This window comes from Jaculus jaculus, chromosome 1 (assembly GCF_020740685.1).
Source record: "Jaculus jaculus isolate mJacJac1 chromosome 1, mJacJac1.mat.Y.cur, whole genome shotgun sequence".
Taxonomy (NCBI): Eukaryota; Metazoa; Chordata; class Mammalia; order Rodentia; family Dipodidae; genus Jaculus; species Jaculus jaculus.
Window position 1 is genome coordinate 221,716,605 of NC_059102.1, and position 52,716 is coordinate 221,769,320.

At 49.9% G+C, this 52,716-nt stretch overlaps 4 protein-coding genes across 6 annotated transcripts; 2 read left to right on the forward strand and 2 right to left on the reverse strand.

The window, feature by feature from the left end:
- Positions 1 to 16,957: 16,957 nt before the first annotated feature.
- Abhd8 (abhydrolase domain containing 8) lies at positions 16,958 to 24,789 on the reverse strand. Of its 2 annotated transcripts, none has more exons than XM_004665982.3 (5): positions 24,606 to 24,789; positions 22,179 to 22,914; positions 18,123 to 18,293; positions 17,762 to 17,978; positions 16,958 to 17,470 (listed from the first exon to the last, which is right to left on the reverse strand). In XM_004665982.3, exons 2-5 carry the CDS (start codon positions 22,904 to 22,906, stop codon positions 17,282 to 17,284), a joined length of 1,305 nt encoding a protein of 434 aa, XP_004666039.1. In that variant the 5' UTR covers positions 22,907 to 22,914; positions 24,606 to 24,789; the 3' UTR covers positions 16,958 to 17,281. The 2 variants fall into 2 exon arrangements, with proteins under 2 accessions (XP_004666039.1, XP_044991016.1); XM_045135081.1 differs by having other exon boundaries at positions 24,602 to 24,789.
- A 1,702-nt stretch (positions 24,790 to 26,491) lies between these two features.
- Mrpl34 (mitochondrial ribosomal protein L34) lies at positions 26,492 to 27,586 on the forward strand. Its single transcript, XM_004665983.2, has 2 exons — positions 26,492 to 26,689; positions 26,858 to 27,586. Exons 1-2 carry the CDS (start codon positions 26,625 to 26,627, stop codon positions 27,069 to 27,071), a joined length of 279 nt encoding a protein of 92 aa, XP_004666040.1. The 5' UTR covers positions 26,492 to 26,624; the 3' UTR covers positions 27,072 to 27,586.
- A 1,536-nt stretch (positions 27,587 to 29,122) lies between these two features.
- Positions 29,123 to 37,667, forward strand: Dda1 (DET1 and DDB1 associated 1). 2 transcript variants are annotated; one of them, XM_004665984.2, is made up of 5 exons: positions 29,123 to 29,198; positions 33,059 to 33,139; positions 33,216 to 33,267; positions 35,238 to 35,299; positions 37,050 to 37,667. In XM_004665984.2, the coding sequence occupies exons 1-5, from the start codon at positions 29,196 to 29,198 to the stop codon at positions 37,158 to 37,160; spliced, it is 309 nt and encodes a 102-aa protein (XP_004666041.1). In that variant the 5' UTR covers positions 29,123 to 29,195; the 3' UTR covers positions 37,161 to 37,667. The 2 variants fall into 2 exon arrangements, with proteins under 2 accessions (XP_004666041.1, XP_044998286.1); XM_045142351.1 differs by lacking the exon at positions 35,238 to 35,299.
- Positions 37,668 to 39,377: 1,710 nt separating this feature from the next.
- On the reverse strand, positions 39,378 to 51,112 carry Ano8 (anoctamin 8). The gene is made up of 18 exons (XM_004665908.2): positions 50,918 to 51,112; positions 50,177 to 50,287; positions 49,948 to 50,080; positions 49,659 to 49,797; positions 49,486 to 49,582; positions 48,512 to 48,628; positions 48,306 to 48,433; positions 48,044 to 48,205; positions 46,805 to 46,957; positions 46,581 to 46,707; positions 46,427 to 46,482; positions 46,224 to 46,298; positions 44,725 to 45,516; positions 43,945 to 44,136; positions 43,614 to 43,745; positions 43,417 to 43,527; positions 40,540 to 41,203; positions 39,378 to 39,954 (listed from the first exon to the last, which is right to left on the reverse strand). The coding sequence occupies exons 1-18, from the start codon at positions 51,021 to 51,023 to the stop codon at positions 39,632 to 39,634; spliced, it is 3,618 nt and encodes a 1,205-aa protein (XP_004665965.1). The 5' UTR covers positions 51,024 to 51,112; the 3' UTR covers positions 39,378 to 39,631.
- Between the last annotated feature and the right edge of the window lie 1,604 nt (positions 51,113 to 52,716).

Here is a 52,716-nt window from a genome sequence, read left to right on the forward strand (position 1 = left end):
TGGTCTTGGCAAAGACTTTCTGAATACAACCCCAATTGCTCAGGCAATAAAACCACAGATTAATCACTGGGACCTCATGAAATTACAAAGATTTTGCACTGCAAAGGACACAGTGAAAAAAGCAGAGAAGCAACCTACAGAATGGGAAAAAATCTTTGCCAGCTATATATCTGATAGAGGATTAATATCTAGGATATACAAAGAACTCAAAAAGTTAAATAATAAGGAATCAAACAAGCCAATCAAAAAATGGGCTATGGAGCTAAATAGAGAGTTCTCAAAGGAAGAAATACGAATGGCATATAAGCATTTAAAAACATGTTCTATATCACAAGTCATCAGGGAAATGCAGATTAAAACTACATTGAGATTCCATCTCACTCCTGTCAGATTGGCCACCATCATGAAAACAAATGATCATAAATGTTGGCGGGGATATGGAAAAAAAGGAACCCTTCTACACTGCTGGTGGGAAAGCAATCTGGTCCAGCCATTGTGGAAAACAGTGTGGAGGTTCCTAAAACAGATAGAGATTGATCTACCATATATCCCAGCTATAGCACTCCTAGGCATATATCCAAAGGACTCATCTCATTTCCTTAGAAGTACATGCTCAACCATGTTTATTGTTGCTCAATTTATAATAGCTGGGAAATGGAACCAGCCTAGATGTCCCTCAACTGATGAGTGGATAATGAAGATTTGGCACATTCATACAATGGAGTTCTACTCAGCGGGAAAGAAAAATGAAGTTATGAAATTTGCAGAAAAATGGATGGACCTGAAAAGTATTATACTAAGTGAGGTAACCCAGGCCCAGAAAGCCAAGTGCCACATGTTCTCTCTCATATGTGGATCCTAGCTACAGATGATTGGGCTTCTGCGTGAGAATGAAAATACTTAGTAGCAGAGGCCAGTAAGGTAAAAAGGAGACATAAAGAGTAGAGAAAGGAAGGGAGGAGGATACTTAATAGGTTGATATTGTATATATGTAATTACAATGTTGTAATGGGGAGGTAATATGATGGAGAATGGAATTTCAAATGGGAAAGTGTGGGGGTGGGGAGGGAGGGAATTACCATGGGATATATTTTATAATCATGGAAAATGTTAATAAAAATTAAAAAAATAATAATAAAATAAAATATGAGATATGTCTACCTTCTATACCTCATATATAAGGCTTATACTACCATAGTAGAACTAAAATTTTAAAGATAGGATAATCAGACTCTCAAGTCTCAATTACAAAAACAAAAGGGGGAATCCTTACCCCCATATGACCAACTAAAAAAGGCATTATTTACCCTAAATATTTTAAATTTTTCTAAAGAAGATAAACAATTATCCCCTTTCCAAAAACAGTGATCCTCATCTGTTACCTACAGTTCTCAGTGGGTAAGATCGAGGGACCCATTGAGTGGGGCCTGAAGAGGACCAGATCCACTCCTCACAGCAGGGAGAGGGTTTGGATGTGTCTTCCCTCAAGATGATAAAAGACCCATTTGGGTACCAGAAAGAGACCTAAAATATTTGTCCAAACAAGGGGGCACTGACAATCACTTCTCCACGGAGTGTCCCACCCCTGAGGACTGATCCTAAAATGGTCTTCACCCTGCTCTAGCTTTGCCTTCAATCTGGGCCTCCCTGGCTGCTTGCAGTACAGTTGCCCATATGACCTTAAAAAATTTCTCAGCCACCTTCCCCATCCCCGTCCAGCTTTTCCCAATGTTTCCTCTGGAACTTGCATTTGGGCCCCGCCTTCCCCTAATAATTCCAGTACAGATGTGGGGTACATTCATCCTTCCTTCTGTACTTTTAACACAACTGAGCCCAGTGCTCAATGCTGCCCGCCTTCTGGAATCGTTTATGTTTGTGGAGGCGGGATGGCCTATGACTTTCTGCCCACCAATTGGATGGTCCTTTGTGCATCAGCCACCTTAATCCCAGATGTAGATATCATTCCTGGAAATGAGGCCCTCCCTATGCCCTCTTTTGATTATATCAGAAGGAGACCTATCTCCCACAACAGCTAGATTCCCTGGCTGAGGTAGTCCTACAAAACAGGAGGGGACTAGACCTACTAACGGCCGAAAAGGGAGGCATATGCTTGTTTTTATAAAAAAATGCTGTTTCTATGCCAATAGATCAGGAATCATTCAGGACAAGATCAAGAAACTTCAAGAGGACCTGGAGAAGAGACTGCTGGACCTCCAGGACAGCCCACTGTGGACGGGCTTACATGGCTTCTTACCCTACCTCCTCCCTCTACTTAGGCCCCTCCTTCCCCTCCTCCTTATCCTCACTGTCAGGCCTTGTGTAATTAACAAAATTACACAATTCATTCACCAGTGGCTAGAGGCAATAAAACTCCATGGTTGAGTTGCATTACCACAAGCTGGCAACTCAGGAATTAAGTTCCTCAGATGACCCACTGCCACCTCCTCTGCCCTCCATGTGACCAATGACAGGTAAGATCTCAGACTGACTGAGACAACCTAAGACAGGCCATGGAATGGATTCTCAGAGAGCTAAACACATGGTACTCAATGATGGGTAAGATCCCCAGAGAGGGACAACCTAAGACAGGGGCCATGGTGATTAATACTCTTACAAAAACAAAAGGGGGTGATGTTGGGCCTTGAGAGATCCAGGCATGAGGCCTAGTGGAACTTCCTGAGCCTGGCTAAAGTTTGGTGATCTGCCTCTGGCCAGCTATGACTCAGCAAGACGCCTAATGGTTTCTGGCCTGCTACTTCCACATAGGAGTTGGAATTCCCACGTGCATGTGCTTGGGACAAATCATCTCAAAGGTTGCAGTTTACTATTGGCCCTTACCTCTCCCCTACCCCCGTCCTAAAATCTCCACCCTCATTTTCAACATTATATAAGCAACTGCTTGTAACAATAAAGAGAGTTCCTGCTTCGACAAGACTCCCGACTCAGTGTGGTTTTTCTCCAGTGACTAGGAGAGGTTCTGAGTTGTCCGACATTCACCCTCTTCCTCAATCTCTTGGGAGGAACCAGTGGGCCTGGTCCTTCCTCAGCACTACCTGTAGACAAGCTGAGACTGAAAGCTGGAAACATCTATCCTGCCTGTAGCCCTATGGGAGAGAAAATTCACCACCAGTGGAGATAAACACCAGTGGACACTGCAAACCTTAAGTTTGGCTAGTCAGGCCAAATGAGCAAATGGGTACAATAGTGGCACATCTGTTATGGGGAAACCAATTGCTTACTAATTGGACAGGAATCCTGCACCACAGGAGAGAAGTCATGCCTGGTACTGAAAACCTATGATGGGGGAGGTCATGAGCACTAGGAGTGTAATGCCTGCTGGTGTCTAGCTAAGTGCCTATACTATGCTCACCAAACTGCCCAGTAAGCACTTCTCTTAATGTTCATACACATATATTAATGCTACTCTCTCTTTTGGATTAGATAAGCTTCTCTCTTCAGATGGCAGTGACCTTTTGGCTCACTCAAAAGTCACCATAGTGCTGAGAAGTGACAGCATATTCACCACTGAGACATCTCTATCACAGCCTCCAAGGCTCAGGGTCCACTGTGGAAGAGGTGGAAGAAATAATGTAAGAGCCAAATGAAGGGTAGGGCTCCTTATAATGCATTGCTCCAGACAAAAAAGGCCTGGGTATCCATAACCTTGTAATGTCTGGGACTGTCTACACAAGACCTTCATAATAGGAGGAAATGCTGATGACATCAAAATAAAAGAGACTAATTGAGAGGGGAGGGGATATGATGTAGAGTGGATTTGTGAAGGTGAAAGTGAGGGAGATGAGGGAATTATCATAGTTTATTGTCTATAATTATGGAAGTTGTAAATAAAAAATTAAAATAATAGTTTTAATCAAGGTTATACCTAAATGAAATTCTAACTTTGCAAGTTCATTGCTGATATACAAAGATCTCAAAAATTTAAATAATAAGAAATCAAATAACCCAATTTTAAAAAATGGGTTACAGAGGGCTGGAGGGATGGCTTAGCAGTTAAGGCGTTTGCCTGAAAAGCCAAAGAACTCAGGTTTGATTTCCCATGACTCATGTTAGCCAAATGCATAAGGGAGTGCCTGTGTCTGGAATTCATTTGCAGTGGCTGGAGGCCCTGCCATGCTCATTCTTCCCTCTCCCCCTCTCCCTCTTTCTTTGTCAAATTAATTAATTAATTAAAATATTTTTTATTTTTAAAATTTTTATTTATTTGAGAGTGACAGAGAGAAAGAGGCAGATAGAGAGAGAGGGAGAATGGGTGCACCAGGGCCTCCAGCCACTGCAAACGAACTCCAGATGCATGCACCCCTTTGTGCATCTGGCTAACGTGGGTCCTGGGGAATAGAGCCTCGAACTGGGGTCCTTAGGCTTCACAGGCAAGCGCTTAACTGCTAAGCCATCTCTTCAGCCCTTAAAATATTTTTTAAATGGGCTATGGAACTAAAGAGAGTTCTCAAAAGAAGAAATGCAGCCAGGTGTGGTGGTGCACACCTTTAATCCGAGCACTCGGATGGCAGATGTAGGAGGATCAAGGCCACCCCAAGACTACATACAGAATTCCAGGTCAGCCTGAGCTAAAGTGAGACCGTACCTTGAAAAGAAAAAGAAGAAGGAGGAAGAAGAGGAGGAGGAAGAAGAAGGAATAATACAAATGGCATATAAACATCTAAAAAATGTTCTACATCCCTAGTCATCAAGGAAATGTAGATTTAAACTATGTTGAGATTCCATCTCTCTCCTATCAGATTGACTACCATCATGAAAACAAATGACCATAAATGTTGGTAAGGAGGTAGAAAAAAAAGAACACTTCTACATTGTTGGTAAAAATGCAATCTTGCCCAGCCATTGTGGAAATCAGCATGGACTTCCAGAGACAGCTAAAAATAGATCTACCATATGACCCAGCTATATATAGGCATATATCCTAAGGACTCGTCTCACTACCTTAGAGATACTTGATCAACCGTGTTTATTGCTACTCTATTCACAATAGCTGGGAAATGGAACCTGCCTAGATATCCCTCAACTGATGAGTGGATAATGAACATGTGGCACATTTACACAATGGAGTTCTACTCAGCGGTAAAGAAAAATGAAGTTATGAAATTTTCACGAAAATGGATGGATCTGGAAAGGATTATACTAAGTGAGATAACCCAGGCCCAGAAAGTCAAACATCACATGTTCTCTCTCAAATGTGGATCCTAGCTACAAATGATTGGACTTCTGTGTGAGTAGGAATAAAACTCAGTAGCAAAGGCCAATAAGCTAGAAAGAAGATACAAATAGAATAGAGTGGGAGGGAGGGAGGGAGGAACTTAATAGGATGGTATTGTACATATGTAAGTAGAAGAATAGATTAACAGGGGTGAAAAGGCCCAAGTGAGGTCAGGGGAAGAGATTGAGTAAAGGAAAGGTGGAGGGAGGGCTAAGCAAAATCTAAGAGGATATAAGTAAGTCACATGGAAACCTACTTTTTTTGGACAATGAAACACACAGGAGCCATAGATTGTTACTAGAAAGTTTTTAGTGCCAAGGATGGGATACCTTCCAGTGAGTTGTTGGCCAGGGAGTCCCTGATGTCCTCAAAATCCTGCAACAGTGGTATATTGTCTATTTAAATGTAGGTTATCATTAAGAAAAAATTTAAAGCCAGGCACATATCTTTAATCCCAGCACTTGGGAGGCAGAGGTAGGAGAATCGCTATGAGTTTGAGGCCACCCTGAGATTGCATAGTGAATTCCAGGTCAGCCTGGACCAGAGTGAGACCCTGCATCGAAAAACAAAAGAAAAACATTTTCTTTTTAATGGCTGAGGAAGTAACATCTGTGTCTGCTGAAATAAATTGTTCAAGCACACAGGCAAATAGGTGGCTGAATTTTCTTCCTCAAAGACATGTTTGCACCTATGACATTAAAAAGCAGGAAAAAATTTGTAAATGTGAGAAAGCCCTGGATTACAAGAAAATGAGTTATACCTCAGAGAAAATAAACAATGTCATGAATAGCTCTAGCTTAATGGGAAGGAAGGGTACCCATTTGTCATACATTGCATTGTACTTCGTGCACATAGCAGGCTGTTGTCCACATGGCTTGGAGGCTTTGTCCTTGAGTGTGTTATAGGTTTTTGCTGAATAGGTAGGAAGGCAGCTCCTTGGGAGAGAAATACTTAGCAGAGCCAGTAAGAAGAAAAAAAAGAAAAGAAAAGAAAAAAGAAATTCACCAGTTGTGGTGGCTCATGCCAGTAGGAAATTGCCAAAGAGGTGGAGGCAGGAGGATCAGAAGTTCAAGTCCAGCCTTGGATAAATATTTGGCTGGGGAGACGCCTTAGTAGTTAAAAGTGCTTGCTTGCAAAGCCTGCCAACCCCAGATTTGGTTCCCTAGTATCCACATGAAGCGAGATGCACAATGATCCATGCATCTGGAGTTTGTTTACAGTGGCAGAAGACCCTGGCATGCTCATTCTCTCTCTCTCTCTTCACAAATAAATGAATAAAATTATTTTAGAAGAAAGAAAGAGAGAGTGGGATGGAGGGAGTGAGGGAGGAAGAAAGAGAGAGAGAGAAGAAAAAGGGAAAGAAGGAAAGAAAGAAATGAAGGCCAGGCATAGTGGCATATGCCTTTAATCCAGCACTTGGGAGGCAGAGGTAGGATCTCCATGAGTTCAAGACCACCTTTAGACTACATAGTAAATTCCAGGTCAGCCTGGACTAGAGTGAAACCCTACTTCGAAAAAAAAAAAAATTTAAATGAGGGCTGGAGAGATGGCTAAGCAGTTAAGGTGCTTGTCTGCGAAGCCTAAGGACCCAGGTTCAACTCCACAGAACCCACCTAAACCAGACGCACAAGGTGGCACATGCACACAAGGTCACACATGTGCATAATGTGGCACATATGTCTGGAGTTTAATTGCAGTGTCTAGAGGCCCTGGCATGCCAAATCTCTATTTTTCCCTGGCTTCCTCTGTCTCTGTGAAAATTTTTAAAAAAAGAAATTAAAGTCTTGGATTATGTTAAATCTATTAGCCATTATGATGCAGCCTTTTAATATAAATATATATAATTTTGTATGTGATATGACATTTACACATGTTGAAAATAGTAACTAGGAGCCGGGCGTGGTGGCGCACGCCTTTAATCCCAGCACTTGGGAGGCAGAGGTAGGAGGATTGCTGTGAGTTTGAGGCCACCCTGAGACTCCATAGTGAATTCCAGGTCAGCCTGGGCTAGAGTGAGACCCTACCTCGAAAAACAAAAAAAAGAAAGAAAGAAAGAAAGAAAGAAAGAAAGAAAGAAAGAAAGAAAGAAAGAAAGAAAGAAAGAAAGAAAAAAAGAAAGAAAGAAAGAAGTAACTAGCACAGGCAGTAGTTGGATTATTGGGGAGTCTGTAGAAGGGAAGGAAACAATTTTTTTTTTTTTGAGGTAGGGTCTCACTCTGGTCCAGGCTGACCTGGAATTAACTCTGTAGTCTCAGGGTGGCCTCAAACTCATGGCAGTCCTCCTACCTCTGCCTCCCAAGTGCTGGGATTAAAGGCATGCACCACCATGCCCAGCAGAAACAATTTTTAATATGGATAATAGTCTATTAAAATTTCTGGAAAGACGATCTGATTTAGGTAATGTTGGTAAGTATAAAAGTTTTCTACTTACTTGGATCCTAGCTATAGATGATTGGACTTCTGTGTGAGTAGGAAGAAAACTCAGTAGCAGAGGCTAGTAAGCTAGAAAGGAGATATAAAGGGAATAGAAAGGAAGGGAGAGGGGATTTAATAGGATGGTATTGTGTATATGTAAGTAGAAGAATAGATTAATCGGGGTGAAAAGGCCTAAGTGAGGTCAGGGGAGGAGACTAGTAAAGGAAAGATGGAGGGAGGCAAGAGGATATAAATAAATCATATGAAAACCTACTTTTTTGTACAATGGAATACACAGGAGCCATAGATTGTTACTAGAAAATTTTCAGTGCCAGGGATAGGGTACCTTCCAGGAATTTGTTGGCCAGAGAGGTCCCTGGTGCTCCCAAAACATTACAGACCATTGCCAAGGCCCTTGGTTTCTTACCAGGAAGAGGTGGTAAGATCCTATTGCTGAAGACTCCACATACTTGGGCTGCAAGGTCACTGAGAAGTCCTGCTGGAACTGAGCTGAAAACCTCCTTCATGTAGACCAGCTGACAGAAAGCTGGAAAAAGCCACACTGCATGCAGCTCAATAGGAGACAGAGAAATCAACAGTGAAGATACTCCACAGTGCACACTGCAAGCCTTATATTGGGCCAAACAGTCCAAATGAGCCAATGGGGTGCAATGGTGGCACGTATGTTTGGGGGAAACCAACTGCCCTCTAATTTGGCTGGAGGCTCACCCCTTGGGAAGGAATACATTCCTGATACTGAAAACCTACAACAGGGGTAGTCATGAGCCCTAGGGGTGTAACATCTGGTGCTGTCTGGCTAAATGTATATACTATGCTCATTAAACTGCCCAGTAAGCACTTCTCTTAATGTTCATACCCATATATTAATGCTATTCTCATGTTTTCATTAGAGAACTTTGTCTTTTCAAATGGCAGTGACCTTGGGATGACTCAGAAGGCATTACGGTGCTGAGAAGTGACAGAGGAGTGCTCAGCACTGCAACATCTCTATCACACCTTCCAAGGCTCAAGGTCCATTGCAGAAGAGGTGGCAGAAAGAATGTAAGAGGCAAAGGAAGGGTAGGACTCCTTACAACGTGCTCCTCCAGACACAAAATGGCCTGGATATCCATGACCTCACAGCACCTGACACTACCTACAGAAAACCATCATAATAGAGTAGAGCAATATATCTAAGCATAGAGATTCAGGTGATATATTGAACTGCCCTAAGTAATTCCATTTTGATTTAGCTGACTCCATTTTTGTGCTGATCTCCCCGTCGGAAGACCACATCCTGGTTTACACAACATTTTTATCCAGTTACACTTGCTGTAGCAGGAAGTTTATTGTTTTCTGCAGCTGTAGTGAAATAGCTAAGATAACACTATCCTGTCCTAATTAGGCCCTGACCTCATTTTGCGGCTGCTTGGAGCCTTTCAGTTACAAACTCCTGGAGGGCCTCGTCTGCATTGACAGAACTTTCAGGGCTTCCCATGACCCCAACCATGGCCCAGATGTATAAATAAGATAACTCTAGAATATAATAGTAAAAGAACTGCAGCCTCAAGAATTACCCTGACCTACATCTGGCACTGATGTCATTATGATTTTTATGTTCTTTTGCTTTTCAAAACACTGTATCCCTGAGGCTTAATAAAAGAACTCTTAATTAGCTTAAGAAGCATGATTATCTGTAATTCTCTCATGTGAACTATAACATTTGGAGGACCAAGCGAGATCACCCCATGCCCACTGGACTTGGCCTTACACTGGATCTCACCAGTCAGTGGGGAAGTTGCAGAGCAGACACCCCTTGAAGATGCAACAGGGTTCCATGCCTCCCTCTGAATCCAGAGAGCTGTAAAATTACTGCCGTTTTCCCAAACAGAAAAATGGGATGGAGAGATGGCTTAGCGATTAAGGCACTTGCCTGCAAAGCCTAAGGACCCATGTTTGACCCTCCAGGTCCCACATAAGCCAGATGCACAATGTGACACAATCGCACAAGGTCGCACATATGCACAAGGGAGCGCTCGTGTCTGAGTTTGATTGCAATGGCTGGAGGTCCTGGAGTGCCAATGCTCTTTCTCTAGTTCTCTCTCACACATTAAAAATAAATTGGCCAGTCTGTTGGGCTTGCCTCAAAAAAAAGGAGGGGGGGGGAACAAGTCCTTCTAATTCTCCTAGGAGGTAAGCCTGAATACTGCCATTAGTTTTGGTTCAGGTTAAGAGGGGTAAACCTCACAAGGAGGCTTCTTAAAAGCCACAATAGTACACTCCATGACTATACAGAATGGAAACTAGAAACTGCAGCCACTCCATGAATATTCAGAGCAAAACTTGCAGCCTGTGAGGGGAAAGAGCTATCAGGAGCCATCAAGGAAAGGCTCAGTAGTACAATCAAGGAAAGGCTCAGTAGTACACTCCATGAGTATTCAGAGTGGAAACTGCCACCTGTCAAGGGGGGAAAGGATAGGCCTTGTGAGGAATCTTATTAAGGGTTTGGAGGGAAACACCTGATAAGGAGCCTACCCTTGTCCTCTAGCATTACCTTTGGGAGGCCAGTAGAGAAGGACCTTGTAATGCACTCCATGAGTACATAGAGTGGAAGCTGCAGCCTGTCAGGGGCACAAGAGACCTAAATTCAGTTCGGTTTGAGTTCATGGCTAGCCAAATTACTGTATGAGCAATTAGATGCATCTTTCAGATCTAAGACTGTGTACCTGTTCCTGAAGAATGATTGTGTGTGTACACCCCCTTAGATGAAAACACCCTAGACACTGTTATTCACAAGTCAAAGATTTGACTTAGTGTCATATCAAAGGGGGAAATGGAAAATGTAATGTGAAAGGAATGCAGATGTTTACTGTTGCCTAAGGAATGGCATGATTCCTCTATGCAGTGTACCATGACCTTCCTGTATCTCTTTGTTTCTAAGTATCTTTGTGATTACATAGCATAGAATGTTTCTTGTCTAAGTTCCACCTATGTAACCTTGTGATTTCTTGTAATAGCCCCCCCCCCTATGTTTAACAGTATGCAACTTTGTGGTTTAACTCCTGACCCTGTTTTTTGGTTTTTTTTAAATTTTTTATTTATTTATTTGAGAGTGACAGACAGAGAGAGAAGGACAGATAGAGGGAGAGAGAGAGAGAATGGGCACGCCAGGGCTTCCAGCCACTGCAAACGAACTCCAGACGCGAGCGCCCCCTTGTGCATCTGGCTAATGTGGGACCTGGGGAACCAAGCCTTGAACCGGGGTCCTTAGGCTTCACAGGCAAGCGCTTAACCACTAAGCCATCTCTCCAGCCCCTGACCCTGTTTTGACTATAAACATCATGTGGTTATTTCCAATAAAAATCTGCCACTCCCAAAAGATTAAGGCTTCATCTTGAGATCCTAAACTATGAGATGCACCAGCTTTCTTCTTTTCCTTTCTTTCTACCCAGCAAAGCTTTGCCTCACAAAGAAAAAAAGAATGATTGTATCCTTGTGAGCTTGAGAGTGTGCAGAGGCATCTCTATCACCACCTACACAAGATTATCATAATAGGAAGAAAAGATGATGACATCAAAATAAAAGAGAGACTGATTGAGAGGAGGAGGGGATATGATGGAGAGTGGAATTTCAAAGGGAAAAGTGGGGGGAGGGAGAGAATTACCATGCAATATTTATTATAATCATGGAAGTTGTTAATTATAAAGAAATAAAAATAATAAAAATCTTAAAAAATGGGTTATAGAACAAAAGAGAGTTCTCATCAGAAGAAATACAGATGGCATATAAACATCAAAAAAAGTGTTCTACATCCTTAGCCATCAGGGAAATGCAAATTAAAACTAATTTAACATTCCATCTCACTCCTGTCAGAATGGTTACAATCAAGAAAACAAATGACAGTAAATGTTGGCAAGGATGCAGAAAAAGGGGAACCCTTCTACACTGTTGGTGAGAATGTAATTTGGTTCAGCCATTGTGGAAATCAGTATGGAGGTTCTTGAGACAGCTAAAAATAAATTTACCATATGAGGTAGCTATAGCACTCCTAAGCATATATCCTAATGACTCTTCTCACTACCTTAGAGATACTTGCTCAACCATGTTTATTGTCACTCTATTCACAATACTAGGAATCATGTCCCTCAACAGATGAATAGATAATAAAGATAATAAAGATGTGTTACATTTACGCAATGGAGTTTTATTCAGCACTAACGAAAAATGAAATTTGCAGGGAAATGGATGGATCTGGAAAGCCAAATGTCACATGTTCTGTCTCATATGTGGTTCCTAGCTGCAAATGTTTAGACCTGTGTGTGATCTGGAACCAAAAATAAGTAGCAGAGGCCAGTAAGCTAGAAAAGGCTATAAAGGAGGGAGGAAAAGGAAGAACTTAAGGGGACAGTATTGTATACATGTAAGTAGAACAGATTACAGGAAAAGGAAAGGCCTAAGTGAGGCCAGGGGAAGAGATTATGTGAAAGAAGGGTGGGAGGGGGAGGCTCAATCAAAATTCAAGATATTCTGAATAAGACATATGAAAACCTACTTTTTTGAATAATGGCACATCCATAAGCCATAGATTGTTACTAGAAAATTTTCAGTGCCAGGGATGAGATATCTTCCATTGAGTTGTTGGCCAGGGAGGTCCCTGTTGCCTCCAAAACATTATAGGCAATTGCCAAGGCCCTTGGTTTCCCTTGAGAAACAGATGGTAAGACCCTATTACTGAAGAATTTACATGCCTGGGTGGCAAAGTCACTGAGAAATCCAGCTGGTGCTGAGCAGAAAACCTCCATGTAGACCAGCCAACTGAAAGCTAAAAGAAAGCTGCACTGTATGCAGTCCTATGGAAGACAGAAGTCATCAATCGTGGAAACAGTGGACACTGGAAGCCTGAAGTTTGGCCAGACAGGCCAAATGACTGAATGAGTGCAATAGTGGCATATCTGCTCTGGGGGAAACCAACTGCTCTCTAACTGGACTGAAGGCCTGCTCTATGGGTGGGAATACATGCCTGGTACTGAAAACCTAATCAAAAGCTTATGGCAGTGTAGGTCATGAGCCTTAGGGGTATTAGGCCTGCTCTTGTCTGGATAAATGCATATACTCTCACCAAATTGCCCTGAAAGCACTACACTTGATGTTCATATTCATATATTAATGCTACTCTCACTTCTGTTAGAGAAGCTTCTCTTTTCAGATAGCAATGACCACTGAGATGGCCCAAAAGGCAACATAGCGCTGAGAAGCAGGGACAGAGGAATGTCCAGCAATGAAACATCTCACATCCTCTAAGGTTCAGGGTCCATTGTGGAAGAGGTGGAGGAAACAATATAAGAGCCAAAGGAAGAGTACCACTCCTTACAGTGAAATTGTCCAGCCAGAAATTGGCCTTGATATCCATGACCTCACAGTGCCTAACAATACCTACACAAGACCCTCATAATAGGAGAAAAAGATGATGACATCAAATTAAAAGAGAGCCTAATGGAGAGAGGGAGGGCATATGACAGAGAGCAGAGTGATGAAGGGGAAAGTGGGGGAGGGAAAATCATGGTTTATTGTCTGTAAGTATAGAAGTTGTCATATATATATATATATAGCCAGACATGGTTGCTCACACGCCTTTAATCCCAGCACTCAGGAGGAAGGAGAGAGGGAGGGAAGGAAGGAAGGAAGGAAACTGACAATAGGGGCGAGGTGGTGTCTGTTCTTCTCTGCCTTTGGGTTGCCTTGCTTGGGGTCTTTGCAGCTTCTGAGGGGTCAGAGAAAAATTTTAGAAGTTATGGTTACAGGAAGGTTAATGGTATAGACCTGATTGGGATTGAATGTAAAAGCCAGTTTGCAAATAGTAGCTGAGGGCAGACAAAGCAAGTTGGCATCTGCTGGGAGAAAGCAGCCTGGGCAAATGCACTTTATTGGCAGATTCACCTGTCAGTCTTGGTGTGGCCTAGCACTGGCAGCAGAGAGGTCCTGGACCTCAGAGAATTGGCTTTCAGAATGTGAGTAGACACAGGAAAAGAGATAGATCACCATAGTGCCACTGTGTTGTGTGGGGATTGTCCCAGGGCCCTAACCTTTTCCTGTTGCAGAAAGGTGTCTTAAGGGAACAAGCTCTGGCAATTCCATCAGACAGGGAGAGGTGAGGCCAGCCAGCATTGTAACTAGCTCCCCAATATTTCCCAAGAGATTTTTCAGAACAGAACTGAAACAAGGCACAGAGCTGAGAGTGAAGGACACAGGAGAAAGACAGCTTCTTTCAGGCAGTCAGACAAGGACAGAAGCCTAATGAGGGAACCAGCAGATGTCATCCTCTCTGGCCTTGACAGAACCATCTCACCCACAATGACTGCAGCGCCCCCTACTGCTTCCCCACTCTTTCACTCTACCTAGGTGTGCTAACCCCTGGGTCTGCCCTGTTTTCCCCTATATACTTGAGTCTGAGGACAGAAATCCATCCAAATGAACTATGAAGGCTTGTTGTGCTAACCTCTTCCACACTTCCACTTTAGCAACCTGATGGATCTGCACTTCCTTAATCTGAATAGTGTCCACCCCTCTCCCAGCCTGATGAGGGACAGGGCTCTCTCATTACCAGTCTGGGTGCTTCTCTTGGTTCCTCACATGTATTCTGTTTCCAGACATTTTTTTTCATTTTGATATGATTTTCCTCTAAGCTCTAGATCTACGACTGTGCAATTTCTCTAAACTCTGTGACTTTCTTTACTACTCATTTTCCAGGCATCTTAATTTCTCAGTCTCTATTTTGGTCTGTTATCCGTCCTTAAGCCCTGAGTCCATCACTACTTAATCTCTTAATTTTCTTTATGTAGAAATACAGAGCTGGTGCTTTTATGCTTTGCTCCCACATGAGTGTGTCAGTTTCTTCTAAATCTTTTGGCACAGAGGTTTGGGAGCCTGTCTTCCACATGTATAACTGTTCCAGCCTTCTCCTAGATACAAATTTTCCCTAATAAACTTTATAATTCATAATTTCTTCCTAAATAAGCTCAATAATTCACAATTTATTCTTCTAGGTATGTTTTTTTTCCAATTCTTTGTTAAAAATAGGTAAGAAGGGCTGGAGAGATGGCTTAGTGGTTAAGGCACTTGCCTGCAAAGCCTAAAGACCCAGATTCAATTCCCCAGTACCCACATAAGCCAGATGCACAAGGTGGTGGGTGTGTCTTGAGTTCCTTTGCAGTGGCTGGATGCCCTGGTACACCCATGTCCTCTTTCTCTCTCTCCTCCCTCCCTCCCTCTCTCTCCCTCTCTCTCTCTCTCAAATAAAAAATACATTTAAAAATAGACAAGAACTCAAAAGTTGTGGTTCACAGACCCGAAGGAACCTCTCTTTAACCCCCAAACCCTGTATCAGTTGCAGCAGATGTTTGACATTTCTAATCCGCTTACTGTGGCAGGTGGATGGAGCAGTGGCAACAGAGGTGGGAAACCAGAAATCAAAGGACATAGCCCGAGAATGCAGTCACTCCCAGGAATACTTTTACAACTGGGCAGAAACACCATTTCTATTAAGAGTTTGGACAAAGGACCTGGTATGCAATTTATTGGCACAGAGAAATCATTTATTAGCTGGTCAGAGCAGCACAGGTTAAGGGGGGGAGCAGGTCGGGGAGAGCAGGAGAGACCACCGCTGCCCCCACTTTGCTGCAGCATGGATCGCTGGTGCAGCCAGGCAGGTATAGCAAACCCTGGAGCAGATTAGGGAAGACATGTGGAGAGGAGCTGTGCCTAGGCTAGGAAGGAGGGAAGAGAGAGGGAAAATAAAGAGAAGGAAAGCAGAGAAAGAGGTGCATACACAGGAAGAAAGATGGACAGATGAGAAGGTGAGACAGGGACAGAGAGAAAGACACAGGACAGCCAGAGAAAGAGAAACATGCACCTTGAAGAAAAAGGGCAAGAAAGTGAAAGAGAAAATGACATATGGAGAGATTTTTATGTCTGTGCCCTCTAGCCAGGGCACTGCCCAGTGGGGGAGGCCTTACAGAGGTGTAGGCCTATGCTCAGGGAAGGAGCCAGCTGGCTAGATCTCCTGTTAAGTTTTGGAATTCCACACCAATTCCTATTCTCTTACCAATTCCTAAGTGCTTTACCAATACCCATGACTCATACAAATTTCTCTCTCAAATTAAAACCAATTATCTTTTCATTGCCTCTGGAGACACCCAAAACTTGGCAATAACATCTAATGCACTTGCAAATTGTCCTTGCAACCTGGAACACTCCTGTGAACACAATACTGGTTACGATGAGAAAGAAGGATGAGTACTTCCAGGCCTTGGTGTAGATGATGAGCACAAGCCACTTCATGTGCTTATGTTCTTCATACAAGGACGGTATAGATATGGTTGGAGCCCAGCTCACTGGGAGAGTTCTGGCTTTGACTTCCCTCACGTAATACTGACAGAATGGCTGGACAGTAAAGCACCTGCCTAGAATCTGCAGTGAGCGGCTAGGTGCATGGTTCAGTGGCAGACTATCTGTCAAAAGTCCCCAGTGAGGGGCTAGGTACATGGTAGAACATCTGTCTAGACTTCCCATTGAGGGGCTGGTGCATGACTCTGGGGTACAGCACCTGCCCAGAAATTCGAGTGAGAACCTGGGGCCAGGTGGGCTTACCTGTAGAGCACCTGCCTAGAATCCACAGTAAAGGACTGGGGTCATGACTTAGAAGTAGAGCTACTCAGCCCCCTTTTAAAGAGAGAGGGGGAGACTGAGTAGATGGCTCAGCACTTTAAAGCACTTGCCTGCAAAGGCTGTTGGCCTGGGTTCAAAAGCCCAGAGTCCGGGCTGGAGAGATGGTTTAGCGGTTAAGTGCTTGCCTGTGAAGCCTAAGGACCCCGGTTCAAGGCTCGGTTCCCCAGGTCCCACGTTAGCCAGATGCACAAGGGGGCGCACGCGTCTGGAGTTCGTTTGCAGAGGCTGGAAGCCCTGGCGTGCCCATTCCCTCTCTCTCCCTCTATCTGTCTTTCTCTCTGTGTCTGTCGCTCTCAAATAAATTAATTTAAAAAAAAATTTAAAAAAAAAGCCCAGAATCCATGGAAAGCCAGACACAAAGTAGTGCTTACATCTGGTGTAAATTTGAAGCAACAAGACAGCCTAATGCATACATACACATATACATGTGCAAATGAGTTGTGTGTGCATGTATGTGGAGAGAGAAAGAGGCGGGTGGGGGAGAGAGAGATGAAGCCAGTGAAGGTACTACCTGTATGTCATTCCATTCCTAAGGATCCTTCTGCAAGAAGATCATGATTTAGAATCCGAGCAACTCAATGAGACTTAGATTGTCACTTCTGTTTATTCAGTTACAAATTGCAGTGTGTGGGTTCCATGGCTCTGGCCCCTCTGCCACCCCCCCCCCCCAGGTAGCCACAGCTCTTGGAGTGCAGAATGGAGGCTGGTAGAGTGTCAGACCCCAGGATGAGCCCTCTGGCCCAGGGTTCCCATGGAGTTCCTGGTTCTGGATGGAACAGGGCTGATGGCCCACTTGGGCTGTGGTATTTGGGAAGTCAAGCGGAGATTGCAGGGTAGGGGGCTCTATACAAAGTCACCCTGCTAGAGGAGGGGGCATGCTCCAATCACTGGATCTTGGCCAGCCGGTGATTACTGGTCTGCAGGAGCAGGCTGTGGCTCAAGTGGCACTTCAGCCTTGGTCTCTGGCTCTAACCTGGGCTCTGGTTCAGGCTCCCACAGTAGAAACTCATGCAGCAGGGTGTTGACGACCTCAGGGCACTCCAGCATGACCATGTGGCTTCCTTCTTCAATGAGCTTCAGGAAGGCAAGGAGTAGGATCTGCAAGATTGAGGGATTTAGGATGGGTGGGGACTCTCTCCTACCTGAATTGAGTGGCCCAGGACATTAAAAAGTCCTTCCTGCAGTCTATCCTTCAGTTCCACCTACGATGAAGTCAGGGAATGGCTTGTCACTCGGCTACAGCTAGACTGATTTAAGTTTGGGTCACTCCCACCCATATACCAAACCCACACACAGGCCACACTCACACGACAGGCGTGCCTGGCAGAGGCCAGGACCCCTGGCCATGCACAGAGGGTGATCTACTGTGGTGTGTGCTATAGCTCCTACCTCAGCCATTCGCTGGTCTTCCTCCACAGGCACAAACTTGTCATGCATACCATGGACAAGCAGGACTGGTACAGTGAGCTCTGCATGGTAGACTTCATCACCCTCAGGCCAGTACTGGCCACTCATCATGGCCCGCAGTACGAAGGATGACACATTGAATGCATTACCCTCTTTCAGCAGCTGCTTCTCTTTGGCCCCTTGGCGGGCAAAGCCAGCTCTAGGGATACAGATACATTAGCCAGCCAGCTCATCATGACCCTCAGTGCCAGCCCCAGACAACCTCCCTTCCTGTCGTAATAACACCTGAAAATGCCAGAGTCCCACAAGACTGAGCTTACAGACCATGGGGTGGGGCACTCACTTGAGGAAGCTCCAGGCCAGGCAGGGTGATAGGCAGTGCAGTACACAGGTGGGCATATTGAAGACCGAGCAGAGGCTGGGCTCCAGTGCCGTGGGGCCCCCGCCATTGATCATGATCACCTTGTGCACAAGATCTGGGTACTCATGTGCCAGGAAGGTACAGAAGGAGACACTTGGGTGAGAGGATTGAAAGATCATAGTCAGTAGGACATCTGCCGTGATGGGGATTCACACACCTTTCATGCACCCCAGCTATGATCTCAAAGACCAAGAATCAACCCCTCCCTCCAGGTTATGGGCACCCGATATGCTGAGGAACAGGTTTAGGGGCTTGGGTGTCCCATCATACTCAGTTTATGCAGTACTAGAATTTCATGTTTGCTAAGCAAGAATACTATCAACTGAGTTACATTCCCCAACCCTTTTTGTTTGTTTTGAGACATGGTCTCATATAGCCAAGCTAAATTCAATATTAATGTATAGCTGAGATGGGTCTTGAACTCCTGATCCTCCTGTGTCCATCTCCCTTGTGTAGTGATTATAAACATGTACCACAATACCTTTCTAGTTTTATAACTTATTTTTCCTGTCTAATTGCATAGGCTATTATTACTAACAATAATTCTTAACTCTGCTGCCTGACCAAACTGACTTTTCTCCAAGTGGCTACTAGGCAGTGGTCAGGATCCTTAGGCCCCTATCCTTCCATGGAGTAGAGTTTGGATAAATGCCAAGGGCCATCATCTCTTGAAAAGCTGCTGAGAAGTGGCAAGCCTTGCCTTTGTACACAGAATTTATGGGATTTCGATTATCCCTCCGTACTGCAGTAAAATTTTGAAATTCCCTTGGACGGTTCTCAGCCAGAGGTGGTTCTGCCCACCTGGAACCACCTAAGTACATCTCAAGACATGTTGGGCAAATCAGACCATTACTAGACAATTTTGATACAGGCACATCTAATGGACAGAAGTCAGGGTACTACCTGGTCCCCAAATGGTTCTGGAATGATAAAATCTTTTTTCCACGTCTCTCACTTCTCACCTTTCTCTCTCCTCTTCCTCCATCACTCCCTTTCTTTTTGAAACAGGGCTTCTACCCATGCCCCTAGCCCTTCACTGTGGGATTCTAGACAGATGTTCTACCATTGAGCCACTCCTCCAGCCAGCACTGTGCATTTTAAGGAGGTACTCTACCACTGAGTCAAGTCTCCAACACTCAAGCAAGTGCTCTACCTCTGAGCCATGCCCCAGCTCCTTACTAGGCAGGCATTCCACTGAATCATGCACCAGCACCTCACTGGCAGAATCTTAGCAGGCACTCTATTGCTGAGCCACTCCCACAGCCCCTACTGCGGTTTCTAGGCAGATGCTGTACAGCTGAGCTACACCCCCAGCCTCTCGTGGTAGATGTAGGCAGGCACTCTACCACTGAACTACCCAGCCCCTCACTAGTGGATTTTAGGGAGACACTAGCACTGAGTCACATACCCTCCCCCTCACAAATTGATTCTAGGCAAGTGTTCTACTGCTCACCACTAGGGGATTCTAGGCAGGTTCTCTGTAGCTAAGCCACGCCCCCAGTCTCTCCTAGGCAGATTCTGGTCTGGTATTCTACTGCTAAACCACACCTCAGCACCACTATAGATTCTAGGTAGGCACTGTATACTGTGCTTGCCCCTCCCAGCCTCTCACTGGGGACTACTTGGTAGGCATCTACCATTGAACATGACCTCAGCTCCTCACTGGGGAGTCTAGCTAAGCACTCTAATGCTGAGCCATGTACCTCCTTACTGGCAGAATCTAAGCAGACATTTTTCCACTGAGCCACACACATACCCCCTTACTGGGGATTCTAGGCAGGCACTCCATCACTGAGCTATGCTCCTAGTCCCTATCCATCTCTGGAGGATTCTAGGAAGGAACTCTATGTCTAAGCCATGCCTCCACCCCTCAGTGGTAGATTCTAGGCAAACACTGTACCACTGAACTTCTTATTCATTCCCTCCCCTGGGAGTCTAAGCATGTATTCTACCACTAAGACACACACCCAGCCTATAAGTAGTAGAATCTAGGCAGATGTTTTCTGCTGTGTTACACACCCAGCCTTCACTGGGATTTCTAGACAGGCGCTCTACCAAGGAGCCACACATCCAACCTTCACCACAGGATTCTAGGCAAGCATTCAACCCCTCAGCCATGCCCCCATCTACTCAATGGTGCATTTTAGGTAGGTGCTCTACCTACTACCAATACTTCAGCTGCAGATTCTAGTCCGGTACTTTTACATCTGGGTCCCAACTCAAGCACCTCACTTAGGATTCTAGGCTGATATTTTTCCACTGATTCCTGTCCCAAGACCCTTACTGGATACAGCCCTATTTCTGAGCCATTACCCCATCCTCTCTCTGGAAGTCTAGGCAGGTACTCTTCCACTGAGACACACCACAGACCCCTCACTGGGGATTCTAGGCAGGTGCTCTACCCCTGAGCCACATATCCGCCCCCCCCCCCATTATCTACCCACCCCCCACTCTCTCTCACACACACACACACCTAGACACATGGGTAGATTCAGAGGTTATGCTGCTGAGCCGCACACTCAGCCACTTATCAGAGGATTCTAAGCAAGCGCTCTACCGCTGAGCCATGCTTCCAAGTATTTCAGTTGTGCATTCTTGTCAGGCACTCGACTTCTGAGCCATTCCCTCAGTCCCGTAACTAGAGCATTCTAGCTGAGCACCCTACCTCAAAGAAAGTCCCAGTCTCTCACAAGCAATTCCAGGCAGGCGCTCTACCACTGAGCCACACATTCCCAGAACCCATTGTGAATTCTAAACAGGAGCTCTACCACTGATCCAAGGCACCAGTCCCTCACTAGGCCTTAACTATAGTATTCTGAGCAAGTAGTCTACCACTGCACCACCCACTCATTGGGAGATTCTAGGCAGGTACTCTACCACTGACCCATGTTCTCAGCCCCTCTCTGGCACATTCTAGGCAAGAGCTCTAATGCTGAGCTACTTCCCTAAATCCCACTGTGGATTGTAGACCTGTGCACCACTGTGAGCCACACCCCCCAGCTACTCAGTGGAGCATACAAGGCAAGCACCCTATTGCTAACATTCATCCCCAGCCCCTTACTGGGGATTCTAGGCAGGCCATCTACCACCCTCAGTTCCTCATAGATTTTAGGCATACACTCTACTGCTGAGCCATACCCCAGACCCTCACTGGTAGATTCCTAGCAAGTGTTCTACCACTGAGCCACACATCTAGTCTCTCATGGGGGGATGCTAGGCACTTGCTCTATTGCTGAGCCACACATCCAGCCCATCACTGAGGGATTGATTCTATGGCGTTGCTACACCACTGAGCCATGACTTCAGCTTGACCTCCCATCACTGCCCTGGTGGGTTCAAGACAGGTGTTCTACTGCTGAGCCACACCCCAAGTCCCTTCCTAGAGGATTCTAAAGTGAACCATGACCCTAGCCAGTGACATTTTCAAAGGAGCAAATTGTGAGCATGGTGATTCACACCTGAACCAAAAGGATCATGCAAGTTCAAAGTCATCCTCAACTACCTTGTTTGAAGGCCAACCTTGGCTCCTTAAGTAAGACCCTATCTAAAAACAAAAGTGGCCAGGTGTTTTGAAGCACACCTTTTGTCCCAGCACTCAGGAGGTTGAGGTCGGAATATCACTGTGAGAGCGAAGCCAGCCTGGGACTACAAAGTAAGTTCCAGGTAAGCCTGGGCTACAGTAAGACGCTACTTTGAAAAACATAAAAATCAAGAAATAAAAGAAAGAAAACAGCCGGCCTTTAATCTCAGGACTCGGGAGGCAGAGGTAGGAGGATCACTGTGAGTTCAAGGCAACCCTGAGACTACATATTGAATTCCAGGTCAATCTGGGCTAAAATAAGACCCTATCTCGAAAAATAAAAAAAAAAAAAAAATTTAAAAAAAAGAGAAGAAAAGAAAAAGGGAAAGTAGAAAATGCCCTCCAGCAGGGAAAATGGTATTGTGTGACAGGGCACTCACTATCCTAGGGGGCCTTACCCATATGAATGCCCAATGAGCACATTTCGCTTCTTTGCATAGCGCTTGAAGATGGCTCGCATGTCCTCCGCCAACGCATAGAAAGTATAGGCAGCAGCCACCTGAGGCGCCGAGCTAGCCCCATGGCCTGCCAGGTCAGGTGCCACTACCTCATAGCCCAGGCGCACAAAGAAGTCCAGCTGCTCCTTCCAGATAGCCAGTGAGCCACCTACACCATGGATGAAGAAAAGGACCACGTCGGCCTGTGCCCCCTTGCAACTGGTGATGCGCTTCTCACAGTCAATGTGGATGGTCCTCTTGGGTCGTCGAGGTCGCCGACGCCGCCCGCTGCCAGGGGTGGAACGCCCGTCACCTCCTGCAGGCTCAGCCAGCTCCACCTCCAGGGCGGCGGGTGGCTCCCCTGAGCCGTTCTGTCCTTGCAGAAGGTCAGCGCGGGGTGCCCGGCCCAGGTTCTCCACCACCAGCCTGCCATTGCGGTACAAGGTGATCCGGCGCTGGCAGCGCACCAGGCCCGCCCTATCCCCTTGCTCTGAGTCCAGAGGAGGTGGGGGGGGGAGGGGCATGGGGACTGTCGCAGGTCCTGCGTGCTTCACTCGCAGCACCCGGCCAGGCTTCACCTCCACAAAGGTGTAGCCATCACTGGACTCCACACTCTCCAGCGGCCGCACAGCATTGTGGGGTGTCCCCAGCAGGCAGCAGAGGAAGCCATCCGTCACCCCAGTCAGCATGTTGTGTCCTGTGGGTGGGGAATATTGGTCAGCTCAGGGGCCCTGGGCACTTATTCCCTGAACTTGGATTGGATAAGCAGGACTAGGAGGCCTCAGCCAGCAAACTGCCACCAGCGATGTGGTACATCCTTATGGGGTGTCTAGGGAAGGTGGTTCAGTGGGCATGGAGGCTCCCTGGAGGAGATAGTGCAGCATGTGAACTATTCATGGGGTCACCATTACTGCTTCTAGCTGGAATTTGTCAGGGTCTTCTACATCCAACTGTTTGTGCATCCATTCATTTGTACAAATCCTCATTCATTCCCGCAGTCTTCCCCTCTCTTCCCCCAGGCTGGCACCAAACTATAGCCAAGGATAACCATGAACTCCTGATCCTCCTGCCTTCACCTCCTGAGTGCTAGGATGACAGAACATGCACCACCACACCTGGTTTATGTAGTGCTAGGGATAAAACTCTGAGCTTCGTACATGCTAGGCAAGCTCTCTAATAACTGGGCTACATGCCCAATTCGTGCATTCACTCATTCATGCATGCACTCTGTTTTTGTTTATTGAGACAGTGATCATGTAGCCCAGGCTAACCTTAAACTCCCTAGGTAGCCCAGCCTGGCCTTAAACTCCTGATCCCCCTGCCTCATCCTCCCATGTGCTCGGATACCAGCCATGTACCAGTACCACCACTCCCAACTTACACGCACCATAATGTCATAAATTTAAATATCCCAAGGGTCACTTAGGGTAGCTTATTTACTTATTTACTGTTTTGGATTTGTGTCTGGGCTGGCTTTTGTTGTTTTTGTTTGTTTCTGGTTTGCAAGGATTTGTTTGTTTTGTTGAGGCTAGGTATCACTATGTAGCCCAGGCTGACCTCCACCTAGAGGCTCAGACTCCTGAGTGCTAGGATGAGAGGCTTGGGCCATCAAGCCCTGGCACTTAGGGTATTTTAAAGGGCGGAGCTCTCAATAAGCCCCCAGGTTGTGGCCTTAGGCTATAAATCTAAGCCGGAAATGATGCCCCTGGAAAGAGGGCTAGGGATTGGCCTGAGAAGTTCAGGTCACCAAGCCCAGGGGTGACCTGGGGCTGTTTCACAGAGGCAAGGTGATACCAGGCCCGCCCCAGGGATGGAGTGCCCTTGGCACTCTAGCGGGTACCCTGGGCTCTGGAGGTCGGGGGGACCACACACCCTCAACTGTTGATCACAAGGATGAAGGCAGGACCTGGCCAGCGCCTCTGGTCCTTCATCAGGTTCTCCGGGGCCTTCACCCCCCCCATCCCGGTGTCCATGACAACCATAGGCAGTTACATAACTCCAGGGGGATACCGCGCAGCGCACAACTATTGTCTCAGACCTGGAGACGGGACCAACCTAGTTCTCCCTGACCTGGGCGATACTGGGTTGGTGCACGTTGAAGACCTAGCCCCAGGTTACCCTGGATGTACTGGGGGCGGAAGTAGGCCATGACCCTCACCTCCAGGGCCCCCTAAGCCGGATTGCGGACACCCCTCCAATGCACCACGACAGCCGTTCTTCCTATTCTCGTACCCCGGATGCCCGCCGTTACTACGGTGAGTTCTAGGCCATTGGGTTCAGTAGCTTTCTGAGAGTCTGCACTCCGGATTGGGGAAACCCCCTTTCCGAAGTGAAGGCCTGGGGACCGCGAGGCTCCTCTCTCAGGGGGAACCGATCCAACTCACCTACCTCATTGAGGGGCCCCTGGGGTAGGGCGCAGGGATCCCGGGCGAGAAGCCAGCGTCCTCCTGCCCGCGCTGCTTACATGTTGGCGCTGGGTCCGGCGCATTAGCACGGGCAAGCGCGGGCCCGGGCTGTCAGCGCAGGGGCATCTCGCCGACCCGCCGGCCCTTTAAGTCCCTCCCAGATGGGGGCCAGACCTCGAGCCGACGGGCGGGCCTCTCACCCTATTGCCACTGAGAACCTATGTAGCTGTCCAATCAGAAGCTGCGTTTTCAGGATTGGCGCGGTACCTGGAAGCAACAGTTCCGCCCACTTTAAGGTTTTAGGGAGACGGGAGGAGGGATTGGGCCTGGCTCAGCGCCAACAAGGGGCTGTTTGGGGCCTGTGCTCCTGGAAGAAGGCAACCGGGGCCCTCCCTCTTAAGAGTGGGTGACCCCAGCCAACTTCTGCCTTAAAAATGCCCTGTACCCTCAAAATGCAGCCCTTCTGCACCTCTCTGTGTGTTGACTTTTCCATTCTAGAAATAGATTCCTGGGTCTTTGCAATTTCAGGTGGGGAAACAGGCTTACAAAGGGAACACGTCAGGGCTTGCATTTGAAGTAACAGAGACCCACATCCTGGGTTTGTTACTGAGCACAGTGCTGGCGAGTCGGAATTTCACCATTAGCCAATGTAACCAGTGACTGCAGAGACACTCCTGCTCTGAGGAGAGGTGGAAATCAGTGAAACCAGGGTTTGTAAATTCAACCTGACCATGGGCAAGCCACTTCTGTGAGCTGCCTCTGACTTCGTGTGCTATTCCCTTCATGAGTTTGCTGTGCAGCAAGAACATTCACTGTGTAAGTCCTCAATACAAGACTGGTATTGTTGGGCCGAAGGGATGGCTCAGGGGTTAAAGGTTCTTCCTTGCAAAACCTGATGGCCTGGGTTCGATCCCCAGTACCCATGGTGGCGTGTGCGTCTAGAATTCGTTTGCAGTGGCAAGAGGTCCTGGTGTGCTCATTCATTCTCCCTCTCCCTCTCCCCCGCCCCCACCCTTTACAAATAAATGAGTAAAAACATATTTTAAAATAGACTGGTATTGGGCTGGAGAGATGGCTTAGCGGTTAAGGCACTTGCCTACAAAGTCAAAGGACCCAGGTTTGTTTCCCCAGGACCCACGTAAACCAGATGCACAAGGTGGTACACGCATCTAGAGCTCGTTTGCAGAGGCTGCAGGCCCTAATAAAAATTATAATTTTTAAAAAATTTTATAAAAAGACTGGTATTGTTGCAGAAGCCCAGGTGTTAAATTGTCCATAGAGTCAGAGGTAGGTGTGGCTGAAGTTTAGGAAGCAAGGCTTTGCATGCCTACTATTAGAGCGACGGGGTGTGTGCTCAGGGGAGGTGTTCAGATCTGAGTATTGGGGGAAATTTTCCTGTAGGGCCAGACCGTCGGATTTAAACTAGCCGAGACCAAGCTTGCAAGTTTTACACGTTGACAAACCGAAGACTGGGAAAGAACTGGGATTATCCTCAAGGACATCCAGCCAGATTGTACTCAGGCTTTTGGGCTACCAGCCAAGGAGAGGAGACTTTGCAGCCACAGATAAGCTGCCAACCAGCTGTGTGTCATCTGCCCTTCTCTTTCTGGGTGTTGGGGGCGTGAAAGGCCCGACAGAGGCTTCCTGTGGATTGCCACCAGCTGAGCAGCCGCCACCCTGTGGCATCCTCGGTTGGTGGACAGTAAAAGGAACTACAAATACCAACAGAAACCCGGATTTAATGTCTTCCACTAGCGCAGGTTTGAGGAGGCGTCGTTCGCCTGCCACCTGCTGGTTATGTGTAAGAATTACACTCTCTACAGGCACAGACGCTCCCCATTCTGGTGCGCAAGCGTAGAACTGCAACTCCCAGAGTGCCTTGCGATAAAGAGGGCCCTGCAGTAGGAGAAACTACATTTCCCAGAAGACGGTCCTACTGAGCGGCTGAACCTATGGTGTGGTGAATTGTTGCGGGCCTGAACGGCGTGAAGGACCTCTGGGCATGGCTTTCTTAGTCGGATCTTTGTTTCATCCTGCCGGCAGGTCAGCGGCGCTGTGTGGTGGCAGGTGAGTCCTCAGAGGATCCTTCTCGAAATCTGGGAATAAGGAAGGCCTACTGACCGCCTTGCGCACTTACACAGCGCTTTTTGTGTCCAGGCTACGGATCACGAATCTGGGGCCCGCAGAGGTCACACTGGGCTCCCTTCTATCTTTCCCGTCTCTCCGCTCCCACAGGTGGCTCCAACTCCATGTCTGGAAGGGACTTCCAGACGCTTGGGGTCTTCCTTTCCTGCAGCCGGCTCGTGGCAGGACGCGTGGGAACGAGTATCAGCCGAGCAACATCAAACGCAAGCACAAGCACGGCTGGATCCGGCGCCTTAGCACACCTAGGGGTGTCCAGGTCATCCTTCGCCGCATGTACAAGGGCCGCCAGTCCCTGAGCCATTGAGGAACGTGACGGTGCTGATGTGACCCCTGTAAAAGCATATCTTCGCCTCGGACTACACCGAGTTTCATCTGTGCAAGAAAATACGACCCAGGCGCGGTACTATGACTTTTTACAGCTTTGGGTTATGAAGAATTTTGAAAGTACACAAAAGGCCACGGCCCCCATTATCCTGCCCCTCCCTCACCATAACTGTTCTGGGAATATTTCACTTCCTTCCAAGACAAGTGTTTTTAAGATGTATTCACTAAGTTTAGGGTACCATCACACACCATTATCAATAATGTCTAAGTATCATTAAATGTCTAGTAAATGTTCAACTTATACCACTTGCATTGTGTCATAACCTAGAAATCTGGAAGATTAGTAGGAAGGTGAGGAGTTTCAGGTCCTCTAGGGAGGACCTAGGTAACCTTAGACAAAGTCTTATCCCTGAGGTTCGCTCACTCGCAACAAAGTGCTCATTTCTCCTTTGCTCCATTGTTATTGCTGGAATAATAAATAATGCCTGCAAGAAAGATGGCTCAGTGCGTAATGTGCTTTCTGCACAAGCATAAGGACACGCGTTCAAATCCCCAGCACCAATGTAAAAATGCCAGGTGTGATGGAACATTCTACTCTTGGGGAGGTAGAGACAAGGAATCCTTGGAGCTCATTGGCCAGCCAGTCTAGCCAAATCAGTGAACTTCAGGTTCAATGAGAGTCCTTGCCTCAAAGAATAAGGCAAAGAGAAGACATTTGGCATCTCTGGCCTCCACATGCATGTGTACACATGTGCATACACGCCCTACACACTTGTGTCCACACACAAAAACACACATCCACATAGAAAGCAACTATAATAATACTTAATAGAAGTGTTAGCAATTTATTAAGCACTTGCTATGGATGAGACGCTTCTTGTCCTGAAGGTGGCACCTGTGATGGGTAAAGTAGCCAATCAATGAGGACACAGTGGGATCAGAGCTGAGGTGCAGACAGTGGCAGCTTCAGGACTCCTAAAAGAGGAGTCCCACCTGGCTTGGCTTTAACTACAGTGCCATCAAGGAAGGCTTCCTGGGAGGAGGAGCTTACCAAACAGGTTGGTGAGGGAAGTTAAGTCAGAGAGGCTAAAAAAGGTTGGACTAAATCCTTGGGCACTGGGGAGACAGCAGGCACTGAAGTAAAAGTCTGATAGCTGGGTGTGGTATTATATATCTGCCATTTCCAGGACTTGGGTGACTTAGGCAGGAATCAGGAGTTCAAGGTCAACTTGGCCTACATGAGATCTGGTCTCTCAGAAAGAAACGAAAAACCAAAAGAACTTGAGTTGACAGTTCAAAAATAATTCTAGCAGCCCGTTCAGGAACCATTTATGCTAAACTCGAGGCTGAGGTGGGAATGGAGGCATATATCTATTATTCCAGCACTCTGGGAGTTAAGGCAGAAAGATTGCTGTGAATTCCAGGGCAGCATGGGTTACAGAATGAAGCCCTTTTTCTAAACCTAAAACAGAACTAAAAACACTAGCAATTGAGGCTAAGATGACTGGTGTGAGTTTCAAGGCAGCCTGGGCTACAGTGAGACCCTGCATCAAAAACATAAGATAAAAACCAAGGTTGGGTCAGGTGTGGCAGCTTGTATATATATCCCAGCAGCTAAGAATGTTGATAACTTTCAGAGGAAGCTGGGAGTGTTTTGATTCCCCTCTCAACTACTGTAAGAACTTCATAAGAGACACCTGAAAAAGCTCAATAAACTCAGACACCAGCAGCCTCTCGGGGAATTGTGAACTACAACTCCCAGGAGAGCGGACGGGCGCGGCCTCCGCCCACTTCCTGTTCCCCTCCCATGGTTTCCAAGTCCCGGGAGGCGTTTTGTTCCTTCAACCTAACATGATGATAAAGGAGGATGCGTATTGACCAATAGGAGCGTGGATGCGTAGGATCTGGCCAATGGGAAGGCGCAGAGGGCCTCGACCGTAGGGGCGGGGCCACAGTGCGGACCAATGACGCGCGTCGGTATCGAGATCCAGTGTGAGCTGTGCCGTGGCTGGAAGTTACTGTGCGGCGGCGGCGGCGGCTAGCAAGGAGGCTGTGGCGGCGGTGGCGGCGGCGGCGGCCGGGGCGGCGACGGAGGAGTCGGAAGATGGTGAGTGCGGCCACAGGACCCGTTCTTCCCTTCTGCTGGATACAGTGCTGCCGCGGGAACCCCTCTAATGTTCCCCGCCCTCCCCACCCGGCCCCGCCCTTCTTGCTGACCTGTGACCCTGAGACACCCCCCATCCCCGTCTTAGGCTTCCCGTCTACTCCACCCCAGCCCTCTCTTCTACCCCTGACCCTAAGTAGGCTTCCAGGCCTGACAACTCATTTATTTCCGGGTCGCGGCTGTCTCTCTCCCGGAAATTTCCCAGGGTCGGGTGGGAGTCCACTGAGACCCTGGGCTTTGGCCTAGTCCTCGGCTCTTTTCCTCCAGTTTCAGGGGGATTTAGGGGCCGATTTGGGCAACAGGACCGGGGAGGGGTCTTGACACTGCCGACACGGGGCTTTGTCACCAGAGGAAGTGCGACATCACCGATAGCCACTATTTCCCAGGATCCCGACCCCTCCCCACCGTCTCGAGTCTCCGTTTATCCCAATTGAAGGGGTTAGTTTTATCTCTCTCCCTTATCAGATGAGGGTGTAGTGAGTCTCCACCTCAAACAATTGTGACAACTTATGGGATGAGATGGATGGCTTTTGGGAAGAGGGCATTCTCCACTCTGTCCCCCTGATCTTGAGGTGGGGGTAATCTCAGGTGCCCTCTGGGAGGTCAGGCCCCTATATGGGGTTTAGGTTCTGACCTATAACATGGCATGATGGTAACGCCTCAGGGTTGAGCTAAACTTCTTCCCCAGTTACTATCCTCGCAGCAGATACAGGTGACAGGAGGTTTGGCCAAAATCCAGTCTCTATAAGCCCCCTCCCCCCAACATCCCAGCCCACAGCCCTGGGGATTGATTAGGGGATAGTCCAGGAAGTGTTCCTGGAAGGAGGAACACATGGCTGTGTGGGCCCCCAAACCTGAGTGCTGTCCTTGGTTGATCTCTGTAACCTCATCTTCAGTGCCCAAAAGCCAGCCATGGTGGTACCCTGTCTTTCCTCTGGTCCCGTCACCTTCTGGACAGGATCTGCCCCAGCCTCCTTCCTAGTCTTTTTTTTTTTTTTTGGTTTTTCGAGGTAGGGTCTCACTCTGGTCCAGGCTGACCTGGAATTAACTCTGTCATCTCAGGGTGGCCTTGAACTCATGGCAATCCTCCTACCTCTGCCTCCCTGAGTGCTGGGATTAAAGGCGTGCACCACCACGCCCGGCTCTTCCTAGTCTTTAATTCACCTGGAACCAGGAGCTTTCAAAGATGCCAGTCAGATTATACCATTTTCTGATTTATTAACTTCTCCCCCAGGGGGCTTCCTGTGGTAAGCCAGCTCCTGCCCTGTACCACCAGAGCCCCTCCCAGCAGCTGTGAATTCATCCCTGTACTGGCCTACTTTGCACTTCCTCTCTTCCAAGTTCCTGCTACCCTTTGCACCAGTTTTGCTTTCTGCTTACAAGGCTGCATCCCAGAGCATCCCTTCCTCAGACCCAGGGCAGGCTTGGGAGGAAGGCTCTATCCTTCTGTGTCTTGAGGCTTTGCTGGCCAGTTTAGGTTACAGGACAGCATACAAGTTGATACTAACAGCCACTCTCCAGAGAGGCCTGTGCCCAAGTCTTGTCCTGCCTTCCTGAGAACTGAACCCCACTCAGGTAGCCTCTTTGGGGTGATCTTTTCACTGGAGCTCACTTGCCCAGGTCACTCAGCCAGCCCAGCCCTGCCCTGTGCCCTCGGGAACATAGAGGGATAAGAACTTGCTGGCCCTGTGGGTTATGAACTAGAGATGCCCTGTGGTGTGGGTTCAGTGGTTTGAGATGATGAGAAAGTTGACATTGCGTCCCAGATAGAGAAAGGGGTGGCAGGCGAGTGACAGAAAGCCAGAGGGAATCAGAGATACCAGAGTGGAGGAGGAGGGACTTTTGTTGGGAGGGAGGTGAGACAAGGTGTCATGTATCCCAGGCTGTCCTCTGAACTTACTATGTAGCTGAGGCTGATTCTCCTGATTCTTCTGCCGTCTCCAGGGCTGGGATGATAGGTGTGGGGGAAGAGGGGGTACAAGCTAAGCCAGGATATCACTTCTTGAATTGCTGCCTCTGGGAGGCTCACCTGGGTCTCCCTGACACTGGCTGAGCACAATGACCTCAAGGTACTGTGGCCTACTCCACTTATACTTTGTGTTTCCTCAGCTGGTACTCCCCTAGGCTTTGTGGTCCCAGGGTCAGCAACAGCATAGATGAAGTGCTGGGACTAGCATCTAGGGTGGGCAGGAAGTACCCTGAGGGACTTTGAGCTGGCCTGGAGCAGCAGGTCACAAGGAGGGGAACAGAGGCTACCTAGCTACATTCCAGGCCAACAGAGGAGGGGGTGGTGTCCAGAACTGGTCACTGATGTTCCCTTGCACTGCCTCCAAGCTGGATTAAACATAGCTCTGCCAGGACAGCCAGCGCCAACCCTATGGCAAGGTGGCATGTACCATTAGTGGATGCAGGCCCTGTGCCTCAAAAATGTCATCACAGCATAGCAGCAGTATGTGATTGTATGTGTGACTGTGACCACACTGCCCTTCCTTGGTCTTCTGAGACATACCTGCATGTTGTGACATCATCTGCAGAGAGCCCCTGGCCCAGACTGGGGTATGTGGGAGTACTACAGTATGCACACCCCATGTCTGCTGCCCCTATCCAGATCTGAGGAACTTTTGAAGAAACAGTAGATTGTATGGTCACCTCCCTAAAGTTTCATGGCCTGTAACTGAGAGGACCAGCCCCTAGCCACCCATAGGGCAGCAGTGTCAGCCTGCTCTCACCACTGACAAGGCAGGATATACCTTTCCAAGCCAGGCTCAGACCCTAGGACCACCCTCAGTATCCGTGCCTGTTACTTCCATTCATGTTGATTGTGTGTCTTTCTGTCTGAGACAGAGTCTCATGTAGTCTAGGCGTCTGTCAAACTCACTGTGTAGAAGAGTATGATCTTGAATTCCTGATCCCCCTGCCTCACCTCCCACATGCTATTACTGCAGATACAAGCCACCATGCCCAGGTGTTGGCAGTTACCTTCTCTTTGCTGGGACAAACACCCAACCAGAAGCAGCTTATGGGAGCAAAAGGTTTATTTCAGGCTTACAGAGTCCAGAGGAAATTTCATCATGGTGGAAGAAGCTGGCTCACTTCATCCATAGCAGAAAGGGAGATGAAGCTGCCTCAGAATACACCTTAAGGCTGGAATTCTGATCCACTGCTCCCCCACCCCCCCAGTAACGCACCTCCTCCAACAGGGCTTCACCTGCTAAATGGTCCACTTAATTACAGCACCTGAGGCTGTGGGGACATTACATCCAAACTATCATACCAGTGAAATATTCTCATTTTGTTCACAGGAGAAGTGGGGTGGGTATTGCTTTTTTGTTGTTCTTTTGAGACAAAATCTCACTCTTTAATTCACCTAAAACCAGGAGCTTGTAAAAATGCATCAGGTTATACTATTATCTGATTTAATGACTTCTACCCTGAATGGGGTTACTGTGGTAATCTTAGCTTCTGCCCTTACCACCTCACACTTTGAGCAGTCCTCCTTCATCAGCCTCTCAAGTACTGGGATGACTGGCACAAGCCTCTGTGCTAGGCTGTGTTGTGGCTTTAAACAAATAGCCTCAGTCTCCTCCCTCTTGACTGGCTTGGGTGTGGTGAGGACTCCCAGAAGAGCCTATGTCTGCTTCTGTATGGGTCAGTGCACCCAGATCTGGGTATTCTGGAAAACTCCAGCAGCAAAGGAGGGTAGCTAGAAGGACCTCAAAGTGGCCCGAAGTGTGCCTCCCTCAGGAGTTGATGGGAAGGCAGGCACCCCCCATTTTCATACATTGGCCTTTCCTGTCTTCTAGGCAGACTTTCTGAAAGGATTGCCCGTCTACAACAAAAGCAATTTCAGCCGGTTTCACGCGGACTCTGTGTGCAAAGCTTCGGTGAGTGTGTCGAGGCGTGGGGGAGGTGTGACTCTCCTTGAGGGTCCCCAACTGACCCCTCCTTCAACTCCTGCAGAACCGACGCCCCTCAGTGTACCTGCCAACCCGGGAGTACCCGTCAGAACAGAGTGAGTGCCACAGGCCTGACCTTGGCCAGGACAGGCAGGGAAGTGCTGATGGAGGGGCAGGAGGTGACTGGGGACTCATGCTGGGGGCATTAATGGGACGCCCACCTACTCTGTCTGGGTGCAGCAGAAACTGGATTTCTCATGGAGACACTCCTACATCTGGTCCTGAAAGGGCTAGAGGTGCCCTTATCTACCCCTCACTGTCCTGCCCCCTCCCAAAGGCCAGATTGGTGTCCCTTACCAGCTAGGAAAGTAGCCAAGAGTGGTGACCCAACCCATCCTGGGGCAGGTACTGGGGATCTAGGCAGAGGGGCCCATAGTATAGGAGTAAGAGGCCATGAAAGTTCCATCAAAAATGAATCTTGGCACTTGGGAGGATCACTGTGAGTTCAAGACCAGCCTGGGAGTACAGAAGTGAGTTCCAGGTCAGTCTAGGCTACAGTGAGACCTTGAAAAAAAGGGGGAGGCTGGAGAGATGGCTTAGCGATTAAGACACCTGCCTGCAAAGCCTAAGGACCCAGGTTTGATTTCCCAGTACCCACATAAGTCAGATGCACATCGTGGCATGTGTGTCTGGAGTTTGCAGTGGCTAGAGGCCCTGACATTCTCATTCATATCTTCCTTCCCTCTCCCTTCCCCCCCCCCAAATAAACAAATAAAATTATTTTTAAAATATTTTTAAAAACATGGGACTGGAGAGATGGCTTAGCAGTTAAGGCATTTGCCTGCAAAACCTAAGGACTCATTTTCGACTCTCCAGTTCGCACATAGCAGACACGCAGTGATGCAAGTGTGCAGTGTTGCACCTGTGCCACAAGGGGGTGTGCATGTCTGAAGTTTTTTCACAGTGGCTGGAGGCCCTGGTGTACCCATTTTCTTTCTTTCTCTCTCTCCCTCCCTCTCTCTCTCTTAAAAAGGAAAAGAAAAAAAATAAGTCTTAGGGCTGGGTAGATGGCTTAGTGGATAAAGCATTTGCCACACAAGCATGAGGACCAAAGTTCAGATCCACAGCACCTAAATAATGCCAAGTGGAGTTGGGGAAGTGACTAAGCAATTAAAGGCATTTTTTTTTACAAAGCCTGCTTACCCGAGTTCAATTCCCCAGTACCACACATAAAGCTAGATACACAAAGTGGCATGTGTCAGGAGTTTGTTTACAGTGGCAAGCCCTAACTTGCCATATAACTATGTCTGTCTCTATCTCTACCTTTGTTTCTCTCTTTCTGCTCTCAAGTAAATAGAATTATTTTTTAAAATGCCAGGTGGATATAGTGGTTCACTTGTAATTCCAATGCTTAGGAGGTGAAGATAGGATCCCCAGGGATGGCTAGCTAAAGTAGCCAAATCATCAAGCTCTGGGTTCAAGTGAAAGACCCTGCCTTGGTAAATAAAGTGGACAGCCATCAAGGAAAACAACCATGGTCAACCTCTTGCCTACACACATGCACACAATCGTGCACACTAGAAAAGAATCTATCTTGGACAAGTGATGATGTGACTCAGCAGTGAACACTGGGCTAGCATGCATAAGACCTTGGGTTCCACCCCAGCACGAAAACAAAATTGTAGCAGTTATATTTACCGTTCTTTGTTTAGTGACACTCAACACTGAGTGAACATAAAATAATGCCTCAAGGACAAGGTGCCTTGCCCTAGGGAAAATCTAAAGAATTTGAGGGCTGAGGGTGTGGCTCAGCAGCAGAGTGCTTACCTGGGCTGTGCATGTGAGAAGTCTCCAGTTCTATACCCAGCACCACAGAAAACATAACAGAGCATGACCCCTGCTCCATCCTATAACCTCTGTGGCCACAGTGCAGCTATGTAGATCTTTGCCAAGTTGGGAGGGCTGAGTTTGAGTCTCAGAAAGCCCACCTAGGCCTGAAGCAGGATAAGAGGCTAAGGAAGGGTGAAAACCCTATCCAGGAACCACCTCCACCTCTTGCACCACTTTCTCTGTCTTTCTTCCCTAGTCATTGTAACAGAAAAGACAAACATACTCCTGCGTTACCTCCATCAGCAATGGGACAAAAAGGTAAGACACATATGTTTTGGATGCTGAAGAAATGGCTTACAGCTGAGTGCTTAGTGGGGCAAGAAGTAGGGCCAGGATATTTGAGTGGGGACTTGAGAGCTGAGGAGGAGTTTTCTAGGAGGCCAGGAGAGGAGCAGAACACTCCAGTGGCAAAAACAGCTGTCTAGATTCTAGTGCTTGGGAGCTGGGGACAGATTCCAGGGCTAAACAAACACTCCATCAATGAACTACAACCCCAAAATCTTATTTTAATGGTAGAATGTACACATGATTAAAAATTCACTCAGGACACTACCTACACAAGACCATCATAAGAGGAGGAAAAGATCATGACATCAAAATAAAAGAGACTGATTGAGAAGGGGAGGGGATGTGATGGAGAATGGAGTTTCAAAGGAGAGAGTGGGGGGAAGGAGGGTATTACCATGGGATATTTTTTATAATCATGGAAGTTAATCAAAATTTGAAAAAAAAATCCACTCAGGAGAGGCAGGATTGTGAGTTCAAAGTCAACCTGGGCTATAGGGTGAGACCCTGTTTATATTTTTGATTTTTTTTAAATACTTTTTTTGTTCATTTTTTATTTATTTGAGAGCGACAGACATAGAGAGAAAGACAGATAGAGGGGGAGAGAGAGAATGGGCGCGCCAGGGCCTCCAGCCTCTGCAAACGAACTCCAGACGCGTGCGCCCCCTTGTGCATCTGGCTAACGTGGGACCTGGGGAACCGAGCCTCGAACCGGGGTCCTTAGGCTTCACAGGCAAGCACTTAACCGCTAAGCCATCTCTCCAGCCCTATTTTTGATTTTTAATTTGAGAGAGAAAGAGAAAATGGGCATCCCAGAACCTCCTGCCACTGCAAATGAACTCCAGACACATGCACCAATTTGTGCATCTGGCTTTACATGAGTACTGGGGGATCAAACTAGGGCACTCAGGTTTTATAAGCAAGAGCCTTTAACCACCGAGCCATCTCTCTAGCTCTGGTGTGGAGGGGTGTGTGGTTTTTTTTTTTTTTTTTGACTTATTTGAGGGGTACGGGGGGAGAGAAAGAGACAGAGGAAGAGAGAGGATGGGCATGTCAGGGCATCCAGCTACTGCAAATGAACTCCAGATACGTGTGTCACCTTGTGCATCTGGTTTACATGGGTCCTGGGAAATCAAACCTACGTCCTATGGCTTTGCAGGTAAATGCCTTAACTGGTAAGTCATCTCTCCAGCCCGGGTTTCTTTTTTTTTTTTTTGAGGCAATGGTGGCTTGGAACTCACTATGTAGCCCAGGCTGTCCTTAAACTTGGCAGTGAGCCTCCTCCCTTAGCCTCCCTAGGGCTAGAACTATAGACGTGTGCCATCATGCCCAGCTGAATCCTGGGTTTTTGTTTTTTAGGCAGTCTCACTTTAGCCCAGGTTGAAGTGGAACTTTGTAACCCAGGCTAGCCCTAAGCTCACATTGATCCTCCCAAGTGCTTTGGAATAAAGGCATTAGCTATCACTCTGGCTGAGTCCATCCTACCCTTGCCTGCCTTCCCTTCTGTGGATGGCCAGAGCATGCCCAGGTAGCTCCAAGGTTCTTTTATGTGCTTGGCCACTAGCCCCCTCTGGGTGTATGAGAAAGTACCAGTCTGAGACCTGCTTCCCCACTGGGTACCAGGGGTTTAGACTCCTGTAAGGTGGCAAAACATGGGACTGGAGCTGGCTGGCCCTGCTAAAGAATACTCATAGCACCTGTCCTCTTTCTCCTGGTCCTCCAGAATGCTGCCAAGAAGAGAGACCAGGAGCAGGTGGAGGTGGAGGGCGAGAGCTCGGCACCACCACGCAAGGTGGCAAGGACCGACAGCCCCGACATGCCCGAGGACACCTAGGAGCCCTGCCCGCCCCAGTGCACTCCCCCTGTGTGTAAGCGCCGCCCCACCCCTGCCCACCACCAACCTCATAGGAGCCATCTATTTATTTTCCTTGAGTTTTTATTTATGCTGTAACCCAGATCAGGCATTGGTTAAAGGGACATCATACCCAGTCGTAACATGTTGGTGGATGCCTTTTAAAAACCCAGTGGTCCCTGACCTGGCCCAGCTTATCCCGCAGGGCACAGGCGGCGAGGGTCCAGAGTTGGAGTGTCCAGCCGTGTGACCTTGCCTCCTGCACACCAAGCGGCCTTCTGCCTTTCCACCACCCAGCCCACCTCACAGGCCCAGTCCCACTGGGTCTGGGGTCCCCACAATCCCTGGTCTCTTGGTGCCCAGGCCTTGCTCTGAGTGTGCGCATGGGCAAAGCAGAGCCGGGCCTTCTGAATCTTTCTCTTAAGTCATTTTATCATGGACTAGCGTGTGCTCCGTGTCCACCCCAATAAAAGCATCTTTCCTACTCTACCCAGTGTCTTTGCTCCACACACTTTGGCCTAGAGAACAGAGCCCTGAGCAAATGACAGGCCACCAGACCCAGAGGCAAAAAAAGGGCCTGGGACTTAAGTCTGAATCGAGCAGTGTGAAGTTGCCTGGCCACTGGGGACCTGGGGTAGTATGACCTTGTTTAGCTATGGTTTGCCTGCTAGTGTCAGTCCTTTAGCTTGCCCTAGGTCACTTAAGATACCTTCTCCAGCTGGGCTTGGTACGGCCCTGAGCTGGGAACATCTGGACACACTGGCTTTGTGCAGAAGGTCCCAGCCTTTGGCTGGGGTGCAGTGCTTCCCTGCCAGCTGAGTTTGAGACCTGGGGACACTCAGGAGGTATGGTGACTGACATTGTCACCATGGGCCCTGACTTGGCTGGTGAGTGGCTGCCCCCTATCATAGATCTTAGGCTAAAGAGATCTCTCAAGGTGGGTACCTTTGTGAGTCAAGTCCCTGGACCTTGGCCAGGATTTTGTGGTAAGAGCCTGGGGTGGAGGTGGGGTCCTGAGGATGATTCTGGTGTCCTTTGCTTGGTGAAAGATGCAGGCACTCCTAAAGGCTGAGGGACAATGGGGTGGTTGCAGCCTACTTCCCCTGTGCTAGGCCTACCAGGACCACCCTTTGAGGAACCAGTTCCTGTGCTGCTCAGACCCAGGCTGGTGGTGCTCCCTCCAATGGCCCATATCAGGTGGGACACTGGGCTTCCCCCTACCTTGTTCCTCCCTCTCCCATATATTTCTCCTGCTGCCCCTCCCATACCTGCACCTTCACTCTGAAGCCTCAAACCCTGCCTTCACTGCCCCCAAGATAGCCTCCACAGACTAACTCCTGACCCTGGGACATAAGCAGACATACTTGTCCTCTTCCAGGCTGCCTTCCTGTCACCAAGTTGCACAAGGGACAACCTGGCTGGTGTCTAATTCCAACTCATATGTCCTAACACTCCCAGTGCACCATCTTTTCAAAACCACGTCTTGGGGACAACAGGGCTCAGGGAAGCCTTCTCATGTTCATGTCTGTGGTGATTTGATTCAGGTGTCCACCATAAACTTAGGTGCTCTGAATGCCAGGTCCCCAGCTGATGGCAATTTGGGAATTGGATACTCCCGGAGGTAGTGTATTGTTGGGGGCAGGCTTATGGATATTTATAGCCAGCTTCCTCTTGCCAGTGTTTGGCACACTCTTTCTGTTGTCCACCTGATGTTGGCCAGGAGGTGATGTCCATCCATCATTTTTCCCTGCCATCATGGAGCTTCCCCTCAAGTCTGTAAGCCAAAATGAACCTCCCCCCCCACACACACACAAGCTGCTCTTGGTCTGTGTTTTCTGCCAGCAATATGAACCTGACTGCAATAATGTCCTATGTCATCCTTAATGTCCCTGGCTTCCCAGACAGCAACCCTAGAGGCTGACATACCAGAAAGTTCCATCTCTTCTAACCTCCTCCCCAGCAGGCCCTCCAAGCTGAGGACTGTGTCATGGAGGATGTGATGCTGAGACCCTTCATGCTTTGTCTCGGTAGCTGCAGCCAGGCCCTGGAGTTTGCCATTCCTACATTCCTGTGAGATCTAGTTTTGGGGAAAAGGTACCCAAAGGTCAAACCACTTGTGGCAGACCTGGGTGGGGGAATATCTAGTCTAGGCCCCCAGTTACCCATGTCCCCTGAAAGCCTCTTTGCTCTGACGTCGAGCACTGTTGAAATATACTTTTTATTGCATTTCTGCCGTTTTACAAAAATATGACAAAATAAATTAAAAACAAATAAATAATTGCCTATTCTGGTTTTTATGTATTGGTATTGGGGGGGAGGTCTTGCATTTGTCTCCCCCATCCTGGTCAAAAGGAAAACGGCAGATAGGCCTGTGCGGGGAGGCCAATACTGGGGATGCCCCCACGGGCCGCGATATTGCATATGAAGGAAGGAAGGAAGGCTTGGCGAGCGGGCTAATGCCAGGCGCCGGGCCAGCACGCAGCCTGCGGGCTGGGGCTGGGACCGGGCGGGGACTCTGGAGACGCCGGGGACGCTGGGGACTCGAGCGCGGGTGGCGCGAGGCTGTAGAAGCTGCCGTCCCCAGGCAGGGCCTGCGGTTCCGGCCCAGCCGGGGCGCAGGGCGGACGCTGGGCGCCGTCGCCCCCGCAGCCCCAGGGCGTGTCCCACTGCCAGCAGCTGGCGGGCGGCGTTGGGGGCCGGGACAGTGGCCTCGATGGTGGTAGCGACGCGGGGCTCCGGCTGCGGCGCGTGCGCAGGACGAGAGCCGGCGCAGTCCCTGCGGAGGCGAGAGGGGCCGTTCGGGGGAGCCTGTCGCCCCCCGCTGGTCCCCGCGCGGGCGGCTCTGTGTACCCCCCCCCCCGGCCGGTAGGCATGAGGAGACCTTATTGCTTCGGAACGGGATATGGGGGGGACGACTCCCCGGGGCGCTTCGAGGAGGGAAGTCCCTCTGGCTTCTGGGACGCCCTGGGAGCAGGGCTGCTGCACCCGGGGGTAGGGGGGGGGAATGCCAGGTTCGGCATGGAGGGTTCGACTGGAGGGCGCAGCCCGGGTCTCCACGTCCCAGCCCTTAGCAGCAGGGGCTTTGCATAGAGGCAAGGGGGGCCCGGAACCCCCAGAGTGAGCTGGGTATTGGGGACGGGGACATCCCGATCCGTCCTGGCACCGGGGCGCGGACACCCTGCGAGGGAACCTGGACAGGAGCTTAGGCGACCCTCCCCTGAGTCGAGGAGAGTTAGGCACAGAGCAGGCATGACTGAGCAGCTCCTTGTCCCCAACGGGGATCTCCTAGGTCCCCTCCAGCCCCAACCCCTATACCCCAAGACAGGCCCAGCGTCCCCGCCCCCGAGTTAAAGCTTGTGACCTGAGCCCTCCTCCTCGGGCCGGGCGGCTTCCAGCTCCTCAGCCGAGACCTCGTCCCCCGACCCGCTCCGATGCACCCGGCTGCCGCCGCCACTGCCGCCGCCCGGGGCGGCGTCTTGCCGTGCCTGGACGCCCGGAGCCCCGTTGGATGTGGCCTCGGCCCGGGTCCCCCCGAAGGGGAAAAGCTTGCCGGCGTGGAAGGTTTTGGGCGGCGAGTGGCTGCGTTCGTGGTCCCGCCGCGCCTCGGGCGACTTGAGGAACTTGAAGCTGAGGAAGGCGGGTAGGCGCGTGTCCCCGGCCGTGGGCGACTGCGCGGCGGGCGCGCGCGCTGCGGAGCCGGGCCCCGCGGCCGCGGGCGACAAGAACTTGGCCTGCAGGGGGATGATCTGCTTCAGCTTCATCACGTTGTTAGGGGCCAGCAATGACCCCGGCCGCCTGGGCCGCTCCGCGCCATGGCCACCCGCGGCGCTGCTGCCCTTGGCCTTGGCCGAGGACTTCTCTGGGGCGGCGGGGTCTTGCCCCGAGCCCTCGGCGCGCGCCTCCTCCCGGCCGCCCGGGTCGCGCTCCCGCCGCGCGTGATGCTCCGCGTGGCGCTGGCGCTCTTCCTCCTCGCGTCGTCGCCGCTGCTGCTGCTGGAAGTGATGCTGCGCCTGTCGCTCGTGCCTCTGCGGGAGAGGTTACCGCGGAATGCCGGGCCGTGCGCGCTTTGGACGCCGCCGGCATCCCTACATGGATATGGGGCTATTTGAGGAGCAGGGAGACCTAACCACTTATTAGGCACCACCTGCATCTTTACATGGATCCCAGCGTTCTGGGTGGAATCCGGAGACCTAAATACTAATTGAGCGCCAAAGAAATACCCAGACCCATACTGTCTATCCCTGGAAATGTGTAAGAGATCCAAACTTATTAAGCTCCACCTGAATCCCTGGATTTATGGCCCTGCTTTCTACGAACTGTGAGAAAACAAATGCTCTCCAGCCACCAAGTCGGTATGTCCACAGCCGTAGGGAGCCAGTCTCTTAGGAGCTGAGAGGATAGAGCCTGACTCGTCCCCCCAGCAGCCTCACCACGAGCCCCTCGCATTTCTATGTTGTCTTTGGAGACTAGTTCTCACTATGTAACCCAGCGTGACCTGGACTCTTCAATCAACCAGCTTCAGCATTTTTAGTGCTGGGATAACAGGATGTGTAAATTTAAATTAAAATTCAACAGAAGTCGGGGGTGGTGGCGCAGGCCTTTAATTCCAGCACTCGGGAGGCACAAGTAGGAAGATTGCTGTGAGTTTGAGACCACCCTGAGACTATCCAGGTCAGCCTGGGCTATAGTGAGCCCCTACCTCGAAAAACCAAAAATAACTAAATAAAACTTAATAGAAAGCTGGGGTGGAAACAGCCCTGAAACCCCTTGCCTAGTATTCCCAATTAGGGGCTGGGGGCATAGCTCGGCTGTAGAGCCCCGCCTAGAATGCCAATGGAGGTGGATCCTCGCCTAAAATCTTTAGTGAGGGAGGGGGCGTGGCTGGGAGGTACAGCCCCATCTACCATCCTAATGAGGGGGAGTAGCTAGGAGGTAGGTCTGGCCTAGAATCCCAGTGAGGAGGGGCGTGGCTGGAGGGTCCCTGCCTATAATCACCCTTCAGGGACTGGGGGCGTGGCTATGCTGTACTGCACCCACACTCAAAGCTGAATGGCTCCTTGATCCTTCCTTCGGTTTTCAGAGGAAACTGGAAGAGGCAGGGCCCTGTATAAGAAGCCTGGGGCCGGCCGTGGTGGCGCACGTATTTAATCCCAGCACTCCGGAGGCAGAAGTAGGAGAATCACCACGAGTTCGAGGCCACCTTGAGGCTACATAGTGAGACCCTACCTCAAAACAAACAATAAACAAACAAAAAAAAGCACGGGGTATCCCCGGCTGTGAACAGGATTTGGCCAGGAGGGCTGGTGAATGGTTGAACATTCTGGAGAAGGAGCATGGTGTCAATACCAGGAAATTTCTAATAAGCATTGGGCTCCTGTGAGCATTAATTACAGTCATCCCTCAGTACCACACAGGATTGGCTCAAGGACTCAATTAGGATGTCATTTCAATGGCACAGTTGTGAGCAGAACCTGAGCCACTTTACATTGTGTCTAGATGACTTAGGATGCCTAACCCAGACACGATGGGAGTGCTGTGCAAATTTATGACAGTTTAAGGGATAAGGCCAACAGAAAAAGCATTAAGGAGACACTGTGGTGTACTCCTGTGGTCCCAGCTACTTGAGAGACTAAGGCAGGAGGAGTACTTGACCCCGTAATTCTAAGCCTGAGAAACATGAGACCAATCTCAAAAAAAAAAAAAAAAAAAAAAAAAAGAAGCAGAAGAAGAAAAAAGAGAGAAAAGAAACAAAAAAAGAAAAGAAATTAAGCATGGTGGTTCGTGCCTTTCATACCAGTACTCAGGAGGCAGAGGTAAAAGGATAGTGAATTCCAGGCCAGACTGGACTAGAGACCCTACCTTGAAAAATTAAAACAAAGAAGAAAATGCTGTACATATTCAAAACCAATGCACTTTTTTTCTTTCTTGGTACTGTACAGGGTCCCCTGTAGTCCAAACTGGCCTCAGACTTCTTATGTAGCCAAGGATGACCTTGAACTCTTGATCCTCCTGCCTCCACCTATGCAGTGCTTGGATAACAGGTGTGTGCCATGCCAAGCAAAGGCAATTTATTTTCAATTTACTTTGAACCCACGGATGTGGAAGCTCAGATAAACAGGTTGACCATAATAACCGTCCTCTAAGCTGTTCACCCGTTTTCCTTCACACCAGGGCATGCACTTCTGGGATCTCAGACTTCCCACAATGTATCCTCCAGAACCCGCCCCGGCCCATGTACCTTGAAGGCCTCCCTTCGCTGGTATTCAAGTTTGGCCATCTCCTCAGCTACCCAACTGGGGATATCGGGGATGGCCGCGTGGATGAGGTACTTGACAAGCAGAGCAAAATGCTGCAAGGAACAGAGAGGTGGCTGCAGGCTGGGGATGTGCCCTCCCTCCCCTCCTCCCAGCCTCCCCACTTCGCAGCCAGTCCCACCTCCAGCACCACCACCGATACAATGGCAGCCTCCGGGCTCAGCCAGGGGAAGAGGCGCTGCAGCTGCCCACACTGGCCTATGAGGTAGCAGTTTACCACGATGGCCAGCACGCCCATGGCCTCCATGACCTTCTGCAGGGGGCAAAGGGAAGCTCAGGGAGGGGTCTAGACTAGTTCCCTCCCCCATCGCTGCCCTGCACGGCCCTGCCTCATTCTGCCCAGCTAAGCCCAGATTGGCCCCGCCCCATTGCCTGTTCTGCCCCACCCTACTCTACCCTGCACTCTCTCATTGGCTCAACCCCGTCCCTCCCTGCCCCTTCATCTGGTCCACCTGCCACTGGCCAATGCTCTGGACGCGCTGGCCAAAGGGCCGCTGCAGGCCCGTGCACAGCTTAAAGGCATCGCTGCGGATCTCGATCAAGTTGTTCACCAGGGCACACAGTGCGGCCAGCGGGAAGGCAGAAGAGAAGAGCACCACGTAGCCGAATTGCACAAACATCTCCTGGTAGTCTTGGAACGTGTCCTGGGGGCAGTTGGTCATCAGTCTATTGGCCTCTCACCCAGCTGCCCCCCTTGATTTTGGCGGCAGGCTCAAGGTTTCTCCCCATCTTCCACTTCATTCTGGACAAGTCCACAGGCCTCCTATCTCCCCACAAGAGGCATCCATTTTCACTCTGACTGCCTTCATCTGCAAACTGTGCCCAACTCCACCCTCAGACATTCTTACCTTGTATTTTTTTTTTTTGAAGAGGGGATGGGATTTGTTTCTTTTATTTTAATTTTGTTTCATATGACCCAGGCTGGTCTCAAACTCACTATGTAGCTGAGAATGACCTTGAACTCCTGATCTTCCTGGTTCTACTTCCTGAATGCTGGGATGACAGCTGTGCATACCATGCTGGGTTTATACAGTGCTCAGGAGGGGACCCAAGGCCTTGTGCATACTAGACAAGTGTTCTACCACCTGAACCACATCTCCACTGCGTTTTTGTTGTTGTTCATGAGACAGGGTCTCATGTTGCCCAGGCTAGCCTCAAAATCACAATCTTCCTGTGCCTCCACCTCCCTGGCAATGATATGACATGCACTCACTACCACAATTTGTTCTTACCTCATACTTCTTCATACAGCTCTCTAGCTCTGCTTGCGTGAGCTGGGGTGAATCTTCTTCCTCAGGTGGATCAATCCAAGATGACCGGTTCTGCCTCTTCTGTCTTCCTACCGTGTCACCAGAGCCTGTCTCTGGGTCCCGGCCTCCATCTGGCCCATGGTCACGGCCCTCACCACCAGCTCGCCGCAATAGGATGGTCTGTGGCACCAGCTCAGGGCTGCTAGGAGGTCCCTCAGGATCCTCATCTTCCTCAGCCAGAGTGAACACCCCTGGCTCCAGCCCCTTCTCCACCATGGTGGGACTTCCCTCCTCCAGGAGGGCCTCTGGGCTTGGGCCAGGCCTGCGTCTCCCGGCACCTCGCTCTGCAAAGCTGACCTTCTTGAATCTCAGCCCACAGTCCAGGAGGCCTCCTTCCTCACCCTCATCTTCTTCCTCATCCTCCTCCTCTTCTTCCTCCTCCTCATCCTCCTCTTTGCCACCCTGAGGCCCATCCCCAACTTCCCCACCTTCTCCAGATGGCCTCAGCTCCACTGTGGCCTCTTCCTCCTCCTCAGGCACCCCACAGCCTCCACCCAGACACCTGCGGCTCCCCACACTGCCCTCATCAGCCTGGGGCTCCAGGCGGCGGGACAAGGGGAGCCGGAGGCTCAGCAGGCCCAGCAGGGCCCGGACCAACTCCCAGATAGCCTTGAGGCCCAGCTCCCCACTGCCCAACCGGCGGTACAGGTGTGGCTGCAGGACTTCACGCACGTTTTGCAAAAACTGCCGGGTGATGAGCAAGGTGGCCAGCATCTGGGAACAGAAAGGGACTGCATGGGGGGCTGGGCATGGCTTGAGTACCTAAAGTTGCACCCCAAGCACAGATGCACGTGCACAGGGTACATCACAGTGGCCACCTGCAGCTTTGATGTCCCTGTACAATAAGTTCCCAGCCCAGCTCTGTTCACCAGACACACACACACAGAATCACAGCCACAGCACCACAATGCACAGAGCCAACAACCCCCAGGTCTGGCACAGAGCATCTCCACCCCACCAAGGACCTTGTTGTGTACCCCTTGGCCTGAACTGGGCCCCATCTTTGCATGTGCCTTCAGTTTGGCACATCCACCCTCCAGCACAGCCACCTGGCCCACCCAGCATTGCCCCTTGGGCTTGCCATCTGCCCATACTTTTGCCCAGGCTGTGAACAGGAGACCCTGGAGGGAGAGGAAGAGCAGGCGAAACCGCAGGACCACGAGCGGGACCAGCACTGCCCGAAGCTGCCGCTCGAAGCTCTGAGACAAGGACAGGATGAACAGGAGCTATGGAGGGACCGACGGGCAGATGGGAGGTGACAGGCAGAGAGAGAGGATGCACAGACAGATGGACAGACAGAGAGGAGAGAAGGAGGGAGAGGGGGGCTGGAGAGTCTGTGGTCCCCTTGAGTCAGGTCTGAACCCTCTGGCCACTACAGGGGCCCAGGACACTGGTGCTCAAGTGGCTGGGGGCATCCTCACCTCTTTTAGACGCTCCATATCCTTGAGGTAGAAGCCAATGTAGAACAGACTCAAGTATGAGTTCACAAACTGAAACTTCAGGAAGCAGACAGATGGTGGGGTGGTCACCTGCAGTCCTGGCTCCTCCCCCACACCCAGGGTCCGTGCTTTCCCCTTGCCCTCTTAGTAATGCCAATAGCAATGGTGCAATGGCTGCCACTCACCAAGACAACTTTGATGATGAGATGTTTTTCATAGGCACTCTCTAGCCGGTAATTCTCTAGGGGGCCAAAGAGGCAAGTGAGGGAGACATGCATGCTCTCCCAAAGGCTACAGAGATCCCCAGGATAGGCAACAGAATTTCCCGTCAGTACATACCCATGTCATTGAGCCATATTGCAAGCTTCTTGTAGCCCTCGGCACTCACACTGACCAGCAGAGCCAGCATGACCTTAGGCAGGAAGCGGGTGAGGCGGGGCAGTCCCTTCACACTCAGCACCATTTCCTAGAACAGGCAAAAGGCTGGTGGCTCAGCCAGGTGAAGCTGGAACAGGTAGCTGCCAGGTAGGGTCTACAGGAGGGCTGGGGGATTCCAGAATCACCTGCAACTGGAAGCAGCCAAGCATGAGTAAGAAGACACAGACAAGACAGGCCAAGCACAGCGGTAAGCTCACGAGCAACTGGAATAGCAGCCGTTTCCAGGGCGGGTAGTAGAACTCTTCGGCTCGAGTTACAGGGCTGATGCGTCTCACTCCCTGGCAGAGCAAGAGATGAGGACACATGTAAGACCAGTGGTCACACACACTTCCTAAAATTCCCAGCTTGATTTCCCTCTGCTACACACAACGCCCCCCCCCCCGGCCTTCAAATACAATTTGCCACCCCTCCTCTTTAGCACACATGAGCCCCCTATGACCGGCACACCATCTTTGATGTTTCCAGAGTATTTCACAGCTACTAGGTTAAGAACATAGTTCATTGTTAAAGGCATTTGCTTGCAAAGCCTGCCAGCCTAGGTTTGATTCCCCAACACCCATGTAAAGTCAGAAACACAAAGTGACACATGGGCTGGAAAGATGACTTGGGTGTTAAGGCACTTGCCTGCAAAGCCAAAGGACCCAGGTTCAATTCCTCAGGACCCACATAAGCCAGATGCACAAGGTGGCACATGCATCTGGAGTTCATGTGCAGTGGCTGAAAGCCCTGGCACACCCAATCTCTTCCTCTCCCCCACCTCTCTCTAATGAATAAATAAATTTTTCTAAAATAGTTTTTGTTTTTATTTTTATTTATTTATTTGAGAGCGACAGAGAGAGAGAGAGAATGGGTGTGCCAGGGCTTCCAGCCACTGCAAACGAACTCCAGATGCATGTGCCCCCTTGTGCATCTGGCTCACATGAGTCCTGGGGAATCGAGCCTCGAACCAGGGTCCTTAGGCTTCACAGGCAAGGCTTAACCACTAAGCCATCTCTCCAGCCCAATAAAAATTTTTAAAAAGTGATGCATACATTTGTTTGCAGTGGTAAAGGTCCGGATGCACCCATATGCACACATGTGTGTGCACACACACATTCAAGTAAATAAAGATATTTCTTTAAAGTAAAATAAACCAGGCATGGTGGCAGACACCTTTAATCCCAGCTCTCAGGACCCAGAGGTAGGAGGATCACTATCAGTTTGAGGTCAGCCTGGGTAGAGTGAGACCCTACCTCATAAAAAAAAAAAAATCAAAAGAAAAATAATAAAATAGTAAACACCATTCTGCCTTTGCTGCTCCAGTGTCCACTCCACACTCTCTGTTACACTATCCTCTGAATCCCCGGATTCAGTCCCTGACTCACCCTGAACTGGGGACGTGGCTCCTCCACAGCTTCCCCAGGCGAGTCTAGCGTCCCCCACTTGTAGGCCAGCTCGATCCCCCTTCGCTTCCATTCCTCCAAGAACAGCGTTGACCAGATCACATTGAATAGAGCAAAGACCACACAGGACACATCCCGGCTTGTCTGCGGGCAGCAGCAAAGAGCCAAGCCATTTGCTCAGACAAGCCCAGTGAGGTGGGACTTCTAAGGCACCCCAGCCCTTGCCCATCCTCCCACCTGGTACCTGATCAGTCTCTGTGAATGTATATAGAACAGAGCCAAAGACAGCTGGGTACACCATCGCAGATGTGTAGAAGCCCAGCCAGGCAAAATACATGGCAATCTTCACCCCAAAGTAATCACAGATGTCATCTACCAGGGGACAGGGGAGTCCCAGTCACCTCTGTGTGCCCCTGGGGCTCCATCCCATTCCCCAGTCCGGGACCACACCTAAAGGCTGGTTTTCACACACGGCCTGTACCCACGACTTCATGAGACGGTTCAGGATGCGCTGTTCATGTACAGGGAACACCTGCTGGATGATCCCTCGGGCAGCCAACTCAGGGACTGTGGAAGGAGGAATGCATGTCAAATTCATGTACCCAACCTTGGCAACCTCCATAAGCTGGAGTTAAAGTCACAGTTATTTGCAGCATCTGATTATCCTTCAGGATTTAGAGGTGCAGGATCCGAGGAGGTGGGGTTCTGTGTTTTTGTGATCTAGTCTCACATAACCAAAGCTGGTCTTGAAATTACGATCTTCCTGCCTCAGCCACCTGAGGGCTGGTGTGACTGGGGTACCACCACATCCAGGAACTGTGTTTTGAAATAAAGGTATTTGACCTCTGTTTGGGGACCTGAATGTCTAAGAAATGGTACAAGTCTGGCAATGAAAGGTGAACTTGAGATGGTTTCCTAGAGCAGAAACCAAGGCCCAGGCAGGTTCCACCACGTGGCCCATGGAGAACTGTCCATGGTCCTGCTTGAACCTTATCCCAGACTCAGAAAAGCCTCACCTGGACACACGTCCCAGAGGATAAACTCAATTCTTTTTGTTGTTGTTGTTTGTTTTGTTTTTCGAGGTAGGGTCTCGCTCTGGCTCAGGCTGACCTAGAATTCACTATGCAGTCTCAGGGTGGCCTCGAACTCACAGTGATCCTCCTCCTACCTCTGCCTCCCGAGTGCTGGGATTAAAGCCGTATACCACCAAGCCCGGTTTAAACTCAACTTTTTACAAAACCATGCTACTGACTGGCCAAGTCCTAGCTATAGAGGCCACACCCGTTGAGCTCATTGGTTACCCAACACTTTGCTAACCCTTTGACTGGTTGTCTATAGGCTCTTCCCTCTTAATCCCCATAACACTCTATGCGGCCTGCCCAGCTCTCAGCCTGTGACTGGAGAGTCAGCCCCGCCTTGCTCACTGATTGGTTGGTCCTCCAGGAAGCGCACGTTGTGCAACGTCTCCCCCTGCTTGGCTCGCAGGTTCTGCAACCAGAATCGTATGATGCTCTGGCGCTCCTGTTGGGAAGAGCGTGTGAGCTCTGTGCAGCAGCCCAGGAAATAGAGGACACACTGGCACAGGAGGTAGAGTCACCTGGGAGGTGAAGAAGCGCAGCTCACTCTCCACGTTCTCATAGATGAAGTCCTCCTCGCAGGAGAAGCCCCGGGTGCCCCCGCCGAACTCGGCCTTCACTGCTTTACGCAGACCCAGCTCGTCTGCCCCACGGAGGAGGCTGCAGGGAGTACAGGGGAGGTAGGCTCACAGAGGGATCCCAAATCACCATTACCGAGCTAGCAGCTTCGTGGGGCACACATAGGGCAGCTGAATGGCACTGTTGGCGGCGGGTGACTGGGTCACGAGAGGCTAGAAGCAGGTGACTCGCCTCTCATAGGTAGCTGTGACGAAGAAGGCGTAGGCACGCGTGTGGCGATGGTGGCGAACTTGTACGATGAGTTCTGGAATGCCTACCCGGATGTGGTTCAACAACCAGAGCAGCGTATGGTCATCAGTGGTGTCTGCCAAGGGACATAGGTTCTGATGGCTTTTGCTACGGGGGAGGGGGCAAGCCTCCTCTATATCCCCACAGGCCCTGGACAGGTGGGTGTGGGTACCTGGAAAAGTCATCAACACATCGCAGTTCTCGGTGGGCACCGTCCTCATCCACGCCTTATGGGACACCAGGTAGCGACCTGCCTGCAGAAGACGCTTCCCGAAGAGCTTATCTAGGGAAGAGGCATAGTTGCAGGCCAGGGTGGTCAGGCCCCTCCAGGGACCCATGGCCAGGCCAGGTAACTGTGGCTTTACCTTGCTTTCTTCTTGGCACTCTCTGGCACCAGGCAGGCCCTTCCCCGCCCCCAAGTCCTTCCTTACAAATCTTACTCACTGTGGAGGCCCAGCTCCGCCTCCAAACGTCGATGAGGAGCTGACTGGCAGCAGCCCAGAAGTCTGATAGTGTACCCTTACAGCAGCCACATGAACTGGGTGCGGTTCTTACCCCCATTTTACAGGTGACCAAACTGTCGCCCAGAGAGGTTAAGTCAAGCGCCCAAGGTCACCCAGCCAAGCTGACATCGAAATCCAGGACCATGGGACTCTATATCACCATGCCCTTCAACCTCCAGGTGGCCGGGCGGGTTGGGGGTGTCAGAGGGGTGTGTCCACGTCCCTGCGTCGGGGACCCCCACACGCGTGCAGCACTGCTCAGGCCCCGCCACTGTGCCACAGCGCAGTGCCACCAGGAACAACCCCCGAGCCAGACTCCAGGCCTGGACTTTTGACCCCAATCCTCCTCCCCGTGCAACCGCCGTGCGCACCCCAGCCACTCGCCACCATGCCACGGGCCGCACACATACCAAGCACTCCAGACGCAGGGGCCGCGGGCTCGCCCTCGGGTGGGGGCCTCTTGCCACGCTCCCCATCCATGGACGCGCCCCCGGCGCCCGAGGCTGTCTCGGTCATGGCGAGGACAGGGTCGCAGGTCAGGGGTTGCGGGACACCCGGGCGCCGGGGGGCTGCGGGCTCATGGGGACCCAAGTGCCACCGCCGAGCGCGAGGGAGGAGGAGACAAAGGCCGCGCCCGCCCGCGCAGACTGGCGTCCTCGCGCTCCGGAGCGCGGCTGCTTGTCGTCCCCGCCCGAGCTAAACCTCGAGTCTCCTTCCCGGCCGGGCGCGCGTCACTCTCTGCCACTCAGTCCAACCAGCCCGCCCGCCTGGCTCTCTGGTTCTCGTCCCTACCCGTGTAGTTTTCTGGATTTCCTCCTCGCCCGCCCACTTCCATCTCTGGCATGTGTCCCCGCCCGCACAGAAAGGATGCAACTCCACCTCCAAGCCATCTACAAACTAGAGTTCACGCGGCTTGGAATCCGATAAACCTGATTTAATCACTGCAGAATGTGGGAGACAGAAGGGCCTGGTCGGAGGACACTCCTGGAAACAATAATTCAGCCACCCCAGTAGAGAATGCAAATAATTATGACATGTCCTGCCCCAGGGTCTTTGTACAAGCTGTTCAGATGCCTAAAACACATTTCATGCCCTCTCTGCCCACTGAATCCTTACTCCCTTCAGAATGTAACGCCTTGGAAGGGATCTAATACAAGTATCAAGTTTAGCAAATAAAAATACTTTTCATAGGAACGTGGGATGTAGCTAAGCAACAAAATCTTGCCTTAGTATGCACCAAGTCTTGGGTTAGATCCCCAGCGTTAGACCCAAAGAGATGTTGGGGCTGGAATTCAGTTGGTATAGTGCTTGCCAACATAGAGGGAGCCCTGGCTCCATTTCCAGCATGCATAAGTAAGGTGTGGTGGCACAAAGCAGTCATCCCAGTATTTAACTTGGGTGATAGAGGCCAGAGGATCAGGAGTTCAAGGTCATCCTTAGCTACATAGAAAGCTCAAGACCAGCTAGGGCTACATGAGCACTCCCCCTGACTCACCACCAGAAGGGGGGGGGGAATATTTACTATGAATCAAGTGATGTAATCACACGAAGACGCTATTTATTGCCTTTTGGAAGTTCGCTTTTAACTGGGAATCTTTGGGGAAGGTTCTGAGGTGGAACTCAGGGCTGTGCCACGGAGACCCCCCCTCGCCCGCCCTCAGTCCTAGGCGTCCACTCTTTTGTCTGGTTCCCTGGCCACACTGAGTTGACTCACTGGACACGAAGAACGCCATTGTTCCTGAATAACAGACCTAGCTTTGTTTTATTTTCAAGTCGGGCACAGCAAGACACAGGGTGAGAACTCCAGCGTGCACAGAAGGCTGACCCAGAGCAGGGCGCCGCCCGCCCACTCTGGTCTAGAGCCATTGAATCGCGAGCGAAGGCAGGAGCTCGGAGCCCCGCCCACCCTGTGCCAGGAAGTCCACCCGCAGCGCGCGGTCCCGCGGTGCCGCTGGGTTAAGCCGACAGGGATTGCCAGACTCCTCGGGGACCCCGCCCCCATCGTACACTGATGTGGGCCAGAGAAGCTCCGCGGGGGAGGGGGAGCTGGGCTGGAGAGGCCTAGAAAGCTTCCTGAAGATGAATTTGCGAAATGAAAAAAGAAGACCTCTGAGGCCAGGGAGCTGCTGGGGAGGGGGAAAAAAGCTGCAGAAACCCAGGAAAAGCAAGAAAGAAACTTCCCGGAAGTTTGCAGGCCCTCCACCTCCGA

What these genes read in the sequence shown, in the direction of transcription:
- Ano8 (XM_004665908.2), bottom strand. Translation starts at nt 51,023, where the DNA reads ATGACCGAGACAGCCTCGGGCGCCGGGGGCGCGTCCATGGATGGGGAG. An exon ending in GTCACAGCTACCTATGAGAG is followed by an intron (nt 49,798 to 49,947) that starts GCGAGTCACCTG and finishes TACTCCCTGCAG; the next exon opens with CCTCCTCCGTGGGGCAGACG. An exon ending in TATCGGTGGTGGTGCTGGAG is followed by an intron (nt 43,528 to 43,613) that starts GTGGGACTGGCT and finishes TGTTCCTTGCAG; the next exon opens with CATTTTGCTCTGCTTGTCAA.
- Mrpl34 (XM_004665983.2), top strand. Translation starts at nt 26,625, where the DNA reads ATGGCTTTCTTAGTCGGATCTTTGTTTCATCCTGCCGGCAGGTCAGCG. An exon ending in GCGGCGCTGTGTGGTGGCAG is followed by an intron (nt 26,690 to 26,857) that starts GTGAGTCCTCAG and finishes CCGCTCCCACAG; the next exon opens with GTGGCTCCAACTCCATGTCT.
- Dda1 (XM_004665984.2), top strand. An exon ending in ACTCTGTGTGCAAAGCTTCG is followed by an intron (nt 33,140 to 33,215) that starts GTGAGTGTGTCG and finishes CAACTCCTGCAG; the next exon opens with AACCGACGCCCCTCAGTGTA. An exon ending in GGAGTACCCGTCAGAACAGA is followed by an intron (nt 33,268 to 35,237) that starts GTGAGTGCCACA and finishes TTTCTTCCCTAG; the next exon opens with TCATTGTAACAGAAAAGACA.
- Abhd8 (XM_004665982.3), bottom strand. Translation starts at nt 22,906, where the DNA reads ATGCTGACTGGGGTGACGGATGGCTTCCTCTGCTGCCTGCTGGGGACA. An exon ending in CTCATTGGGCATTCATATGG is followed by an intron (nt 18,294 to 22,178) that starts GTAAGGCCCCCT and finishes CTCTCACCCAAG; the next exon opens with TGTCTCCTTCTGTACCTTCC. An exon ending in CTGGCCTGGAGCTTCCTCAA is followed by an intron (nt 17,979 to 18,122) that starts GTGAGTGCCCCA and finishes CTGTATCCCTAG; the next exon opens with AGCTGGCTTTGCCCGCCAAG.